We start from the raw sequence: 72,089 nt of genomic DNA on the forward strand, positions 1-72,089 counted from the left end.
CTCATGCCTACCCAGTGGAATCGCTCGCGCAGCAGGAACTCCAGCTTCTTCCACCCGAAGTGTCCAGCTCCGTCGTGGTATGCCTCCATCACCATGGCTGCGTCTCTTCGTGGCACCACTACTTGCCAGAGTAGTTCATGCGTCCGGGAGTTAACCATTCTGCGGCACAACTTCCCCTTGTAAAGGAACAGTCGACTCTTCTCTGCCCATAGTTGTTTGGCTTCCTCCGGAGCGTCTGGTTCAAGGCAAGCCTCCGGGCGAGTCAGCATCTCCTTCACCAGTCGGACGGCAGGGTCGCTGTCTTGCGTTTCCGCCCAGTTGTAGTGAGGTAAGGGGTTCAACGTAGCAGCCTGCTTACTCCTTACCCGGTGGAAATACTGGATAGTCCCATGACGGTGGAACGCAGGGAGTTCAACTTCTTCCAGTCCCTCCGGATCTTCTCCTTCGTCCGGCAGGTTGGGCATCCTGGACAGGGCATCCGCGTTGGTATTGGAGCGTCCGGCCCGGTATTTGATTGTGAACTCGTAGTTGGACAGACGGGCCATCCACCTCTGCTCCAGGGCACCGAGTCTTGCCGTGTCCAGGTGTGTCAACGGGTTGTTATCCGTGTACACGGTGAACCGGGAAGAAGCGAGGTAATGCTTAAAGCGCTCGGTGACTGCCCATACTACAGCCAGGAACTCTAGCTTAAATGAGCTGTAATTCTCGGGGTTCCTTTCGGTGGGTCGCAGTTTTCGGCTGGCGTAGGCGATTACTCGTTCCTTCCCCTGCTGGATCTGGGACAGTACGGCTCCTTGCCCGATGTTACTGGCGTCGGTGTAGAGGATAAAGGGCTGGCTATAATCCGGGTACGCCAGGATTTCGTCCCCCGTGAGGGCCATCTTCAGCTGGCGGAAGGACTCTTCTTCCAGCTCCTCCCATTTGAAGGGCGGCTTCTGGTTCTTGGCCTTCCGGGACTGGCCTATCAGGAGGTCCTGCATAGGTGCTGCCTTTTTGGTGAAACCGGGAATAAACCTTCGGTAGTAGCCTACCAACCCGAGGAACTGCCGCACTTCTTTTACGCTGGAGGGGCTTGGCCATTCCTTAATTGCGGTGATCTTATCAGGGTCGGGAGCCACTCCGTCAGCGCTCACCACGTGTCCCAGATACTGCACCTTTGGTTTCAGGAGGTGACACTTGGAGGGTTTCACCTTTAGGCCGTAACTCGCCAGAGCTTCGAACACTTCCGCCAGGTGTTTCAGGTGGTCCTCATACGTCTTGGAATATACGATGACATCGTCCAGATACAACAAGACCGTCTCGAAGTTTCTGTGGCCCAGACAACACTCCATTAGTCGTTGGAAGGTTCCTGGTGCGTTGCAGAGTCCGAACGGCATGCAGGTGAACTCGCTAAGTCCCATCGGGGTGGTGAATGCGGTCTTCTCCCGGTCCGCCTCTGCTACAGGAACCTGCCAGTACCCGCTAGTGAGATCCAAGGTAGAGAAGAAGTTAGCAGATCTTAAAGCAGCCAATGACTCCTCTATCCTTGGTAAGGGGTACGCATCCTTGTGTGTGATACGGTTGATTTTCCGGTAATCTACACACATCCTCATGGTGTTGTCTTTTTTTCTGACTAAGACTAGTGGAGCTGCCCAGGGGCTACAGCTATCCCTGATCACCCCAGCCTCCTTCATGTCTCTAAGCATCCCCTTGGCGTGTTGGTAGTGGGCAGGGGGTACGGGTCGATACCTCTCTTTTATAGGAGGATGGTCTCCCGTGGGGATGTGGTGTTCTACCCCCTTGACTCGCCCGAAGTCTAACGGGTGTTTACTGAACACTCTCTCGTACTCTTGAACCACCCGATAGACTCCTTGTTTCTGGTGTGCGGGAGTGGAGTCAGTACCCAGATGTAGTTGCTGACACCAGTCCTCCATGTTTTTCTTAGAGCCGTTACCTTCCTCCGGGTGAGATGGAGGCAAGGGTTCCACAGATTGTATAGAATTTTGGTTAATGGTATATAATTTAGCTAGCGTGGCATACCGGGGCAGATACACTTCCCTCTCCCCGATATTTATTATGTGAACGGGCACCCTCCCATGGCGTACATCAACCACCCCCCGTGCTGTCAAAATGGTGGGCCTACTGTCCGAGTAAACTGGTTCTACCATTGCCTGGTAATCCCTACCTCTCAGACCAATAGCTGCCCGGCACCAAATCATCATTTCACTTTTTGGGGGCATGGCAATAGGAAAAGGGTCACACATTCTTACGCTACCAATCTCACCGCCGGAGAGTTCCACCTGTTGCCGTCGCATCAGTGCCCGGATCTCTTTCTGGAGCACCCGCTGCTCGCCGGAGCTGGCGTTCTTGGCAACCTGCTGTAAAAGGAAAATCACCTCTGCAAGACAATTTTCAATTACATTAGTTCCTAGAGTTATTTTTGGGTGACTCTCATGTTTGTCAATATCTACAATGATCAGTCCCTGTGCTGCCAGTTCGACTCTACCGATTTTGATGGTCGCCTCTTTAAATCCGATCTGTGGCACGGGCTGGCCATTGCTGGCGATGATACTCAAGTCGTCGTCAGGGTAGCGGGTAATATCCGAGTCATTCCAGTACTGCTTAAAGAGCACGTACGGGATGGTGGTGACCTGCGACCCGGTGTCCAGTAGGGCACTCATGGGAATGCCATCCAGTACCACAGGCAAGACTGGACATCCTCCCACATATCTGTCGCGCCAGTTCGATGGGCCTGGTGATCTTTTTCCTGGGGGTTGGCCCTCTACCCCAGGTTGTGCCCGTTTAAAGAACAGTACCTTGCCATATGTCCGGGTTGATTGCAGCGGCGGCAGATGGGTCGTCCGTCCTCGCTGTATCGGTCACTGGGTCTTCCTCTGGCCGGTGGGGTCCTCCTTGGTCGACGCCACGGGATGTCCTCCGGTCCGGATGCCAGCTGGATCTTCCCTGGGGTGGAAACCTGTAAAGACTGCACAGTTCGGGTTAGCGCAGCAACGCTCTTAGCTAGCTCTTGGACCTGATGGTGTAGGTCTGGAGCCGGGTCATTGTCCAAAGCCTGCGCATCAGCTCCCACAGGCCCTGCCGACAAGGGCGCCGCCTCCTGGTGGTAAGTAATAGCTGGGCGCCTGTGGGTCATAACGCCACCCGGTGCCGGTTCTCGGAGCACCCGGATGGCTCTGTCCTTGAACTGTGCAAAGCCCAGATGGGGATCCTGTAAGGCCATCGCCCGCAACTGGGTTCGGTGGGCATTACAATACAGTCCCTCTATAAATTGTTCAGTCAACAGCCTGTCCTCGTTTCCCACTCCATCAGGGTCGGTCTGCTTAATGGCCCTCAGGGCCTCTTGTAGGTTTAGTGCATAGTCCCTTATACTCTCCTGCGCTCGCTGCTTGCACCCGTAGAATCTAAGCTTAATCTCGGCTGAGGTGCGGGTATCAAAGGTATCCTTCAGCCGGGTTAGTATCCCTGCGACAGTCTTCCTCCCAGGTGGCCAGGATTTTACTTCCCTTTTAGCTGCCCCGGTTAGTTGGGCCACCTGGATGCTCACTTTTTGCTCTTCTGTGAGGGGGTACACCTGGAAGAGGCTATCCAGCTTTTCTCTAAAGTCATGCAGGGTATGTGACTCCCCTGAGTACTGGGGTAGCCAAGCTGCTCCCGGGATATAGGGCATGGTGAAGGGCATAACTGCAGCAGCGGTGGCGCTGGCGGGGGTTGAGGCAGTGAAGCTCTCCTCCGTATCCGACATCTTCCTCCCCCCTAGTGGACCGTGGCCTACCTTGCGATGATCCTGTTCCTTAGGCCGCGGCTCCGCAGTAGATCGTCAGGGTTGAGGACCTTCCGTCGCGCTCCGGTGACGTCGGCGTCTGCTGGGCTCCTTCCAGGACCTTACGCAACGTCCGGACGTGAGGCGGGGCTTCAGTTCTCGCGCGCTTTCGAAGTCCACGCCCCTCTTCTTCCCGCGCGGCGTCCTCAAGATGGCGTCCAATGGCGGGAAAACTCCACGGATGGCGGGAAGAAGGCCGAAGATGGCGCCGGATGGCGGGAAAACTTCGCGGATGGCGGGAAGAAGGCAGAAGATGGCGCCGGATGGCGGGAAACCTCACCACTGGTAAGTTTGAACAGTCTTTGCTTTTCAGGCACGCAGTACCCGGTGGTTGCGGGCACGAGATCCTGCCGACTACGCCAAAGTTGACGCGCCCCTGGGCCTGCTGTGTCGCGCAGCGTCTCGCGCACGGGGGCTTACCCGGAACCGGATCAGATGAGGGTTGTAGTCTCCGAGTGGCGGGGACCCGGTCCGTGCCCAGGGGGTCAGACTCAGTGTGTGGCAGTCTTGATAGATGTTATTTGAGTGTTGACTACGCCACCCGTTGATTTGCAGCTATGGAGCTGCCGCTGCAGGGCAGACCGCTGAGGCCGGTGTAGAATTGTGCAGCGTGATAGTATAACCCCCAACGGGAGGGGTATGGCCTCAGGGCAGCCGACGTGGAAGATGGGGGTAGCAGGAACCACTCAGAGACGGTGCGGTGTAATTCAGGGTCTTTACTGGTAACAACGATAGACCCTCCCGGAGTACTTGCTAGCGAACGGGGCCTGGTCAGTCCTTGAGCAGATGGGATCTCCCCTGGCCAGGCGGAGTTGTAGGCCTCCCAAACTGACTGTACTCTTCTGGCTACCGTGCTAGAAGCGGATATAAGTAGCCCACGTCCCTGAGTGTACCGTGTGGTGCTCACCCGTATGGCCGGTGACTCGGGGCCTTCTATTGGCTTCCGCTCCACGATGGCGGTGCTGGTCCCACACGTGTGACCGTGCCTTCGGGTTTCTGGGCCTGAGGACCTGAAATCCCCTGCCGGTCGGCTTCTGCTGCTGGGTAAGAGTTAGTCCCCACAGCCTCGGACGCCGGGTCCGGTAAGAAAGCTTCTCAGTCAGGGCGAGCTCTGCAGCTGCCAGCCCCTGACTCGTAGTAGTATTGCTCCCACTGAGCTCCTGCTGTTTCTTCCTATGACTGTTTCTTGTCTCTACTCTCCTTGTCTGACTCACCCTGCCTCAGCCCCGGGTTTATACAGGGGAAGTTCTTCCCCTCCCAAGACTGGGCAGGAGGTGTGGCATGCACAGGATCCCTGACCAAAGGACCTCCCACCTGCTCTCAGACATAACATTACATTACTGTGGAAAACCAGACCCCTGGGGTGCCACACCACCACCTGCGGACACTCTCAAGTTGTAATGTAATGAAACACATGAAGTGTTCATTTCCCAGGTGTGATATCCACATGCAGCTTACTACTTATCAAGATGCTGATAAGATTGCTGTAACACCATGATTAATAATTTACAGCTGAAATCTGGGGTCATAACAGCCAGAGCTAAGGGAGATAACCAGAGGGAGTGCTGCGAAAACAATCTATGAAAATTAGCTGCTGTCGTAGCAAGGTAAATACGGGTGACAGCGGGGAAGATTGCATTGAATAATATATGGGCATATTAGTCTGCTTGCTGATTGTTAGAGCGGTAAAGGATATCATTTGCAAAAACATCTTTATTGTTATACTTAAAGGATAGTAGTAAATATGTAGTAAAAAAAAAATAAAAAAAAATTGACAATTGCTTACCAGATTGGCTTCTGGCATTGATTGGCTGCAGCAGTCACCCACTTCCTACTAGAAAAGGAAGCCAAACAACCGTAAAGGAAAATAATGTGCAGAGCATGGAAAAGGGGTTCTGATACGGTAGATGAGTATTAATTTATTTTTTATTTTCGCACCACCATATGCCTATTAACGAAAATCTGTGATTTTTTCTTTGTAATCTGTGAGAAGAATAATATAGGGGCAAAAAGTCTGGTTGCAGGGATGTGTCACTTGCTCAGCAGCATGCTGTAGTTTCAAAACAATCAATGTTTTATCAGCAGGAGATTATTACTGCTGGACTAGGTGTCATGTTCCTGCCAGTCCAGCTAATCTATGTAGCCTCGCCCCCACCACTGATTGCGCACACCCCCTGAAAGCAGCCAATCAGTGATGGGGGCGGGGTTATACACAGCTCAGTATTCTGGCCATTGTTACATCTATATTGTGCCATTAGGTAGTTGGCAACCCCTTTGAAGTGAAAGTCTAAAAACCCATGTTTAAATGCTTTGTAAGGGAATTATGGATTTATCAAGGAAGATACCTCATTAAAGACCTTAATCTATTAGCCAGAGTGTAAATCTGTGACCATAAATGATTCTCATACTGGAGGAACCCTCATTTTCTCTGTGGGGGCGCTGCAGGGAAGTTCAGTTTTTATTTCCCATAGAAATTGCAGCTGATTGCTGGTAGTGCACCCATCAGTAGACCAGGTTATTGTTAAGGCCTAGTGCCCACGAAGCAGAAATGCTCCGGATTTTTTCTGCATCTCCCTGGCAGGAAAAAACGCATGCCGATTTTAGGCTGTGTGCCCACTATGCATTTTTTAAGCGTTTACGCAGCGGCAATTCCACTGCAGACATGCTTAAAAAACGCTTGGTAGAAGGTCTGCCATGTTCCCCAATGATAATCCGCATGTGCTGTGCACATCCTGCGGAAATTTCCGCTGCGGATCATCATTGCGGAAAAAAACGCAGCACAACCAATTATTTTGCAGAAGCGCTGCGTTTTCGCCGCCATTGACTTACATTGGAACGCATGGAATCCGCATCACTGCATCTGTAGATGCGGAATCCAAGCTTTTCAATGTGCGGATGGCACCTGGGTTTGCAGAAGAGGAGACTCTCCTCCGGACCCGGGTACCATAGAACCTGTAAAAAAAAGAATAAAATAAAAAATAAATATTATATTTACCTTCTGATGGCCCGCGGTGCGCTTGTCTTCGCTTGCCGGCAGATCGCGGGGGACTGAAGGACCTGTGCTGACGTCATTTAGTCATGTGACGGCAGGTCCTTCAGTGTACCGCGAGCTGCCGGCAAGCCGAGACGCATCGAATCAAGACACCGGGGACCATCGGAAGGTAAGTATAGATTTATTTTTTTATTTTTAAATAAACTGCGGCACGGTGGTGCAGTGGTTAGCACTGCAGCCTTGCAGCACTGGGGTCCTGGGTTCAAATCCCACCAAGGACAACATCTGCAAGGAGTTTGTATGTTTTCCCCATGTTTGTATCGCTTTCCTTCCACACTCCAAAGACATACTGATAGGGAATCTAGATTGTGACCCCTGATAGGGACAGCGACAATAATGTATGTAAAGCACTGCAGAATATGTTAGCGCTATATAAAGATTATTATTTTTTACCATTCTTTTACGGTGACGCTATATAAATCCATGCTGGCTGCATGGATTTATATAGTGTGACCAAGTTGACAAGCACTTTCCAAGTGATGCTAAAATCGCTTGGAAAGTGCTTGACAACCCGCATGCGGAAATGCATGTGAAGAATGCTTCACATCCGCTTGTCCCTGGCAGGAAAAACGCATGTACAATCCGCATGTACAATCCGCATGCGTTTTTTCTGCCAGGAAGATGCAGAAACGCTCAGGAAAAAATCCGGAGCATTTCTGCATCGTGGGCACATAGCCTTACATGCATTTTTCCTGCCAGGTAGAAGCGTTTGTCAAGCGTTTTTGCATGCATTTTCGCATGCGGGTTATCAAGCGCTTTTCCAAGCGATTTTAGCATCACTTGGAAAAGTGCTTGACAACTTGGTCACACTATATAAATCCATGCAACCGGCATGAATTTATATAGTGTGACCAAGTTAATAGTTAAAAAAAGAATAAAAATGGTAACAAATTAAAAAAAAAACATTATACTCACCTTCTGATGGCCCCCAGTCTTCTCTCTGGTGCGTCCGGTGTCTTGGGCGGCTCGCGGTGGTGTAAAAGAACCTTCCATGACGTCATTTAGTCATGTGACAGGTCACGCGACCACCGATGTCAGCGGTCGCGTGACCTGTCACATGACTAAATGACATCATGGAAGGTCCTTTTACACCATCGCGAGCCGCCTGGGAGCCAGGACGCACCGTACAGGAGACCGGGGGCCATCAGAAGGGCCCAAAAAGAGACGTGATGGATTAGAACAATAGGGTCTATTGTACCACATGGTCTTAATGAGAATGTTAGTTTCCCGTCATTCCTGTAGACATGCATTGCTGCTCTAAGTTATTTTTATGTAGATTCCCTTTTTTGTTTTTCCTTTATGTTTATTATGTTTTTTATTTTATACTGATGATATACTTATTCATTATATTATTATCATATTTCCTATCTGACAGTGATCCTTAAATTACTTTGATGTCCTGTGGTGCCCCTGAGGGTTCAGTCGCCACAGAGGTACTGCACCTCACCCAGAGGTGTAGTTTCTCCTTCTCTCAGGTAAGGAGGGAGTGCTGCCCAGAACCCCAACACCCACATTCAACACTACACTACTCCAGGCTGGCTGGAAGGGCTAGATCCACTGTGTCTACTGCTGAGCCCTCTCCCTGGCTGGAGTGGGGGGAACCAAAGAGAGGGGGAACCAGTAGTGGGTGTGGGTGGAGGATGTAGAGTAGGGGAGCACCATAATAGGAGGTCAGTGAGTAGTAAGGAGAGGAGGGGAGCAGAGTCTTTTCAGGAGCTCTGCTCCATAAGTGGGGCCTAGTATTAGGGGCCCAGGAGGGGAGCAGAGGAGAAAGGCTCCGTTTTATAGAAGGGATCCCAGGGGGTACGGTGAGTGCGGGACGGCACCTGTACGCCCCGAATCTGCCAGGTGTCAGAGGGATCAGGCCGCAAGAAGGGGACTGGCCCCTGGACCAGCCGTGTTACTCCAGGTCTTGGCTGGAAAAACCGGAGGCTTCTGCACTTCCATGGTGCTGTTGCCACAGTCTCACCCTAGTCACCGTGAAGGGCATCAAGTAGGTCCGGGAACTCCAGGTTGCCCAGAGGGACTTCAGAGCACCCGATCGGGACTGAGTGTGGGGAAGCACAGGGCAGGAGGGAGAAGACCCAGCATGAGAAGTCGTTCTAGTAAGGAGCATAAAGAACGCGGGGTTCCGTCAAGCACTCCTGATATATCTGAGAAAATGCTGAACCCCTGGTCTGGTAGACGCAGTATGTACCTGAGAACCTTGAACGAGAACTGTGAGTAAAACTCGGATGACTGCACTCCACTGCCTCCGTCAGTTATTTCAGCTGCGCCATCCCAACTGCACTACAAGCCCCAGCATCACCACCCACCATCAAACTCTACACTGCCCTGAGGCCCACTCCACCTGTGGGGAGCTGTTCCATCCTAGCTGCCCTACCAACTGCCTCAGAGGTCTGCAGCAGCGCTGGTACGAATTACCAGAAACCACAGGTGGCGTCATGATCAAACTACAAATCCCATATAAACTATCCCCTTTTTGTTGACCACCCTGGGCCACGGATCGGGCCAGCCACTGTGACATATCCCCCCCCCAGCATCCATAGGCCCAGACACCGAGTAGCCCACTGCCCTGGGGGCGCGTCAGTCCTTTCAAAATGGAGTCATCATATACTTAAGAAATCTTCTGCTGTGGGGACTTCGACATCTGTGCATCTATTTACTATTGTAAACGTATCCAGATATCCTGTTATAATGTGGATCTGTTTTCAATTTGTTATTCTTGTATTGTAATATGTATAGATAAGCACGGTTGTGGTCTCCTCACCTTGACTCTTATTAGGTCATCAGTTGTGCAGTGCACGTGCGCTTCCTTGTCCTTGTGCTTCGTACTCTCCGGGGCATCTGTGTCTGTCACGCGGGTGCCATGGTGACGCATCTTGGCTCCCGCGCATGCGCAGAGGCAGTGACGCCTCCGGTGAGTTGCTGGGGCGCTCGGGCCAGGGCGCGCTTGTGTGGCGCCCCTGAGGGTTCGGTCGCCACAGAGGTACTGCATCTCATCCAGAGGTGTGGTATCTCACTCTCAGGTGACAAAGACGAGGGGGCACACTATGCGTCTGGAGGAAAGGAGGTTCCTGCACCAGCATAGAAGGGGATTCTTTACGGTCAGAGCCGTGAGACTCTGGAACTCTCTGGGAACTCACTTAATGAGTTCAAGAGAGGCCTGAACGCCTTTCTTGAGAACAATAAAATTACATCTTATGCTTAGTTAATTAATCCAGGGATTTAATCTGACTGCCAGATTGGTGTCGGGAAGTGAATTATTCCTCAATGATGTAAATTGGCCTATACCGCATGGTTTTTTTTTGCCTTCCCCTGGATCAACGCTGCGGAATAGCTGCAGTGCACAAGAAATAGGCTGAACTGGATGGACGCTTGTCTTTTTTCGGCCTTATAAACTACGTAACTATGTAACTATGTAAGGAAGGAGTACAGCTCGGGACCCTAACACCTGCATCCAACACATACCCGCAGTGGGGGTAGGGCGAGATTGCTCCTAAGGGAGAGCACAGTCCCGAGTCCCTAGCTGAGGGGAGGTGCTATGTAGTGGGTGTGGGTGGAGGAAGTAGCTTAGGGGAGCACATGAGAGGAAGGTATATATAGAGAAGCCATCTTGTTTAGTCAGGACAGTCAGAGGAGACAATCAGAGAGTTCAGTCAGAGAAGGAGAAGTGGAGGAGCAGGGACTCTGCAAGAGCTCCGCTCCAGAGCGGGCCTGAGGAGAGGCCCAGGACTGATGGAAGAGGAGAGGGAGCAGGAAGGGCTCCAGAAACGAGGAAGGGACCCCAGGGGTACAGGCAGTGCTGGAGGCCACCCGTACACCCGAATCTACCAGGAGGTGGAGGGGTCAAGCCACACAAAGGGGACCGGTCCCTCAACTAGCAGAGCACTTTATTTCTCAACTAGAAACCGGAGGCTGCAGTATTTCAAGTCCTGTAGTCAACAGTCCATATCAGTCTCACCAAGAAGGTAACTATAGAGGACCCAGGGGATGGAACAGACGTCGCCCGACAAGGCCCGCAGGTACCGGATTGGTACTGGACACTTGGTATGAGGTGCAGGGAAATGGCCAGAGAGAGAACACACAGAAGGGGGTCCCGCTAAGTACTTCAGAGATATCTGAGGGTGGACTGAACCCCTCCCTGAGTAAGCGCAGCACGACGAGGGAAGTTACACTGGTATCTGTAACTTGGATTGCAACAACCGTGAGTAAAGACCCTGAGGACTGCACCCCACTGTCTCTGTGATTATTAACTGCGCCATCACCCCTGCACTACAACGCCCAGCATCACCTACTACATCTACACTGCCCTGGAGCTAAGCTCTACCTGTGGAGAGCCACACCAGCTTTGCTGCACTAACATCAGCTCCATAGGACCTGCTCCGCAGCGGCGGCTCCCTTTAGCCACATACCACAGGTGGTGTCATGAACTATACATAAAAACTTTATTAAATTCCCCTGTAAATAAACCCCTTTTGAATGACCGCCCTGGGTCACGGACCGGGTCACCGTCACTGTGAGATCTCCCCTAGCAACGACCGGCTCGGCACCGAGTACCCCACGGCCCAGGGGGCGCGTCATCTTTGGCATCACGATCAGGATATGAACCCACCCGTTATCACCGTGTATTGTGCACCTAGAGACTGTGTTTTATACTGAATGTGGCGCCCGCCCCAGAAGAACGGGCGCCATTATGTGCGAGCCAGAAGACAACAAGAAATCGCCTACCGTCGTGGGCCGGGTTCCAGAATGGCGCCAAAAGTGAGGCCCGCCCCGAGCAACAGTGACTATGTATGTGGATGTGTCCATCAAGCTGGGGGGGCCGCCCCAAGGTGTGTCCGACAGCAAGTTGCCATGGAACCGCCCCCGAAAGGGGGGAGGAGAGAAGAAACCTGGGAGACGGGGCGGAGTCTCCAGGAGTCCAGACAGACCGCACCCGGAGGGCAAGATGGAGAGTCAGGAGCCAGCTTCCATCCGTGGTCTGCAACAAGCGGCAAGGCCTCTCACATTGGAGGAGGCCATGGCAGAGCTATCCCTGGAGGATACTGAATTCCTCCAGGCAGAAATCCAGGAGCTGGGCCGGAGAATGGAGAGAGCCCAGCAGGACGCCTTTGCCGGCTGGAAAAAGGAGCTGCTGGAGAAGCTGATGATCCGGCAGCAGCCAGCGCTGCACTCCACCAGCAGCGGCCCAGCCCCGGAGGAACCTGAACGGAGCCAGGAGGCAGAGGACGGCACAAGCGCGGCCGCGGGAGCAGGTATGGAGAGACTCCCTGTCCTGGGCGCTGAGAGTGCTAGCCTGCTCCTGGGCTCCCTGGCGCAACCTCCAATCCCGGGTGCCTGCTCCATCGACCTACTCCTGGGCTCCTTGGAAGAACCTCCGATCCCGGGCGCCTACTCCACCATCCTACTCCCGGGCCCCCTGGCGGAACCTCCAACCCCGGGCGCCTTCTCTGCCGATCTGCTTCCCGGTCTCCAGGCGGAATCTCCCATCCCGGGCTCCTACTTTACTGACTGGCTCCCAGACCCCCTGGTGGAAAACCCGATCCCGGGCGCTTGCTCTGCCGACATGCTCCTAGGCCCCCTACCGGAGCCATCTGCCCCTGCGCCCGAGTGGGTCTACGGAAACACCACCTACGACTGGTCCACCAGATATGAGGACCAGCAAGGACCCCCTCTAGCACCTGCACCTGAATCCCCGGTTACCTGCCCTGGAGGAGAGGAGTTCCGGTGGGACAACCAGGAAGAAGACCTCATGGGGTTTCCAAGGGAGACGCAGGCCCAGGCCATCCTAAGGGAAGAGCACTGCAGGAGGGAGCTCCTGCAGTTGGAGCAGGAGCATCACGACCGGCAGGTGCGGTGGGAACGGATGGAGGCCGGTAACATGGCGGCCAAAACCCGGGCCTGCCAAGCAAGAGCTGCCACCCCTAGTCCCTGTCTAGAGGGGATCGTAGTCAAGTTCAATCTGGATGCGGGTGGGGCTTTGTGAGGGAACCGCTCACCGATTGAGACGTATTTGTCAACCGGCAGGATGTAGAACCCCACCTCCAACAGGGGCATCCCGGCCAAGACCTTTACCCCTGTGACTACATCACATTTACCCGTCACAAGGGCGAGCGCGGCTGGTATGCCCTCCAGGTATATCGAGTGGCGAAAAGGAGAGACATGCCCCTGCAGCGCGAGACTGAAGACCCGCCCGAATCAACCAGGAGGTGGAGGGGTCAGGCCACACAAAGGGGACGGGTCCCTCAACTAGCGGAGCACTTTATGTCTCAACTAGAAACCGGAGGCTGCAGTATTTCAAGTCCTGTAATCAACAGTCCATATCAGTCTCACCAAGAAGGTAACTATAGAGGACCCAGGGGACGGAACAGACGTCACCCGACAAGGCTCGCAGGTACCAGATTGGGACACTTGGTATGAGGTGCAGGGAAACGGCCAGAGAGAGAACACACAGAAGGGGGTCCCGCTAAGTACTCCGGAGATATCTGAGGGTGGACTGAACCCCTCCCTGAGTAAGCGCAGCACGACGAGGGAAGTTACACCGGTACCTGTAACTTGGATTGCAACAACCGTGAGTAAAGACCCTGAGGACTGCACTCCACTGTCTCTGTGATTATTAACTGCGCCATCACCCCTGCACTACAACGCCCAGCATCACCTGCTACATCTACACTGCACTGGAGCTAAGCTCTACCTGTGGAGAGCCACACCAGCTTTGCTGCATTAACATCAGCTCCAGAGGACCTGCTCCGCAGCGGCGGCTCCCTTTAGCCGCATACCACAGGTGGTGTCACGAACTATACATAAAAACTTTATTAAATTCCCCTGTAAATAAACCCCTTTTGAATGACCGCTCTGGGTCACGGACCGGGTCACCGCCACTGTGACATCTCCCCTAGCAACGACCGGCCCGGCACCGAGTACCCCACGGCCCAGGGGGCACGTCACTTGCGCCGCTATGCACCACTTGGAAGGGGGTGGCTCCCATGTGAGCACATGACTTACAAGTTCCAGGTCCTGGCCTCTGGTATGACTCACAATTGGGCGCACGTGCGCCGGTCTGCTCAGTACTATTGGCCAGTATTCATCATGTGATATGTTGTCACGCAGATTTAAGGGTCCTGCCAGCTGTGTTACACATATCCCCCATGATGAAGCGGTGAACACAACACAGCGAAACACGCGTAGGGGTCCTTGAGGGGGATTCCTCTTCTGTTGCTGGCCACCTTTTCCTTTTTGAGGTCTGTTTATTTTCTTTTTGATATGGCTATTTGCCTAATATCTGAGGGAGCAGGGTGCCTGCCGTGTACTAGTTAGGACATCTGGGTACCTATGTGATATACAATTTTGAGGGGATCTGTATACATTGTAATTTTTCCCCAGGCGTCCATTTGGATATAGTATCCATGCTTCCCCCCCTTTTTTCTGTAACCTACATTCAGACTGATGGCAACGTACATGTCTGACAGTCTCATATTATACTAAAAGTATGGATATTTTGAGGCCATGCACTATGTCACTTTATTTGTCTCCTGTCTTTTTGTATTTTGTGTATTTTTTTTTGTAGAACATAGCTTTTAATTCTACCTCAATAAAATTTAGCTTTTATTTTTTGAGTCTGTAATACTCCTTGTTTTGTCTTGAGTTACTATGATTGCATATGGAGTTTGACTATGGGTTCGCTAGGGGTAACTTTGCCTCTTGGTTTCCCTATTATATATAATTTTCCAGATCTGGGGTTATATTCATTAATGATAATCCATAGCGGAAATTTCCGCAGCATGAGCACAGCACATGAGGATTATCATTGGGGACCATGGGGCACGTATTACCAAGCGTTGTTTAAGCTTTTTCGTTGCGGAAATTCCGCAGCAAAAACGCTTGAAAAACGCATAGTGGGCACGCAGCCTAAGGGATCCATCTAACAAAATGAAATCATCCAAAGTGGAATAGAAGTAGCCAGCCATATTTAATTTTCACCCTAGCATAAATTTGTATATTACATGTGGACATCTCCTGAAATGCCAAAAGAAATCTGAAACTAGTCTGGTATGTTGAAAATTGAAATTACCGCAGAATGCCCTCAGATCCATGCGGAGTGAGTGGCATTTTATATTCCATTTCTAGGCTTTTTCTATTCTTTCACTATTTTATTTATTGCTTTTTTGACATTTTCAAAATGTTTTTTTTTTTATTTTTTACTTTACTTAGGTTAAAGGGCTTGTCCACCTTTGTGGCCAATTTTTTTCTTACTGAAATGCATGCATTTGGAGCTAAAAATCATGTTTGCAATAGGGTTACATTAAAACTGTTGCACCGTTTGCCTCCTATAGCCCCTGTATTACACTGTGTATTGCCAGCTGCAGAATGAGTTAACGGGGATGGACACATTATCTTTAATTTAACAGATGCGCTGAGGATCTGAGTTTGTGGCACTTCCTATTACACTGTGTTCCAAATTATTATGCAAATAATATTTTCTCAGATTTTCCAAAATTACCTATATGAATTGCAGTCATTGTAATTTTCCAGTCAAATAACTATTAGAGTACAATTGAAAGGTTTTTGTACAAACTGCCTATGATAACAGTATATTTTTAAAAAAATAAAAAACTCAAACTGCACTCAAAATGCATGTTCCAAATTATTATGCACAGCAGAGTTTTCAACCTTTACACTTTAATAAAGAACAAAAAAATGGTCATTTTTGAAATTATAAGCATTATCAGGTTATTACAAACTGAAATCAAACAGTTTTCAACTCAAAACTTTCTTCTAGGTGATGTTACATTTGCACATAGGACCGCTTGTTCGAAAGGAGCTTCTGAACTCTCTCGTCCATTGAATTTGTCAGGTTTTGGATGGTTTCTGCTTCAATTGTTTTGCATGAGGACAGAATACCCTCCCAGAGCTGTTGCTTAGATGTGAACTGCCTCCCGCCATCATAGACACTCCTTTTGATGATGCTCCAGAGGTTCTCAATGGGGTTAAGGTCAGGGGAGCATGGGTGCCACACCATAAGTTTGTCCCCTTTTATGCCCATAGCAGCCAGAGATGCAGATGTGTTATGTGCAGCATGAGACGGGGCATTGTCTGGCCTCAGGGTGCAAGTCTGCAGTCATTCTATATGCTATGAGGATTCTCTGGTGCTGGCACTGGGAACAGGTGGACAGGTGGTCATGTGATTGCAATTATGTGATTTGCATATTTCCAGCCACATTCCAACTAGACGTGTTTGGCCTCTCTCAATTCACTTGCATTGAGCGAGGCTGCACATATCTAGTCGGCATGTGACCCCATGTATGAAAATCACAGCCAACACTCCCGGAGCCGGCACCAGAAAATCCTCACAGCGTGCAGTGCGCATGCTATGAGGATTCACAAGTCTGCAGTCACATAGAGTTACTGAAAACTTGTACCCAAAGGCCAGACGACCTCTTTAAGGCTATGTGCCCACGATGCAGAAATGCTCCGGATTTTTCCTGAGCGTTTCTGCATCTCCCCTGGCATGGATTTATATAGTGTGACCGTAAAGAATGTTTAAAAATAAAAAAATAAATCTATACTTACCTTCCGATGGCCCCCCGTGTCTTGCATCCCTCCGTTCTCCCTTGTCGGCAGATCGCGGTACACTGAAGGACCTGTCGACGTCAGCATCGCGTGACCCGTCACATGACTATGATGTCAGCGCAGGTCCTCCAGTCCATCGCGAGCTGCCGGCAAGCGAAGACAAGCACACCGGGGGCCATCAGAAGGTAAGTATAATATTTATTTTTTATTTTATTCTTTTTTTCACAGTTTCTATGGTACCCGGGTCCGGAGGAGAGTCTCCTCTCCTCCACACCCGGGTACCATCCGCACATTGAAACGCTTGGATTGCGCATCTACATATACAGTGATGCGGAATCCATGCGATCCAATGCAAGTCAATGGTGGCGAAAACGCAGCACTTCCGCAAAATAATTGGTAGTGCTGCGTTTTATTCCGCAATGATAATCCGCAGCGGAAATTTCCGCAGCATGTGCACATGGCAGGCCTTCTACCATGCGTTTTTTAAGCATTTCTTCAGCGTTTTTGCCGCTGCGGAAGCGCTTAAAAAAAGCGCATCGTGGGCACACAGCCTAAGCTTGGTTTCTCAAGCTTCTTTATACTTAAAGAGAATCTGTCTCCAGGTTTTTGCTACCTAATCTGAAAGCAGATACTGTAGACACAAAGACCCTTATTCCAGTGATGTGTCACTTACTGGGCTGCTTGCTGTAGCTTTGATAAAATAACTATTTGATCAGTAGGAGATTATCACTAAAGGACTAGTAAATATGCGACCAGCTGACTTTTTTTTTTAGATTTTTCTATTTCTATTTTGTAATTTTGATAGTCTACACTATAAAGTAATCCGTCTCTTACTAGGTCCCATAGATTTAAAATTGAAATTATTTTAACATATTTATATACAAGTGCTTCTCACTAAATTAGATTACCATCAAAAAGTTAATTTAATTCAGTTCTTCAATACAAAAAGTGAAACTCATATATTATATAGAGTCATTATAGAGTGATCTATATCAAGTGTTTATTTCTGTTAATGTTGATGGTTATGGCTTACAGCCAATGAAAACACAAAAGTCATTATCTCAGTAAATTAGAATACTTTATAACAACAGCTTGAAAAATGTTTTTAAAATCTGAAATGTTGGCCTACTGAAATGTACATTCAGTAAAAGCACTCAATACTTGGTCGGGGCTCCTTTTGCATCAATTACTGCATCAATGCGGTGTGGCATGGAGGCAATCAGCCTGTGGCACTGCTGAGGTGATATGGAAGCCCAGGTTGCTTTGATAGCAGCCTTCAGCTCGTCTGCATTGTTGGGTCTGGTGTCTCTCATCTTCCTCTTCACAATACCCCATAGATTCTCTATGGGGTTAAGGTCAGGCGAGTTTTCTGGCCAATCAAGCACAGCGATACTGTTGTTTATAAACCAGGTATTGGTACTTTTGGCAGTGTGGACAGGTGCCAAGTCCTGCTGGAGAATGACATTTCCATCTCCAAAAAGCTTGTCGGCAGAGGGAAGCATGAAGTGCTCGAAAATTTCCTGTTAGACGGCTGCGCTGACTTTGGTCTTGATAAAACACAGTGGACCTACACCAGCAGATGACATGGCTCCCCAAACCATCACTGATTGTGGAAACTTCACACTAGACCTCAAGCAGCTTGGATTGTGGCCTCTCCACTCTTCCTCCAGACTCTGGGACCTTGATTTCCAAATGAAATGCAAAATTTACTTTCATCTGAAAACAACACCTTGGACCACTGAGCAACAGTCCAGGTCTTTGTCTCCTTGGCCCAGGTAAGACGCTTCTGGCATTGTCTATTGGTCATGAGTGGCTTGACAAAAGGAATGCGACACTTGTAGCCCATGTCCTGGATACGTCTGTGTGTGATGGCTCTTGAAGCAATGACTCCAGGAGCAGTCCACTCCTTGTGAATCTCCCCCAAATTTTTGAATGGCCTTTTTTAACATTCCTTTCAAGGCTGCGATTATCCCGGTTGCTTGTGCAACTTTTTCTACCACACTTTTCCTTCCGCTCAACTTTCCATTAATATGCTTGGATACAGCACTCTGTGAACAGCCAGCTTCTTTACCTTTTGTAGCTTACCCTCCTTGTGGAGTGTGTCAATGACTGCCTTTTGGACATCTGTCAAGTCAACAGTGCTCCCCATGATTGTGGAGCCTGCTGAAACAGACTAAGAGACCCTTTTAAACACTTAAGAAGCCTTTGCAGTTGTTTTTCGTTAATTATTCTAATTTACTGAGATAATGACTTTTATGTTTTCATTGGCTGTAAGCCATAATCATCAACATTAACAGAAATAAACACTTGAAATAGATCACTCTGTTTGCAATGACTCTATATAATATACGAGTTTGAGTTTCACTTTTTGTATTGAAGAACTGAATTAAATTAACTTTTGATGATATTCTAATTTAGTGAGAAGCACCTGTATGAAGTGAATTAGCTAATCTGGTAGTTATTTACGAAAGATAAAAAAAAATTCCACACATACCATGTGGCATAAAGTCTTTATACTTTTATCAGGACTTCTTGGAACTCATACAAATCACCTTTCTTGGTTTTCTTCCTTCCAATAGTAGTGTGATACTTTTTCATCAATAACACATTACTAAATGTTTCTGAAGGCGGATAACTTGTCTTTTAAGTGAAAGTGAAATGCCTTTTACCACCGAACAAGTATTCTTACTAACAACTCGTTCCCAAGTTCCTTCTCTTTTCTGCTGGTTCCCTGAAGAGCCTAATTATTAAAAAAGCATTAAAATAAAAACTATTTTTTAACAGCCAAGAAAAAAAAAAAACCTTACAAAAACAACATTCCGCAACCACTTCACAAAAGGCTGAATTTTTGTCTTTATTCTGTAGGGCCTCTTATTCATCTGGAGAGCTCTGGAGAAAGCTTGCTTCGAGATCTCTGGGAACTGTAATTGTGTCTCATTAATTCTTACAGTAATGTAGAGTAACTATAAGGAGCATGCAATTAGTGGTCCAGTCAGTCAATAGAGCAGTTAATCAGCTGACAAAGGATTGTTCATAGCCCCCATCAGGCTGAAAGGAAGTGTTACTATTGTCTTACGTTTAAGGAATGCAGGCAGACATATTGAAATGAGAGAGAAAAAAAACAAAAAAAACCCCCAATGAATTCTTGCTTGTCAATACTGATTGATATTCATATGTCGTAATTTAGAATATAAATGAATTTATGCACAAATTTAAAATTTGTGCAGCACTCTGGCTCAGTGGTTATCACTGTTGCTTTGCAGTGCTGGGGTCTTGAGTTCATATCCCACCAAGGACACCATCTACAAAGAGTTTATATGTTCTCCCCATGTTTGTGTGGGTTTCCTCCGGGTTCACTGGTTTCCTCCCACACTACAAAGAGGGAACCTAAATTGTGAGCTCCTTTGTTAACAGTGATGATAATGTCTGTGAAGTGCTGCAGAATATGGTAGCGCTATATAATCAATGCATAATAATAAAAATTGGTTCTCCTGCATATCTAACATCCCTCTTTTTTCTAAGGATAACTAAACATTAAATTACTTTTTGATATGTGGATCGATGCATGTCTAGGCCTTGAGATTTCCAATTTTCACTAGTGATGAGCACAAGTGCTCGTTACTCGAGTTTGCCGAGGGTGCTCGGGTATGCACCGAGTATCGCAGGTGCTCGATTGACATGCTCGAGTCCACACGACCGCATGTTTTGCGACTGTTAGACAGCCACAAAGCATGCTGGTCTTGCCTGACAAACACTTCACACAGCAATCCCAGCATGTTTTGTGTCTTTCTAACATCCGTGAAACATGGGGCTGTGGCCATTCGAACATGTCACTTGAGCACCCGCGATACTTGGTGCATACCTGAACACCCTTGGCAAACTCAAGTAACGAGCACTTGCACCCATCACTACTGGTCACTCAAACTATGGGGCAGAAATGCTCAACTTGTGCATGAGAGGAGTATGGACTTTTCGACTTTTCATTGAGCCTGTAAACCACTCATAAATAAGCTGAGCGCATCTATCCTGTGAATTGCGCAATCAGCGGTCACCTTGGGATCTATCATCAACACTGAACAAGTGCTACAACTTTGTGGCCCCCATACACATTAAAGAACATTCTGTTGAAAAACATGATTTTGACATTATTGGCCGACCATCTAATGCTTATGGTGACCTCTTGACTCTCCACGACAGATGATGTCAGGGAGAGAAGGATCCAGCTTGTTGATCCTTTTGCTCGGCATGGAGATAATCTGCTCCCAGGGGAGTCTAGATGCAGCTTTCTCATCTGGCATGCAGCAAACTCAGTTAATAAAAATGGAGGCAACAGAGGTGCAGAATGCTGATAAGACAACCACTCACAACCTGCCAATCCATGGTGGGGATGATTGCTCAGTATTAATATTGCACAAAAAAAAGCTTGTATAGAGCGTTAGTCACACACGTAGTGCTTAGTGTCTTGCTTATGTAGCACCCTGAGGATTCGGCTGCTACAGGGGTATTGCACCTCAACCCAGAGGTGTGATATTCCACTCCCGGGTAAGGATGGAGTGTGGACCTGAGCTCAGTAGGCTGCATGCACTACACACATCCCATTTCCGGGGAACAGACCAACGGTACTCCCACTTAGAAATGTGCAGGTACGACCGAGTCTGTTCCTGGCTGGAGTGGGAGGGGGGGTGGTACATCACAAGTAGTGTAGGGGCAGATAGGGGGAGCAGCCTGGGTAAAGTTAGGAGCTCATTGGGTGCTGGTCACCTGAGCTCACACATAGAGGGAGTATATAAGGTGGGCACCATCTAAGATCAGGGTCAGTCTGTCAGAGTCAGTAAGAAGCAGAGGTCCAGATGAGCCTGCAGAGAGAGAGTGGAGCAGAGAAGGAAAGACCCAGAGGGGGAAAAAGAAAGGACTCTGAGAACCCAAATTCAATCCCCGGGTGAAGAGTCGGCAATAGGGTACCGGATCCCAAACTGGTGGGGGCAAAAGCACACCCTAGCCAGAGACCGGAGGCCGTGGGCAGCGTCTGCCACGGCCACCCACCACATCCACCCCGAAGGCAAACCACGTGGAGGGTCAGGGAACCCAAGGCCAAGGGTCTCCCAACAGAAGGCCCGAGGGAGCTGGACCTAGGTGGATCACTAGTGGGGACGGCCAGAGGAAAGGACAGAAGGAGAGCTCAGGGTCACGCTCCGGACTTGTTTGGGGGTTTGCTGAATCCAGGACCTGGTGGACGCAGCACGGCTCGGGTGGTCACTTGAAGCTGGAGTGACCGGAACATCAGCAGTGAGTAAATACCCTAAACTGCACAACCCGACTCTGTCTTCACTTAACATCTACGCTGCACCACCACAACCCCCATCCTCTGCACCTGACCCCCTGAGGCTATACCCCACCCGTTGGGGGTTATACTACCAAAAGCTGCACCAACACCATCAGCCTCAGCGGACCCTGCTGCAGCGGCGGCCATAGTGACCGCAATACAACGGGTGGCGTAGTCGACAATAAAGAACTTAATAACATCTGTAGGACTGCCACATACAACTGAGCTTGACACCCTGGGCACGGACCGGGTCACAGCCACTCGGCGGCTACAACTCCCATCTGATCCGGCTCCGGGTATTCCCCCTAAAGAATATGGCCCAGGGGGTGCGTCAACTTTGGCGTAGTCGGCAGGATCTCGTGCCCGCAACACCCGGGTACTGCATGCCTGAAGAAAAGAACAAGTTTACCTCAAAAAGAAGTCTCCTGCCGGTTCCGGAGGGTCCCCGCCATCGGACTCCATCACAGATCGATTCCCGCCGGTTGTCCGCCATTAACAGCTTTTTCCCGCCATCTGCAGAGTTTCCCGCCACTGGGAGACGATTCCCGCCATTTCCAAAGGTTTCCCGCCTTGGAAGAGCGGACGCCATTATGGGCGTGCCAGAGGGTGGTGAGAGACCGCCTCCCATCGTGGGCCAGGACCGAAAATGGCGCCAAAAGTGTAAACCGCCCCCACCAACAGAGACTGTGATGCTAGAGGTGTCTGTCAGCGTGAAAGAACTGCCCCTGGAGCTGACAATCACCAAGTGGCCCCGGGACCGCCCTCGAAGTGGGAGGACTGAGGAGAGGAGAGCAAAGATGGGTGCCGCCTGGAGCAGTCTGGAGAGAGCGCACCCGGAGACAAGACGTCTGGAAGAGAGTCCAGAGAGAGCTTACCCGGAGATGGAGGGAGAGCCAGGCAGCACCGACCCAGTGGTCAGGAGCCTGATGCGGGCCGCCACTCCAGGCAGCACCGACCCAGCGGTCAGGAGCCTGTTGCCGGTCGCCATTCCAGAAGGCCTGCTGGAGACAACGAGAGGAGAGCAGAGCAGCACCGACCCGTTGGTCAGGAGCCTGCTAGAAGCAACGACCCCACTAGGCTTAGTGGAGGTCCTGGCACAGCTCCCCCGAGATCGGGAGTGTGCGCAGACTGCGCTGGAGGGCCTCGCACGGAGGATGGCCCGGGTGCAGCGAGAGACGTTGGCGGAGTGGAGCCGTGAGATGGCCCAGCAGACAAGAACCCGTCAGCGGAGCACGCAACCCGAGACGAGGAGACAGACCGCCTCTGAGGATGGCGCAGGAGGACTGAAGGCCGGAGACGGCGCCGAGAAGGGAGCCGAACGAAAGGAGGCAGGTAAAGGGGACGTCTCTACCCCAAACCGGGAAACCGCGTACCTGCCCCAGCTCCCCGTCGCAGAGCCCGAAGTACCCCCTGCCGTGCCCGTAGCCGCAACGTCACCGCCGCAGACTAGGCCTCAAACGGGAGCCGCGACCCCTGTGACGTCACACGCCTTGACCCCGAGCGTGACCAAGCAGGAAGTACCACCAGCCTGGTCGCAAGGCCTAGTACCCCCGGGCGCCGCAATACCAACAGCGCCCCCTACCTCCGCGGAGCCCCCGGCCTGGTCGCAGGGCCAAGTAGCCCAGGGCGCCGCCGTCCTTACGGTGCCCTTCACCTTCCAGATACCCCAGGCCTGGCCGCAAGGCCCGGGCAACCCGGGCGCTAACACCACCGCGCCCATAAGACCAAGAGTGCCGCATCTGGGAGAAGATCTGTTCGCCCAACACACATGGCCGGACGGGTCTGAAGCTAAAGGTAACCACAAAGAAAGAGCAGGAGGACGTCGTCGTTGAGTACGGCAGAGTAGAAGCTGTACATAGTTACCCGTCGGGGTACCAAAGAAACTGTTGCTGATAATATAGTCCCCGTTGGGACCAGCAAGAGTGAACTGTTAACCCCGTGTGTCCCTATTCCCACTGACCGAGGACTGAGAGCGGTCATTCCTCCCTTATACCTGGCCGAGGACTGAGAGCGGCCATATCCCCTGTATATAGTTGCGCGTCCTAAAGGCTCCCTACTGGTTTTACAGGAAAGCCACGAGTTTTTCAAGAAAAGACTGTCGCACTTTACCCGGTCACACGTTGCACAGTGACCGGAGGAGGAGCCAGAGGCGACGAGAATGTTATTTATATGAAAAGTTTTCTGATATATATATGATATTTTATATGTTTTTACTATGTTGTTTATATGAAAAAAAAAATTTGTATGTTTTGTGGTGTTTTGTTCTTACAACCCGAGGACGTGCTGTGATTTACCAGGGGGGAATGTAGCACCCTGAGGATTCGGCTGCTACAGGGGTATTGCACCTCAACCCAGAGGTGTGATATTCCACTCCCGGGTAAGGATGGAGTGTGGACCTGAGCTCAGTAGGCTGCATGCACTACACACATCCCATTTCCGGGGAACAGACCAACGGTACTCCCACTTAGAAATGTGCAGGTATGACCGAGTCTGTTCCTGGCTGGAGTGGGAGGGGGGGTGGTACATCCCAAGTAGTGTAGGGGCAGATAGGGGGAGCAGCCTGGGTAAAGTTAGGAGCTCATTGGGTGCTGGTCACCTGAGCTCACACATAGAGGGAGTATATAAGGTGGGCACCATCTAAGATCAGGGTCAGTCTGTCAGAGTCAGTAAGAAGCAGAGGTCCAGATGAGCCTGCAGAGAGAGAGTGGAGCAGAGAAGGAAAGACCCAGAGGGGGAAAAAGAAAGGACTCTGAGAACCCAAATTCAATCCCCGGGTGAAGAGTCGGCAATAGGGTACCGGATCCCAAACTGGTGGGGGCAAAAGCACACCCTAGCCAGAGACCGGAGGCCGTGGGCAGCGTCTGCCACGGCCACCCACCACATCCACCCCGAAGGCAAACCACGTGGAGGGTCAGGGAACCCAAGGCCAAGGGTCTCCCAACAGAAGGCCCGAGGGAGCTGGACCTAGGTGGATCACTAGTGGGGACGGCCAGAGGAAAGGACAGAAGGAGAGCTCAGGGTCACGCTCCGGACTTGTTTGGGGGTTTGCTGAATCCAGGACCTGGTGGACGCAGCACGGCTCGGGTGGTCACTTGAAGCTGGAGTGACCGGAACATCAGCAGTGAGTAAATACCCTAAACTGCACAACCCGACTCTGTCTTCACTTAACATCTACGCTGCACCACCACAACCCCCATCCTCTGCACCTGACCCCCTGAGGCTATACCCCACCCGTTGGGGGTTATACTACCAAAAGCTGCACCAACACCATCAGCCTCAGCGGACCCTGCTGCAGCGGCGGCCATAGTGACCGCAATACAACGGGTGGCGTAGTCGACAATAAAGAACTTAATAACATCTGTAGGACTGCCACATACAACTGAGCTTGACACCCTGGGCACGGACCGGGTCACAGCCACTCGGCGGCTACAACTCCCATCTGATCCGGCTCCGGGTATTCCCCCTAAAGAATATGGCCCAGGGGGTGCGTCACTTACAGCCTATTAGTGACATCCATACTTAGATTAGGCGGGTTGCCCAGCACTATATAAGTGCACCCCATGAAGACAGACACCCTAGTTTGCAAGGCCAACAGCCCCTTTTAGCTGTGTTAATTCTCTAATCTTAGGCCGAGCTGAGTTTTCCTGTTTATGGGAGAGGCGGGAGAGTTAGCTGCTGCCCGAATGATTGGCCAACAGCTACCTTTTTAGGCTCACCTGGTGAGGTGGATTCATGAAGACTCATTTCAGGGTGGATGACACGCCCCCTGGGGCCGTGGGGTACTCAGTAGCCGGGCCGGTCCTTTGTGGAGTTGTCACGGTAGCAGTGACACGGTCCGTGGCCCAGGGCGGTCAAATAAACGGAAAGTGAAAGTCAATTTGGGGAAATAAAGTGTTTGGGGATAAAGTTCGTGACGCCACCCGTGGTATGCGGCTATATGGGGCCGCCGCTGCAGTACAGATCCACTGGGGCTGATGGTGACACAGCAGAGATAGAGCAGCTCTCCACGGGCAGAGCTAAGCTCCAGGGCAGTACATCGTGATTGATGAGGTAGTTGTTGCTGGTGTAGACTGTGTAGTGCAGGGCCAGTGACGCAGCAATTAAGTGAAGGACACAGCGGGGTGCAGTTGTGGCGCCCCTGAATGTTCGACCGCCACAGGGATGCTGCACTTCTCTAATGGAGTTTAGTGTTCCTCCTCTGAGGTAAGAGCAGTGTGATGGTCAGGACCCTACCTCCACATCTAACACCACACTTCTCCCACCAGAGGGGGCTAGAAGGCACTAGGTGCTGCCCCTACTGGAAGTTGGGAGACTGGGGAACCAAGAGATAGAGGGAACCAATTAGTGGGTGAGGGTGGAGGACTCACATTTTAGTGACACTTAATATTTCATATTTAATCCACAGCCATTTTGGTTGTTTGGTCTTTCTTTGACGGTTCTTTGACTGTTCTTGATCGTGACCTTCCTCCCTGAGCGTGGATCCTGTGTGGACCTGCAGAGGATGGAGGCACGGCCCTCGTTCCCTGGCCTTGGGTCGAGGGGCAGGCTGCAGACGATGTATGTCTCAGCCCGGTCAAGGACCATGACCAAGAAGGCCCGGAGCTTAGGAGTGTAGCTCCACCGAAAATGGATCCCGGGGGGGATGCAGACGGAGCGGTATACGCCACCTGTCCTCGCCTACCTGATCTATTCAGAGGGATTCCGGCTGCAAAAGGGGTACCGGCCCCCGACACCTGACCTTGCTACTCTACGTCCTGGTCAGGGAAGCCCGGTAGGCCCTGAGGATCCGACCGGGTAACGGAAGGAGTGGAGCTGCCACCTGTACCCTTTTTCTGAGTGAAGTTCAGAAGGAGACCGGGCCTATCTACACACACACAGACAGGAAAGGACTCGGTCTAAAGTCTAGGAACACTCCGGTGCGGGGTCCTGATTGAACACTTGACTTACTTGGAGGTTGTTGCACCCTCGTCCCTGGTGACCGCAGAACTCCGTGAGGAGCAGGGAGAAGCCTTGAGGCTGTACTCTCCACCGTGAGTAAAAACCCTGGAAGTCAGCCCCTATGGCCTCCGGACTCTTTATTTCTGCACTGCACCGCACCACGTAGCACCAGATCTCCTACACTACGACTCCCTCCATCATTGTCTCTGCCCTGAGGCCCTGCTCCGCCTGTGGGGAGTAGTAACAACGACGGCTGTCACAACATCCCGCCTCAGAGGACTGCAGCAGCGCTGGTGGCCTTCACCAGGTACCACAGGTGGCGTAGTCGATAGCAACCACTCAACCCTGATAGCCCATTACATCCTTTTTTAATGTGACGGCCCTGGGCACGGAACTGGTCCAGGCCACGACTGCTTCCCCCAACATCTGACCCGGCTCCGAGTACCCCCCATCTTCCCAGGGTAGGGCTGCGAGCGTCACACACAGTCTTCAAGTATTTACTCACAGTTATCAAGATGCTCCAGGTTTCAATGGCCAGATTATAACCGCCCACATCGTCCTGTGTCCTTCGGGGAAGTGATCCAGCCAACTCTCAGATAACTTGGGTTCACTTGAACGGGACCCCTTTCTGTGTACCTCTCCAGGTCGTCTCTCTGCACTGGCTCTCGCCCTCCTGTCCTGCGCCTCACACACAGTGTCCTGAGCCAGTGGCCGCGGGCCTTGTTGGGCGACGTCCAGTCTGTCCCCTTTGTCCTATATGGCCACCTTTTCATCGATTGTGTGTGGATTTTGGCTACGGCACATGAAGATACTGCAACCTCCGGTTTGCTAGCTGAGCCTTAAAGTACTCCACTAGTCTGGGGCCGGTCCCCTCCTGCGGCCTTGATCCCTCCACGTTCAGCATGAACTCGGGCGAACGGGTGGCATCCTGCACTCGCCGGGCACCTAGGATCCCTTCTATCTCTGGAGCCCCTCTCACTTGCTCCTGTGTTCTCTCCTCACTCTCCTCCTGGGCCCCTTTTACTGGGCCCCTTCGCTGTTAGGACCTTACTCCTCATGGTTCTCTGAGCAACCAACCTCCTGCTCCAAGGACTGGAACCAGGAATAGACCCTTCTAGATGTTTCTACCCTTCTTTTATACTGTTCTGTCTGTGCTCCCCTAAACTACTTCCTCCACCGACCTCCTCTACTTAGTTCCACCTCCAAACAGGGACCGGGTCTGTGCTCTCCCTCAGGAGCTATCTGGACCCTCTCTCAGGAGTGGTGTAGTGTTGGATGTGAGTGTGTGGGTCCCGGGTAGTGCTCCCTCCTTACCTGAGAGTGGGGTACCACACCTCTGGCTGAGATGCAGTACCTCTGTGGCAACTGGACCCGCAGGGGCGCCACATGGACACACGGACTCAGGGCATTGGCACAGCATGCTGAAAGGCATGTGGAACAGTAGGACGCAGACAGTTGGTTATGTTGGACAGCAGACAAATAAGTGAGGCAGGACACGCAGATGAAGAAGTTAATGGCAGGTCTGAGGCAGCACATAGATGTAGGTGGCTGGAATATCTTAATGTGAACAGTCTCTAATTACAGTCTGTGATGCACAAATCAAACAAAGGGATAACCCACAGAGAGCTAGCATAGGGTTTTACCAGCAGGTCTGAGGGTTTGCAGAAATCATAGGAGTTTTCAAAGGTAAATGCAACCTAATGATTTGTTTCTAAATGCAAGTTCATAGTGCTTACTGCAAACGATGGTTTAATTATCTGATCTTGTGGAGTCGTAGGTGCCAGATGCAGAATCTCTATGGTTGGGTGAAGAGAATGGGGCATCAGACTGCGCTGCTCGCCTGTCAGAATAATGTACCAGAGGAATCCAAATCGATGTAATGATGAAATAGACTTTATTTCTACGCGTTTCGTGGTGATCACACCACTTCCTCAGAAATTTGGAGTTATGAGCAGAGTGCACAGGATATCTATTCAAAGTTCACCTGGCAGTGAAATGGCGTAAAGTTTTCTCATATCTAGATAGAAATTTGTTTTGAAAAACTCTACAACTAAGCATAAAAACAAGCTGCAGTTTTCTAAAAGCTTTTTACTTAAAGTGTATGTTCAACTTTGAATATAATTTAGGTCCCAATATTGTGTTGAGAAATGTGATCGTAATAGTAAATCTTATATATCTTAATAGGGATACAAAACTCTGTTTTCCTAATACAGATCTCTGCATTGCCTAGATAGCCAGAGAAGTAACTTACAAAATTCAGTCTTTCTACATCCATCACAAGGGGACCTTACAGCATATGGATTTATAACGCTCCCATAGAAAAAAGCCATAAGTTGTCAGGTCTTAGAGGGAACCTGTCATTTGTCATTACAGCAAAGTAATGACAAATGACAGAAGATTACAACACTAAGTTGCAAGAATTTTTTTTTCTTAGGCGAATATAAGTATTAATTAAAACAGACATTGCCTTCTTCTATGTTGTAAATAACCAGGATCTGTCGAAGTTGGAAAATGTTCAACAAGATATTCCTTAAGAGCAATGATAAAAATAGGTCCAAGAGCAGTAACTGTAGGATAGGACTTATTGAAATTACAATTGAAACGATTCTTTTGAATAAACACATTACGGAAAACACCAAGTGTACGTCATAAATTAGGAGCATGAGAGCTACTTTGGGATCTCAAGAAGAATCTGTGATTTGTTCAATATGAAACTTTCAAATTAGACTTAAAGGGGTTGGCCACTACTTTTATATTGATGGCCTGTCCTTGGGATAGGTCATCAATATTGGATCGTTGGGAGTGACCTTTGCCGATTAGGTGTTACTGATTCCGCTGGTGGACGGAAGTTCTTGGATGCTGCCGGAACACAGCAGCTCAGTCAAAATTATAGTGGCTGCGGCAAGGTACTGCACATTTGCCCCCTATTCACTTGAATACGATTGGCAGTACCTTGGCTGTGGCCACTATAGAAATGACAGAGCTGCTGTATTCCAGCAGTATCCAAGAACTGCGTCAGTAACAGCAGATCAGAGGGGGTGCTGTTTTTTGCACCCCACCAATGAAATATTGATGGCCTATGATAAGAAAAAAGTAGTGGCCAACCCCTAAAGATATTAATAGAAGCAACTTTATATTTCAGGACTATTATACACATATAAATTCAAAGAAGAATTTTGAATTTGTTCAACAGTGTTAAAGTGAATGCTCAACCTATTACACCTTTTTGTACCTATTCATTTCCTAATATTTTTTTAGCGCAACTTTATCAGACCCAGAGCTCTAAATGTCATGCTAAGACTGTGTGCCCACTATGCGTTTTTCAAGCATTTTTGCCGTGGAATTTCCGCAGCGAAAACGCTTAAAAAACCCTTGGTAATACATGCCCCATGGTCCCCAATGATAATCCGCATGTGCTGTGCACATGCTGCGGAAGTTTCCGCTGCGGATTATCATTGCGGAAAAATACGCAGCATGTCCATTAATTTTGCGGACACGCAGGGTAATTGCTGCAATTGACTTGCATTGAATCGCATATTATCCGTATGAGCAAATTTGCAGAAGCGGATAATATGCGATTCAGTGTTCGGATGGTACCCGGGTTTGGAGAAGAGGAGACTCTCATCCAGACCCAGGTACCATAGAACCTGTAAAAAAATAATTTAAAATAAAAAATAAAGATTATACTTACCTTCCGATGGTCCCTGGTCTCCTCAGCGATGCGTCCGGTCTGTTGTATGGGTTGCGGTGGTGTGAAAGGACCTGCCATGACATCATTTAGTCATGTGACAGGTCACGCGACCGCCGACGTCACATGACTAAATAACGTCATGGCAGGTCCTTCACACCACCACGACCCATACAACAGATGGGACATAGCGGAGAAAACACAGGGGGCCATCAGAAGGTAAGTATAATCTTTATTTTTTATTTTTTACCATTCTTCTTCTTTTTTTTTAACTATTACTTGGTCACACTATATAAATCCATGCCGGTTGCATGGATTTATATAGTGTGACCAAGTTGTCAAGCACGTTTCCAAGTGATGCTAAAATCGCTTGGAAAAGTGCTTGATAACCCGCATGCAGAAATACATACAAAAACGCTTGACAAACGCTTCTACCTGGCAGGAAAAATGCATGTAAAATCCACATGCGTTTTTCCTACCAGGAAGAAGCGGAAAAAATATGCAGCATTTCTGCATCATGGGCACTTAGCCTTAGGCTGAGTGCCCACGTAGCGTTTTTCAAGCGTTTATGCTGCGGAATTTCCGCACCGTAAACGCTTGTAAAACGCTAGGTAATCCACCCCCCATGGTCCCCAAGGGGATTCCGCATGTTCTATGCACATGCTGCGGATTTTTCCGCAGAGTTTATGCTGCGTACAAAAATCCGCAGCATGTCATTTAATTTTGCGGAAGCGCAGCGGAACTCCCGCCATTGACTTGCATTGAGACGCACAGAAACCGCGACTGTACATTTTTACAAGCGGCTTCTATGCTTCTCTATGTGCGGATGGTACCCAGTTCTGGAGGAGAGAAGACTTGCGGATTCACATGCGGATTCACATGCGTTTTCGCATGCAGATTGACAAGCACTTTCCAGGCGATTAGCATCACTTGGAAAGTGCTTGACAACTAGGTCACACTGTATAAATCCATGCAAACAGCATGGATTTATACAGTGTGACCGTAAAAAAAATAAAAAATAAAGCTATACTCACCCCCGATGCCCCGGCGTGTGCTGCAGCGCTCGTTCCTGTCTGGTTCCTGGCTGCCGGCATATCGCGAGACACAGCGGTGAAGGGCCTGCGGTCACATGACTGTGACGTCACCGAAGGTCCTTCAGCGCTGCCGGCAGGCAGAGAGAAGACGTCGGAAAGGTGAATATAAACTTTATTTATTATTTTATTCTTTTTTTTACAGGTACAATGGTACCCAGGTCTGGATGAGAGTCTTCTCTCCTCCAGACCTGGGTACCATCCGCACATAGAGACGCATAGAATCCGCTTGTACAAATGTACAGACGCACATTCTATGCGTCTCAATGCAAGTCAATGGCGGCGCTTCCGCTGCGCTTCCGCAAAATTAATGAACATGCTGCGGATTTATGAGCGCTCCAGAAACGCTGCGGAAAAATCCGCAGCATGTGCATTGACATTGCGGAATGCCATTGGGGACCATGGGGTGCGGATTACCATGCGTTTTTGATGCGTTTCCGCTGCGGAAATTCCGCAGCATAAACGCATGAAAAACGCATCGTGTGCACGCAGCCTTAGACATGAGCATTAACAATAAAATTCCGGCTGCCTGCAGGCTCCACTAGGAGGAGCACAAGAGTTTACTTCATACAGTTCTTTGATAGGGTGCAACATACAGTGCCTACAAGTAGTATTCAACCCCCTGCAGATTTAGCTGGTTGACACATGCGGAATTAACTTGGCATTGTGACATTTGTACTGTAGATCAACCTGGAAGTGGGAAATGCACTGCAGCAAATTTTTTTTTTTTTTTTTAAAACGTAAAAAGTTAATTCAGAGTGTCATTTATTATTCAACCCCTCAAACCACAAGAATTCTGTTTGGTCCCCCTAAAGTATTAAGAAGTAGTTCAGGCACCAAGAATAATGAGCTTCGCATGTGTGGATTAAAGATCTCTTTTGCCAGCCTTTTCTGACTATTTAAGACCCTCCCCAAACTTGTGAACAGCACTCAGACATGGTCAACATGGGAAAGACAAAGGAGCATTCCAAGGCCATCAGAGACAAGATCGTGGAGGGTCACAAGGCTGGCAAGGGGTACAAAACCCTTTCCAAGGAGTTGGGCCTACCTGTCTCCACTGTTGGGAGCATCATCCGTAAGTGGAAGGCTTATGGAACTGCTGTTAGCCTTCCACGGCCAGAACAGCCTTTGAAAGTGTCCTCCCGTGCCGAGGCCAGGCTTGTCCGAAGAGTCAAGGCTAACCCAAGGACAACAAGGAAGGAGCTCCGGGAAGATCTCATGGCAGTGGGGACATTGGTTTCAGTCAATACCATAAGTAACGTACTCCACCGCAATGGTCTCCGTTCCAGACGAGCCCGTAAGGTACCTTTACTTTCAAAGCGTCATGTCAAGGCTCATCTACAGTTTGCTCATGATCACTTGGAGGACTCTGAGACAGACTGGTTCAAGGTTCTATGGTCTGATGAGACCAAGATCGAGATCTTTGGTGCCAACCACACACGTGACGTTTGGAGACTGGATGGCACTGCATATGACCCCAAGAATACCATCCCTACAGTCAAGCATGGTGGTGGCAGCATCATGCTGTGGGGCTGTTTCTCTGTCAAGGGGCCTGGCCATCTGGTCCGCATCCATGGGAAGATGGATAGCACGGCCTATCTGGAGATTTTGGCCAAGAACCTCCGCTCCTCCATCAAGGATCTTAAGATGGGTCGTAATTTCATCTTCCAACAAGACAACGACCCAAAGCACACAGCCAAGAAAACCACGGCCTGGTTTAATAGGGAAAAAGTCAAGGTGTTGGAGTGGCCTAGTCAGTCTCCTGACCTTAACCCAATTGAAAACTTGTGGAAGGAGCTCAAGAATAAAGTCCACATGAGACACCCAAAGAACCTAGATAACTTGGAGAAGATCTGCATGGAGGAGTGGGCCAAGATAACTCCACAGACCTGTGCCGGCCTGATCAGGTCTTATAAAAGACGATTATTAGCTGTAATTGCAAACAAGGGTTAGTCCACAAAATATTAAACATAGGGGTTGTATAATAATTGACCCACACTTTTATGTTTAAAATTTAATAAAATTCAACTGAGCAACATAACTTTTTGGTTTGTAAGATTTATGCTTCTGTTCATAAAACCTACTCTCGTTTGCAGTTTGAAGGCTCTAACTTATTTGCATCTTATCAAACCAGCTAAATCTGCAGGGGGTTGAATACTACTTGAAGGCACTGTATAAACAAAAGCAGCAAGCTCCCCCTAGTGGTTGCAGCAAGCAATTAGAATTTTTAGCATTTAGAGGGAATGTGTCAGGAGCTTTAGGGTAACTATTAGTGTTGAGCGATACCTTCCGATATCAGGAAATATCGGATCGGATTGGATCGGGCCAATACCCAAAAAGTATCGGATATCGCTGATTCTGATACCGGAAACCAATGCAAGTCAATGGGACACAAATATCGGAATGAAAATAAACCCTTTCTTTCCTTGTAGGTTAATTCTACATGAAGGAAAACAACTAACAATAATGTAGAATGTATTGGGAGAGGTGGTTGCCCAAATCGATGGGAACAGTGCTCACAGTGAAACATGAAAAGCCGGCAATTCAGCAGCGGCATACACCGGTACCCGACAATTTATAACAGAAAGAATAGAGCTTCACACATAGATTAGATAGATAGAAACATGTCAGTCACATATATATGAAGTACAGTGACAGTGTTGCTTAATGTACTTGTCATTTAGCGTAAAGGATTTATTAAAAAAAATATTAGTGTTTTTATGCACCGTCTCTTTAAAAAAGCCGGCCGGCAATTCAGCAGCGGTACCCGACAATTTAGAATAGAAAGAATAGAGAATCACACATAGATTAGATAGATAGAAACATGTCAGTCACATATATATGAAGTACAGTGACAGTGTTGCTTACTGTACTTGTCATTTAGTGTAAAGGATTTATTTAAAAAAATATTAGTGTTTTCATGCACCGTCTCTTTAAAAAAGCCGGCCGGCTATTCAGCATCTGTACCCGACAATTTAGAATAGAAAGAATAGAGCATCACACATAGATTAGATACATAGAAACATGTCAGTCACATATATAAGAAGTACAGTGATAGTGTTGATTACTGTACTTGTCATTTAGTGTTAAAATAAAGGATTTATTAAAAAAAAAATTGGCGTGGGGTTCCCCGTAATTTTAGTCTCTAGCGGAGGTTAAGCAGACTGCTGGGGCAGATGTTTGAAGCCTGGGAAGGGGGTAATACCCACGGAGCTTCCCAGGCTACTAATATCAGCCCCCAGCTGAATACATAGCCTTTACTAGCTATTAAAATGGGAGACCCCCCCAAAAAAATGACGTGGGGTCCCCCCTATTTTAATAGCTAGCAAAGGCTAGGCAGACAGCTGGGGGCTGATATTAATAGCCCAGGAAGGGTGCCATGAATATTGGCCCCCTCCCAGGCTAGAAACACCAGCCGTCAGCCGCCCCAGAAATGGCGCATCCATAGGATGCACCAATTCTGGCACTTAGCCTCGCTCTTCCCACTGTCCTGTAGCGGTGGCAGTGGGGTAATGGAGTTGGGGTTGATGTCAGCTTATAATGCCAGCTGACATCAAGCCCAGGTTAGTAATGGAGAGGCGTCTATAAGACACCCCCATTACTAACCCCATAGTCAAAGTTAAAAAAAACACAAACACCCAGAATAAAATCCTTTAATTGAAATAAGCACACAATTCTTTATTGTTCTAAATTAAACCATACTTACCGTCACACACTTTCCAGCTGAAGCCAACGATCTCCTGCAATAAAAATAAAATAATAAAGCAACATCATCCTTACCTTCCCATGGTTCCCAGGACAGCTTCAGCTCTGCTACATCGAGATGACAGGCTGGATCGCAGCAGAACGCTGCCATCCAGCCTGTCATCCCGCAGACACTGAGAAGCGCAGGCATGCTTGCGCTCCTCAGTGTCTGGCTGTGACGGCATCCAGATGAGCCGACAATGAACTCAGCTCACCTCATGCACGTCACTGACAGCGTGGGAGAATTCTCCTGCGCATGCGGTGAGCGTGAGAGACTTGGCTCATCGGGATTCCGTCACAGCCTGACACTGAGGAGCGCAAGCATGCCTGCGCTTCTCAGTGTCTGCGGGATGACAGGCTGGATGGCAGCGTTCTGCAGGTCCAGCCTGTCATCTCGATGTAGCAGAGCTGAAGTTGTCCTGAGAATCATGGAAAGGTAAGGATGATGTTGCTTTATTATTTTTCTTTTATTGCAGGAGATCGTTGGCTTCAGCTGGAATGGGCGTGACGGTAAGTATGGTTTAATTTAGAACAATAAAGAATTGTGTGTTTATTTCAATTAAAGGACTTTATTCTGGGTGTTGTGTTTTTTTTTAAATACTTTACTAGAAATTCATGGCGGTCATGTCTAATATTGGCGTGACCCCATGAATTTCGGGCTTATGGCCAGCTGATAATGCCAAGCTGGCCCTAACCCCTTTATTACCCAGTGAGCCACCGCACCAGGGCCCTGGATGAGTTGGGTACAGCGCCAGAAGATGGCGCTTCTATGAACGCGCCATTTTCCGGGGTGGCTGCGGACTGCAATTTTCAGCGGGGGGGGGGGGGCAGAAAGCTTGGGCCCCCCTGCGCTGCAGATTCCTGCCCCCAGATGCCTAGTTGTACCTGGCTGGACACAAAAATAGGGCAAAGCTCTACGTATTTTTTTTTTAAAATTATTTCATGAATTTCATGAAATAATTAAGAAGAAAAGGGCTTCCCTATATTGTTGAGTCCGGCCAGGTACAAATAGGCAGCTGGTGGTTGGGGGCAGCCCGTTCCTGCCTGCTGTACCTGGCTGGACACAAATATAGTGCGAAGCCCCACATCAATTTTTTTTTAATTATTTCATGAATTTTCTGAAATAATTTTAAAAAATTGATGTCGGGCTTCGCCCTATATTTGTGTCCAGCCAGGTACAGCAGGCAGGAACGGGCTGCCCCCAACCACCAACTGCCTATTTGTACCTGGTTGGACACAACAATATAGGGAAGCCCTTTTTTCTTTATTATTTCATGAATTTCATGAAATAATTAAAAAAAAAAATACGTGGGGCTTCTCCCTATTTTTGTGTCCAGCCAGGTACAACTAGGCAGCTGGGGGATGGAATCTGCAGCGCAGGGAGGCCCAAGCTTTCTGCCCCCCCCCCCCCCGCTTGCAGTCCGCAGCCACCCCGGAAAATGGCGCGTTCATAGAAGTTGGATGCTGTACCTGGCTGGCATACAAAAATATGGCAAAGCCCACGTCCAAATTTTTGGGAAAAATTAATAAAAAAATAAATAATAATTTAGGGACTGCATCTTTATTAACTCCTCAAATGTCATTTAGTGTTAAAATAAAGGATTTATTAAAAAAAAAATTGGCATGGGATCCCCCATAATTTTAGTCTCTAGCGGAGGTTAAGCCGACGGCTGGGGCAGAGGTTTGAAGCCTGGGAAGGGGGTAATACCCACGGAGCTTCCCAGGCTACTAATATCAGCACCCAGCTGAATACCTAGCCTTTACTAGCTATTAAAATGGGGGACCAACCCCAAAAAAATGACGTGGGGTCCCCCCTATTTTAATAGCTAGCAAAGGCTAGGCAGACAGCTGGGGGCTGATATTAATAGCCCAGGAAGGGTGCCATGAATATTGGCCCCCTCCCAGGCTAGAAACACCAGCCGTCAGCCGCCCCAGAAATGGCGCATCCATAGAATGCGCCAATTCTGGCACTTAGCCTCGCTCTTCCACGCTGCCCTGGTGCGGTGGCAGGGGGTAATAGGGTTGGGGTTCATGTCAGCGCCAGCTGCCATGAAACCCAGGTTAGTAATGATGGGCGTCTATAAGACACCCCCATTACTAACCTACAAAGTGTTAAAAAGAAAAAACACACACTACACCCAGAAAAAAATAATTTATTTGAAATAAAACACACCATTTTATTTAATTCTTAGTTTACTAAAAAAAAAATAGTTACCTGTCCACGTTCCTGCGCTGATCTCCCATGCACAGCTGTCACATCTGGAGATGGTGACAGCTGTGCATGGCTGCTGTAAGCTCACGCTGCCGGGAACACGTTCGCTCCCGGCAGCCTGAGCCCCTGACTGAGGTCACCGGAGTGCATTCAGGCAGCGTAGCTCCGGAGACCTCCTTTACGGCACTGCTGTACCGTGGGAATTTCTCACGATACAGCAGGGCCGTAAAGGAACTAACCGGAGCAGCGCTGCCTGAACTCCGGCGAACCCGCTTATGCAGTGACGGGGCTGCTTTACGGCCCCGCCATTCTAGCGGCGGCAGCGGTTCAGAGCGGTCACATTCTATGTGGCTGCTCTAAACTGGAGATCATCGTGGGACACTCGTGGACTACTACGGAGGGGTAAGGATAAGGTTGTGGTTTATTATTTTAGATTTTATTACAGGAGATCGATGGCTTCGGGGAATTAGGTGTCTAGGTGAGTATAGGTGTAGTTTTTTATTTTTTACTTTATTTTAGGTGGCGATCGGCGGGGACAGGTAATGTATAAACTAATTTATTGTAGGTAACCACTGGCCACCAATGACATGTATTTAAAATTTATTGGGGACACAGTAGAGCAATTTAAATAGCAGGATCAGGCTGATGGGAACTACTGCTCCCATCGAGCTGATCCTGCTGGCACGAGTGGACGGGGGACAGACATAGGCCGATGGGAGTAGTAGTGTCACGTCGGCCTATGTCTGCCTGCACGCACACCCCCCCCAGACATCGCACAGACACCGCGCACACACCCGCAGACATCGCATAGACACCGCACACACTCGCAGACATCGCACAGACACCGCACACACTCGCAGACATCGCACAGACACCGCACACACCCGCAGACATCGCGCACACACTAATCATGACGGGCTGATGGTCTGGGAGGTGAGGCTGACCTGTGCGGCCGTGGGAAAGTTCATGTGAGTTCATGCAATGCAGTCAAGCATGAACTCACATGAACCCTCTGAGGGCACCGCGGCGACTTCAAATGAACAGCTGATTGGCATCACCTAATACCTCAGCTGTTCATTTGAAATAACCGGCGGGAAAGCGCAGCACAGAACGGGAAAGCCGGCGGTGAAGTCTTTTCACTGCCGGCTTCCCCGCCCGGGTCCTTCGCTCCCCGCTCCTTGGTGCTGTGCTCCCCGCCCGGTCCTAACTTACGATCGGGATGGTAGGTGGCGAGGGGAGCGGAGGATCGGGGTGAGAGGCTGCGGGGAAGCAGTATGGGGCTGTGTGATTGTTTAAAAGCCGGCGGCTTTTTACCGCGCGCCGGCTTTTAAGCAATCAGGAGAACTCTCTCACGCTGGGATGGCATTCTGATGACAGGCTGGATCGCAGCTGACCGCTGCCATCCAGCTTGTCATCCTTCAGAGACACTGCAGAGGGCAGGCATTATGGGAACTTCAGATTCCGGTATTCGATATTGTAAAAATATCGGAATTAAGTATCGGAATTCCGATACCGCGAATATCGGCCGATACCCGATATTTCAGTATTAGAATGCTCAACACTAATCAAGAGTTTATTGTATATTGCTGCCATTTTTTTGTACAATGTTACCTTATAGCCTTGAAAACACATACACCACCTTAAGAGGGAACTGTGTCTCTACAGACAGCGTCAGACTGGGGTGGCAAGGGTCAACCAGTAACATTGACACTGGGGCCTACTATTCGAATACATGGAAATACTACATTATTCTCTTTCACAAATTTACCTCTGCTTTTATATAATAATAAACTAGGTAGTTTGATAAATGAATGACGAGATGCTGCTTGTGTCTGTACATATTGAATCAAATATATTGGGCCAACTACTGCGCATATTGTAGGGTAAGTGGTTTACTCTTGCACAGTGGCCCACCGGGAGATTCCCCTGTTCCCCTGTTGGCCAGTCCAAGCCTGTCTACTGGAACTCTGCCTCATTACACATGATGCTATGTCCTCGTGAACTCAGTGCTCCTTTTCACTGAAGTCAAACTCTTTCCTGTCTTATGACTCACCTAACCCCAAACAGAATGATTTTTTTCTCATAAAACAAAAATTCATCTGAAACAAGCACAATATCAGTAAATGTTTTGACTATTGTTTTTCATAAGAAATCGTATCAAAAGGTATGATGGTGGTAAAAGAAAGGAACTGCTAACCAAAATATTTTTTAGCCACATCCACATCCAATAAAATTTTGACTCATGGAGCAAAGCAATGATTTTCCTGTAACCTTCAAAGAATCCTGTTATCTTGGATCTTTAGATTGAACGCTTTTGCCCCCTTTGGTTTAAATGAAAATTTTGGGTTTAGTGCCTTTTTGTAATATATAAATTTAGAATAACATAGTATCTAGGGGTGGGGGATGCTTTTAACTATCTTTTAAATTCACTGTTTTATTATACAGTATATACAGTATTTTAACTTATGTCTTTCTATTGATGTCATCAGATCATGCACCTATTATATTGTGACCAGCGGGAAACTCGCCTAGAATCCTCTATATTTTCGGGGACCCTGGCTGGATCATCTTGGAGGGAAAATGGAGTCAGAGCAACACACCTAAATGTGGAACCCAATGAGAAGAGATGGTCTTTTTCAAATATTTTTTGAGTGGAACTGACACTAAGGACAAGAATATTTCTAAAGACTTAATCATTATCCTCTCCAAGAATGGACTATCACCTGGAAGAATTATTACAATCTAATCTATTTGAACTCTGTATGCAAGAAAGCTCTGAATCAGCATATCTGGGCTCTTAATGCTAGGCTAGTACTATTTATACTTTTCTCGTTACAAGAACAGATATAGATTAATTATTGTTAATTGATTTGTTTTAGATGATATGCCTTAGTCTATATACTATATATCTGTCTGTGGGACCCTTCAAATTTCAAATAATTAATTAAATGGTCTACTTGCTTTTGTCATACAGAACTGTAGACACTACTGACATCAAGTTTTTTGGAGTCCGCCCTATGGGATTTATATACTGATTATAGTTTAATTTGAAGTTATATAATATATATGACCTGTTTTATTATATCTAAATACCTTGATTGTTGCTAATATATATATATATATATATATATATATATATATATACATATATTGTGGGGTTTCTACTTACTTGGGTGCGTTGGGAAGCAAACAGGAAACATGTTCCTTTAAATGTCCATGTCGGTTTATTACGTCATAAACCAGGCAAAGCAAAAGTAATACAAACAGCTTTTAGTTCAGGCAAAAACAAATTAGAGTCCTTAAGGCAAAGTCTCTGGTTCGCCAGTGCTGTGGGCACACAGGCTTGATAGCATCCAGTTCATTGGCTCAGTCGGGAGACCACAACACACAGGAGGCCTTCTCCCTCCAAACACACAGACCATGTGCTAAACAAATTCCTCCATTTTAAACCTTAACCACACCCAGAGGTGAGGTATATGGGTAGTTAAACATGCCCATCTCTCCAACTACCCGTAACCTGGCCCCAGATGCAGCAAACAGTCCTCTTAGTGCTCACGTGCACTAGAGCAACAATCCTAGTTACATCACAGAGGACAGCCATCTCTATGATACATACCTCCCATCAACTATGTGTACGTTAGCCACCTTACAATATACATAGGACTATATGCACTTTATATCTTTTTAATAATAAAAAATACATATTTATTCACTTTCATATGGACTGTCACTTTATTTACATGTATTAATTTAATATACACCAAAGTAAAATTATATATCATTGTGTAATCTTTTTATTTCTCTTTAAACCTAGATTTAACAGACATACTTTTTATTCCATCCATGTATATTTATGATATTGTCACTTTCTATGGGCACATATCCCCTTTTTATATACATTCCATAATATACATGAGCACTGTCACTTTAATCTGTTGTATGCACACTTCCTAACTTTTATCCTAATAATGATCACTTTGTACTTTGCCTTTTCCTATGTACTCCTTCTCACTAAATTAGAATATCATCAAAAGTTAATCTATTTCAGTTCTTCAATACAAAAAGTGAAACTCATATATTATATAGAGTCATTACAAAAAGAGTGATCTATTTCAAGTGTTTATTTCTGTTAATGTTGATGATTATGGCTTACAGCCAATGAAAACACAAAAGTCATTATCTCAGTAAATTAGAATACTTTATAACAACAGCTTGAAAAATTATTTTAAAATCCGAAATGTTGGCCTACTGAAATGTATGTTCTGTAAATGCATTCAATACTTGGTCAGGGCTCCTTTTGCTCAATTACTGCATCAATGCGGCGTGGCATGGAGGCGATCAGCCTGTGGCACTGCTGAGGTGTTATGGAAGCCCAGGTTGCTTTGATAGCAGCCTTCAGCTCGTCTGCATTGTTGGGTCTGGTGTCTCTCATCTTCCTCTTGACAATACCCCATAGATTCTCTATGGGGTTAAGGTCAGGCGAGTTTGCTGGCCAATCAAGCACAGTGATACTGTTGTTTGTAAACCAGGTATTGGTACTTTTGGCAGTGTGGACAGGTGCCAAGTCCTGCTGGAGAATGAAACTTCCATCTCCAAAAGCTTGTCGGCAGAGGGAAGCATGAAGTGCTCGAAAATTTCCTGGTAGACGGCTGCACTGACTTTGGTCTTGATAAAACACAGTGGACCTACACCAGCAGATGACATGGCTGCCCAAACCATCACTGATTGTGGAAACTTCACACTAGACCTCAAGCAGCTTGGATTGTGGCCTCTCCACTCTTCCTCCAGACTCTGGGACCTTGATTTCCAAATGAAATGCAAAATTTACTTTAATTTGAAAACAACACCTTGGACCACTGAGCAACAATCCAGGTCTTTTTCTCCTTGGCCCAGGTAAGAAGCTTTTGGCATTGTCTATTGGTCATGAGTGGCTTGACACAAGGAATGCGACACTTGTAGCCCATGTCCTATATACAGTTATATGAAAAAGTTTGGGCACCCCTATTAATCTTAAGCTTAATGTTTTATAAAAATTGGTGTTTTTGAAGCAGCTATTTCAGTTTGATATATGTAATAACTGTTGGACACAGTAATGTTTCTCCCTTGAAATGAGGTTTATTGTACAGAAAATGTGCAATCTGCATTCAAACAAAATTTGACAGGTGCATAAGTATGGGCACCCTTATCATTTTCTTGCTTTAAATACCCCTAACTACTTTTTACTGACTTACTAAAGCACTTTTTCTGGTTTTGTAACCTCATTGAGCTTTGAACTTTATAGCCAGGTGTATGCAATCATGAGAAAAGCTACTTAAAGTGGCCACTTGCAAGTTGTTCTCCTGTTTGAATCTCCTCTGAAGAGTGGCATCATGGGCTCCTCAAAACAACTGTCAAATGATCTGAAAAGAAAGATTATTCAACATAGTTGTTCAGGGGAAGGATACAAAAAGCTGTCTCAGAGATTTAACCTGTCAGTTTCCACTGTGAGGAACATAGTAAGGAAATGGAAGAACACAGGGACAGTTCTTGTTAAGGCCAGAAGTGGCAGGCCAAGAAAAACATCAGAAAGGCAGAGAAGAAGAATGGTGAGATCAGTCAAAAACAATCCTCAGACCACCTCCAGAGAGCTGCAGCATCAACTTGCTGCAGATGGTGTCACTGTGCATTGGTCAACTATACAACGCACTTTGCACAAGGAGAAGCTGTATGGGAGAGTGATGCGAAAGAAGCCGTTTCTGCAAGCACGCCACAAACAGAGTCGGCTGAGGTATGCAAAAGCACATTTGGAGAAGCCAATTTCTTTTTGGAAGAAGGTCCTGTGGACTGATGAAACCAAGATTGAGTTGTTTGGTCATACAAAAAGGCGTTATGCATGGCGGCAAAAAAACACAGCATTCCAAGAAAAACACTTGCTACCCACAGTAAAATTTGGTGGAGGTTCCATCATGCTTTGGGGCTGTGTGGCCAATGCCGGCACCGGGAATCTTGTTAAAGTTGAGGGACGCATGGATTCCACTCAGTATCAGCAGATTCTTGACAATAATGTTCAAGAATCAGTGACAAAGTTGAAGTTACGCACGGGATGGATCTTTCAGCAAGACAATGATCCAAAACACCGCTCCAAATCTACTCAGGCATTCATGCAGAGGAACAATTACAATGTTCTGGAATGGCCATCCCAGTCCCCAGACCTGAATATCATTGAACATCTGTGGGATCATTTGAAGAGGGCTGTCCATGCTCGGCGACCATCAAACTTAACTGAACTGGAATTGTTTTGTAAAGAGGAATGGTCAAAAATACCTTCATCCAGGATCCAGGAAATCATTAAAAGCTACAGGAAGCGACTAGAGGCTGGTATTTTTGCAAAAGGAGGATCTACTAAATATTAATGTCACTTTTCTGGTGAGGTGCCCATACTTATGCACCTGTCAAATTTTGTTTGAATGCAGATTGCACATTTTCTGTTAGTACAATAAACCTCATTTCAAGGCAGAAACATTACTGTGTCCAACAGTTATTACATATATCAAACTGAAATAGCTGTTGCAAAAACACCAATTTTTATAAAACATTAAGCTTAAGATTAATAGGGGTGCCCAAACTATTTTTACATATAACTTTACATCTGTGTGTGGTGGCTCTTGAAGCAATGACTCCAGCAGCAGTCCACTCCTTGTGAATCTCCCCCAAATTTCTATGTGAGCGGCGCTTTGCGCATGCCCGGGAAGTCAGGGAGCATAGTGCATGTCAAAGGGCCCTGTGACGTGCAGGAGAGGGGGGGAATATGGTAATTAATCAAATAGGTGGAGATTTGGAGAAATAATAAGCACATAGGCGGGGATTGTGCCAAGCCTGTACAAACTAGAATTGATTAAAGCGCCTTTCTCTGTAATCAAATCTTTACTATGGGCCATACAGGTATGTATAGATTTACTTTTCTATAACTTGTATGCCCATAGTAGAGGTCTGATAACTCCAAAGAGGTGACAGATTCCCTTTAGCAATCCTTTCAAGGTTGCGGTTATCCCGGTTGCTTGTGCACATTTTTCTACCACAATTTTTTCCTTCCACTCAACTTTCCATTAATATGCTTGGATACAGCACTCTGTGAGCAGCCAGCTTCTTTAGCAATGACCTTTTGTGGCTTACCCTCCTTGTGAAGTGTGTCAATGACTGCCCTCTGGACATCTGTCAAGTCAGCAGTATTCCCCATGATTGTTGAGCCTACTGAAACAGACTAAGGGACTTTTTTAAATGCTTCGAAAGCCTTTGCAGGTGTTTTTTGTTAATCATTCTAATTTACTGAGATAATGACTTCTGTGTTTTCATTGGTTGTAAGTCATAATCATCAACATTAACAGAAATAAACACTTGAGATAGATCACTCTGTTTGTAATGACTCTATATAATATATGAGTTTCACTTTGTGGATTGAAGAACTGAAATAAATAAACTTTTTGATGATATTCTAATTTAGTGAGAAGCACTTGTATATGATCAACATATTCATTAATCACTTTAATGTTAGAGACCATTTATACTCTTTCCCACTGATATGCCCCATATACAATTAGTTTAAGTCCTATTCTGGTAAGCAGCTCTCAGTGATTCACAAAGACTTTTTTCTGCTTCCAGCCTTCCACCCGGGCAGTGCGAATGCGCCTTCCGCCCACTCCTATTGCTTTGGGGATTCTGGATCCCCGTACTGCCTGCATACAGCGTCATACAGGGTTGCCCTGGTGACTCGGCACTCTTGCGCTTCTCAGGCCGGATGCCGGAAGTGACATACACAGGAAGCGGAGCTGGGGCTTCATGCGCCGAAAGCGCTTTGAGTGGCATGTCACACACGTGATCTTTCCCTTAGCATCTCTATTGGCCATTCACATATACATAATACACGGATATCCCCTTGCTTTGACATGCCCCCTGAAGAAGTTACTAACGAAACGTGCGTTAGGGTGCATACACTCGCCTCCTGGCAGCTCTTTCTTAAGGTATTGTTGTTTTATATGTGCTATGTAATCTGCCACTATCTTTCTGGATTGGCACATGCCTAAATACTATGTATCTCTTTGTTGAGAACAATCTATGTCCAGATTACAGTTCAAAGATTACTCCTTATGGTTTAGCAATAGCTGCCAGTTCCTGTGCCTGTTATATATCTACCTACAACTAGATATATGATTTATTTTATTTTTTTCAGTGTGTTAACTATATTCAGTCCAGAGAATTGTCTGTAGAGATACCTATCATTATATACTGATAATTTGCTCTTTTTTATGACTGTTTGTCTTTCTATTTAAGTATTTTTCTATAAATAAAAAAATGATCATACCTTACCTTTGCTGTGATTGTTTGGTAAGTTTAGTTTAGAACCAAACCTATTGATTTGTTTAGCATTCAAGAACTGCGTCAGTAACAGCAGATCAGTGGGGGTGCTGTTTGTCGCACCCCACCAATGAAATATTAATGGCCTATCTTTAGACCCTAGCCACCTACAGAATGATTTTCTCATAAAACAAAAATTCAACTGTAACAAGGACAATATCAGTAAATGTTTTGACTATTGTTTTTCATAACAAATCGTATCACAAGCTATGATGGTGGTAAAACAAAGGAGCTGCAAACCAAAATATTTTTTAACCACATCCAATAAAATTTTGAATCATGGAGCAAAACAATGATTTTCCTGCAGCCTTGAAAGAATCCTGTAATCTTAGATCATTCGGTCAGCACCCATATAGCCTAATTTGTTCTTTTCTTCTGTGTGATTGTCATGGATCGTTCTTGGATGATCCAAACTGTTCTGGGGTATAGTTGTAACGTAGGCAAAACTCCATACAAAAACTTGGACAGATTTGTGCCTGGTAACACATATTGGAAAATGAGCAGATTTCTATTGTTTACGAATACAGATGTGTCCTTTTTAACCCCTTAGTGACCGAGCCAATTATGTCCTTAATGACCAAGCCACATTTTACAATTCTGAGCAGTGTCACTTTATGTGGTAATAACTCTGGAAAGTTTCAACGGATCCCACCGATTCTGAGATTGCTTTTTCATGACATATTGTACTTTATGATAGTGGTAAAGAAAATGTATATATGGTTTGTGTTTATTTGTGAAAAAAATGGAAATTTGGCAAAAATTTTGAAAATTTTGCAATTTTCAAACTTTGAATTCTTATGCCCTTAAATCAGAGAGATATGTCACACAAAATAGTCAATAAATAACATTTCCCACATGTCTACTTTACATCAGCAGAATTTTTGAATCTATTTTTTTTGTTAGGAAGTTATAAGGGTTAAAAGTTGACCAGTGATTTCTCATTTTTCCAACACAATTTACAAAACCATTTTTTAGGGACCACATCACATTTGAAGTGACTTTGATGGGTCTGTATGACAGAAAATACCCAAAAGTGACACCGTTATAAATACTGGACCCCTCAAGGTACTCAAAACCACATTCAAGTAGTTTATCAATCCTTCAGGTGCTTCACAGGAAATGAAGCAGTGTGGAAGGAAAAAATGAATGTTTAACTTTCTTTCACAACAATTTTACTTCAGACCCAATTTTTTTCATTTTCACAAGGGTAAAGGGAGAAAATGGACCCCAAAATGTATTGTGAAATTTCTCCTGAGTATGCTGATGCACATATGTGGGGGAAAACTACTGTTTGGGCGCATGGCAAAGCTCAGAAGGGAAGGAGCACCGTTTGACTTTTTGAACTCAAAATTGGCTAGAAACGAGAGCGAATGCCATGCTGCATTTGGAGAGCCCCTGATGTGCCTAAACAGTGAAAAAAACCCACAAAGAAAACTACAGCCCTCAAGGATTTTATCCAGGGGTATGTTGAGCATTTTGAACCCACAGGTACAACACAGAAATTGATAACATTAAGTCATCATATTGAAAAAGTTAATTTTTTTCACAAATCTTGTTTTAGCCCCAAATTTCTCACTTTTACCAGAGGTAACACTAAAAAGTGGACTTCACAATTTGCTACCCACTTTCTTACGAGCGCGGCGATACCCCACATGTGGTCAAAAGGTTCTGTTTGTACAAATGACAGGGCTTGGAGCGGAAGGAGCAAAGCAGGGGGTATGCCTGCTCCGCGCTGAATGTTCTGCAGGCCATTAGTATTTTCTATATGACACTACTAGACCTAAACCAAACACTACTAGATATAAACCTAATCTAACACTAGTATTTTTTTTATATATATGTTTTTTTACTTGTGAAAAAACTGTAAGCGTAACCCTAAAAAGCCTAGCCCTAATAAGCCAAACTCAAATAAGCCTAACCCTAATAAGCCTAGCCTTAATAAGCCTAACCCTAACAAGCCTAACCCTAACAAGCCTAGCCCTAATAAGCCTAATCCAAACCCTAGTATCCCTAACCCTAGTAACCCTAACTCTAAGTAACACTAACCCTAGTAATTCTAACCCTAGTAACTCTAACCCTACATAGCCCTACTCCTAACCCTAGCAACCCAAACTGCAAAGAAGGAAAAAAAAATCTAAAAAAAAATGTATTTTTTGTCAAGGGGAATGACAAAGAAGGGGGGTGATCAATGAGGTTTAGGAGATTTACTGAAACTATTATTGGGGGCTTTTGATCACTATGATAGTGTCTATCACAGTAATCAAAAGCCGTCAGCCAATAAGAAATATCACTGTTGTTGCCGGGTGCAGGGAGGCAGATCTTGGCGGGCACACTACGCATGTGCTAGCCATTTTCTTTCATCAGAAGAAGGAGGAGGGCCGGGGGATTGCGAATGCAGAACCTAAGGTATCGTGGGGGGCTCGGTGACCCCATTTCTCTCCTCTCTGATATGTTAGATCATATCAGAGGAGAGAGAAATGAATTTTAAATCAGACTTTTTTTTCTTTTTTGGCAATCACATGACAGGAGATGGTAAAAGACGTCCCTGATCATGTTCTCCAGGGTCTCGGAGATTTTTCAATGCTGGATGATGCTACACAGTTATTCCTCAGTGCCTTTAAACATCGGCGCTAAGGATTATGTACCCTTCCTTAATGACCGCCATAAAAAGGTGTTAAGGGGTTAATCTTGTCCTTAACCCCTTCAAGACTGGCCAATTTTTGTTTAACCCCCCCCCCCATCCCTTATTCCATGAGCCATAACTTTTTTTTATTTTTCCATCAACATACAGTATCAGAGCTTTTTTTTTGTTTGGGACGAGTTGTTGTTTTGAATGAATTCATTCACTTTACCATAAAATGCTCTGAAAAATGGCAATTAAATTCCAAGAGTAGTGAAATGGTGAAAAAAAACAACAACAGAATTTCATCATTGTTTTTTATTCATTGTGCAGTAAAAATGACCTGGTTACGTCAATATTAGACAAATATTTTTTTTAATTATTTTTTCGTTTAAAAAAATTCTGCACTTTGTCAAAAAAATTGGTTTGTGGAGCCATTTTTCTGAGTCTCATAACTTTTTTACTTTTCCATTGATAGAGTTGTTTGGGGGCTTGTTTTTTTTTTGCATGGTAAGCAGTTGCGTTTTTATTGAAACAATTTGGGGGTACATACAACATTTTGATAGCTTTTTATTACATTTTGCTGGGGAGATGCGGTGACTGACAAACGGCAATTCTGGCATTGCATTGCAAGACTGTAAAGCACTTAAAGAGAACCTGACAGCTGATAGATGCTGCTCGATCCAGGGGCCGTATGTATCAGGCAGTGACTGAGTCTGTTCGATCTTAGCCAGGTATGTTTGACTCTTAAAAGCTGCCGCATTTCAGAGAAAAACATACTTTACATGCCGCTGGCTCCTCCCCACGAAATGTCCTGGAGTGACAGGTCTCTATATATATGTGCACATAGGCAGATACCACCGGGGACCAAACTGTCCAACCAATCTCCAGAAATGCTCGGTCTGATACATGCAAAAGCAGAAAATTAGATGAACTCACCGTTGTAGGTATCGAACATTGCATAGGTTTCGGAGGTCCAGCAAGCTCCTTGGCCCAGGCAAATAAATCCAATATAATTATAAAAAAGCCGACATCTCCGATAAAATCTTGGCAGCTTTATTAGACTTTCTGTAAAATCAGGTCACAAACACGACAGTGTTCTGGTGTTAACGCGTTTCGACGTGAACAGTCTTATTTGTAACACTCATAGTATGGACTTTTAAGGACACGGTAATATCAAGTATCTTATTTTTTATTTATTTCCCAAGATTGGCCACTACACAGTGCACAGAGCTCTGCTGTTCCGCTTGGTAGATTGTTTCCATCCAGCTGCCACCGGAACTGCAGACAACTAATCAGTGCGGGTGATGAGTGTCAAACTTTCTTTGATTTGATATTGACGATTTTCTCTTTAATATAGATATGAAGTGGAAAAACATTTTCAAGGTTAATGCAAGATACACTCATATTGAAATAAAAAAAATATTATTAAAATGTAATATAAAAGAATAAAATATCAAGCAGCCCGATGGCTCAAGAGTTTCCACAATTAACTTATCTCAGACATTTCCACAAGAATTGGAAAATGAGTTTAACTAAGGAGTGCTAATATGGAAAGTAGAGCTAGACTGGTCCTAAATCCATGAATGTCTTTTTAATCAGTTTTGTAGGGTGCCAGGAGTTTATTTCAGTAACATTCAGTGGATGCGTCATGCTAGGTTTGCTCTTTTAATTACAGACATGGCAGCATTCCTTGCCGATGGCAGTTCTATTCTCCCAGGTAAATAAAGTTATCAAAATAGCTTCTATATCATCCAAATGGTGCAGTTCAGCTTCCACCTCTACATGAGAGATCAGCTGGGGGGAGTTCTGAACAAATGTGAACATTCCATCTTTCTGACATACAATGAAAAAGAAAATGCAAACCGAGCATTTTGTCATTTAATTATAGATGAACCTAATGTAGATTCATCCAAAGGCTGATTATTTTTTCTTTACGAAATCATGTTGTTAATTTTTGGACTATTGACCTAAAATCTAGAATATTTAGCATATAACTAGTAATCACAAAGAATCTGGGTTGGAGTTTAGAATTTTTAATTTAGCCCCTTCATGACCAGATCATTTTTTTACATTGCCTCCTCCCATTCTTCCAAGAGTTATAGCTTTGTTTTTACTTTTCCATACACATAGCCATATTAGGTCATATTATGTGCTGAAAAATGGAAAAATAAATCCAATTCCAATTCCGCCATGGTTGTTTGGGTTTTTTTTTTTTTAAAAATGACCTGACAACATTATGCTTCAAACTTGCATATTTTTTTTTCTATTTTAATGACTAAAAGCTTTGTTGAACTTTGTAAAAAAATAAATAAATTTTGGATGTTTGGATGTGTGTAACCATTTTCTGAGACTTAACTTTTTACCCCATTTTTTGCTCGATAGAGCTGTATAAAGTCTTGATTTTTAATTTTTACCATTTTGGAATAGTATAACACTTTGAGCACCTTTTATTGAATTTTTTAAGGATGTGTAGTGAGCACAAAATGACAATTGTATTGTTTAGTGTACAGGTAATTTTGTTATTTTGATACATCAGATTTTTATGTCTGCGGTGATTATGTATACTTTGTTTCATTTTTATACTAAAAAGAGGGTGATTTAAATGTTTTTATATTTTTAGTTTTTATACTCTTTTTAAAACTTTTTTTTTTATTCTTTTCTTTATTTTTTCTCCCCTTACCTACAATCAAGTATTATAGCATACAGTGAAAATTTTAACTGGACTTCATAGGAGTCACTCTAAGCCAGCAGATGGGAAGAAGCCACTGGGGACCCGCCCATCAGACTAGTCTGCCTTGTGGCTCAGTCCCCAGCTATTAAATTATGTTTTTCTCTGATTTGCTGCAGCATTCCAGAGTTAAACATATATGCTTGAAATCATCGTACAGACAGTGTCTGATACAAGCTGCTCTTGGATCGGGCAGCATGCATCAGCTGTCAGGTTCACTTTACGACTTATGCAACAGCAATTGGAGCTAACTCTGGTCGCTGTTGTTGGAGGCAGATGCTGGCTGTATAACACATCTGGAACCCGCCATCTATGGAGCATGTTGAGCTGCTGAAACTGCTCTAATATACTTTAGATAAAAGTTGGCTAAACTGATGATTTTGGTGGGACCGGTGGACCATTTAATATGGGGGCCTCCAGATTCTCTCCCACCTTGGATATATCAGTATTTTTTTTAACCCCCAATTCCTTTGTGTTCATGGGAGTTAAGCCTGATCCTGAGGTGTCTGGAATTGGCTTTAAACTCTTTTCCCTGTTGAAAACACATCAATACTTGGGCAACCCATGTGTGAGGAGTTTGGAGAGATAACCATCTAAAGAACGAATGTTCAGCTGACAGCTAACTCATGTGTATGGTCAGCTTTAGGGAAGGGCTACCTGGTAACATGTGCCGTGCAACACTGAAATTACAGAGACACATCGAATCATTGGATGTAAAGATTTTCTAGGGTGTTGCGTTGCAACTAGTAACATACTGCGACAGAGTAGAAAATGTAACCATATGCAGTGTCAGACTGAAGAACATTGGGCCCACCGGAGAATTTGATTCTGATGACCCACCTTTCTCTCCCACCCAAGAGCCTCATAGCAGCTGCAAGGTTTGCACTATGAATTCTCCTGAAGGAGAAGCCAGGGCCCACCAGAGGATTCTCCGGTTCTCTGGTGGGCCAGTCCAATCCTGACCATATGTGTTGAATTTTCTCTCAAAGGTGGCAAGTCACACGCGACATACTTGCCATAGACAGGCGACTTATCCACAACTTGGCTGTCGACAACAGTCACGCGATAGCAAGTCACAGACAAGTTGCACAAATGTTTTTGTCAAGTGACTTTTCAGAGAACCTCTGTAGCGCGACATGTGTCGCCGTATAGCCTGGGATTTACTCCTAGGTCGGAAAGTTTCTTAGTGCACAATGTCATGACATTTGTCACTAGGGTTTGACATCTTTTTGTATTTTGTAATATGTCTACAATACTGATTCTAACCCTAGAACTCACCTCCCGTGAATGCTCAGCTTTATGCTGGTTTTGCTCCAGGTTGTCTCCAGATGATTCCTAGTTGCACGAGATAAAGCCGGGACGTCTTTCTGAGCTGTAGTTACAACAAAAGCCTTTGATTACATTGCTTTATGCTAATTTTAACAATTAAGCTGAGCGGCATCGAAACAGCAATATGTTGAACAGCTGCGACTGAAAAGAATGTAGAAGACCTGTTTGTACCATATGATAATGCTACACTTGTATAATCTCACAAGTGCAGCTCTGCCATGTTGTCTATGTATTGTAGCATTGTGCTTCTAGTTTACGCTAATTAATTAATGCTAATAAATAGAATAATTTCCCACAATGAGTATTTAGTGAGTTTTTGCTGCTGTGTATTTTCGCTATACAAAAAAGGCAGCATCTTCCAGTTCCAGCAAAGTAAATGGGATTTATAGAAATCTCATGACCAGTGTTTTTTTTTTACGCTGAGTAAACTGACCTGCGGTGTGCGTTTGAAATCCGCAACATTTTAATTTCTTTTGCGCTACATATGCGTTTTATTTACTGATTTTCCCGAAAGACTTGAATAAAATGAGGAAAATCCGCAGGTAAAAAAAAATGCTTGTAATCCGCACATGACTGTATGACTTAAGTTTTATCAAAGCCTAATACCAGAAAGTACCAAAAATAAATAAACGTTATATAAAATTAAACATTTATTACTAGAGATGAGCGGTGTTCGAATCGAACTGTTCGCCAATCTCAAATTCAAGCTGTTTTGAGCGGTGTTCGAGCCGTTCGACGAACCCGAACGATTTGAAAAAAATCCGGCTGTTCGAGGTTATGTTCGATAACTGTTCGTGCACCAAAATCGTAACTGGATTTTTTAAAATAATGATGATAATCGATGTTAATACACAGTTTGAGTGTACAGCGGGGCGGGGGGAGGGGCATGGGATTGATCTCTGCAGAAATAATGAAGATCTCCATTTTTTTTTCTCTTTCCCGCATTTGCAGTGGGGAGGTGCAGTCAGTCAGCCTATCAGCAGCGCACACACGGAGCGAAGTGCTTTTTTTCACACAAGCAAGTGCTTGTGTCATTGGCTGTGTATGTTACATGTCCTTGCCCTATAAGACCCAGCCATTTTCCCCGTCGCCACCATTTTCTCACTGCTGCAGCTGAGTGTTAGACGGCACTGCTGCTGCTGTGTGCGCGCTATACAGTATAACTGTGTGAATTGCAAGCGAATTTTATCTGAAATAGACAGATAGCTTGGGAGTATGGACTAGTTCTAATTGCAGCCCTTTTGAAGGCTAGGTTACAGCATTTCCTACGACTTTTAGCAGGCAGGTCTACGCTCTTAAATCGACAGATAGGTTGGGAGTAGTGACTAGTTGTAATTCCAGCCCTTTTGAGGGCTAGGTTACATCAGTTCCTATCACTTTTTGCCAGGCAGGTCTGTTTTAGTGCTGTGCAAGTGTTTTTCACAGCATTTGGCTAAATCTAGCTAAGCAAATCCTTTTGGGCCTCTTGCAGTGTGTGTTAGTCAGTGGAGTAGCCTATCTGTGTTGCAAGCTACACCACCTGTGTATGTAATACAAATTTTTTACTGCACCTAGCCAAGTAAAACCTTTTGGGCAAATTAGCAGTGTGTGTTAGTCAGTGGAGTAGCCTATCTGTGTTGCAAGCTACACCACCTGTGTATGTAATACAAATTTTTTACTGCACCTAGCCAAGTAAAACCTTTTGGGCATATTAGCAGTGTGTGTTAGTCAGTGGAGTAGCCTATCTGTGTTGCAAGCTACACCACCTGTGTATGTAATACAAATTTTTTACTGCACCTAGCCAAGTAAAACCTTTTGGGCATATTAGCAGTGTGTGGTACTCATTCTATTAGGCCATCTATACTAAGCTCCACCAGTTTCAAATTACTAATAATTTTTAGCTGCATCTTGCCTGGAAAATAATTTTGGGCCTGTAGCAGTGTGTGGTACTCATTCTATTAGGCCATGTATACTAAGCTCCACCAGCTTTCAAATTACGAATAATTTTTAGCTGCATCTTGCCTGGAAAATAATTTTGGGCATAGTAGCAGTGTGTGGTACTCATTGTGTTAGGCCATCTATACCAAGCTCCACCAGCTTTGAAATTAATAATAATTTTTAGCTGCATCTAGCCTGGAAAATAATTTTGGGCATAGTAGCAGTGTGTGGTAGTCATTGTATTAGGCCATCTATACCAAGCTCCAGCAGCTTTGAAATTAATAATAATTTTTAGCTGCATCTAGCCCGGAAAATAATTTTGGGCATAGTAGCAGTGTGTGGTACTCATTGTATTAGGCCATCTATACCAAGCTCCAGCAGCTTTGAAATTAATAATAATTTTTAGCTGCATCTAGCCTGGAAAATAATTTTGGTTATAGTAGCAGTATGTGGTACTCATTGTATTAGGCCATCTATACCAAGCTCCAGCAGCTTTGAAATTAATATTAATTTTTAGCTGCATCTAGCCTGGAAAATAATTTTGGGCATAGTAGCAGTGTGTGGTTGTCATTGTATTAGGCCATCTATACCAAGCTCCACCAGCTTTGAAATTAATAATAATTTTTAGCTGCATCTAGCCCGGAAAATAATTTTGGGCATAGTAGCAGTGTGTGGTACTCATTGTATTAGGCCATCTATACCAAGCTCCAGCAGCTTTGAAATTAATAATAATTTTTAGCTGCATCTAGCCTGGAAAATAATTTTGGGCATAGCAGCAGTGTGTGGTACTCATTGTATTAGGCCATCTATGCCAAGCTCCACCAGCTTTGAAATTAATAATAATTTTTAGCTGCATGAAGCCCAGAAAATAATTTTGGGCATAGTAGCAGTGTGTGGTACTCATTGTATTAGGCCATCTATACCAAGCTTCACCAGCTTTGAAATTAATAATAACTTTTTGCTGCATCTAGCCCAGAAAATAATTTTGGGCATAGTAGCAGTGTGTGGTACTCATTGTATTAGGCCATCTATACCAAGCCTCACCAGCTTTCAAATTAATAATAATTTTTAGCTGCATGTAGCCCAGAAAAAAATTTTGGGCATAGTAGCAGTGTGTGGTACTCATTGTATTAGGCCATCTATACCAAGCTCCACCAGCTTTGAAATTAATAATAATTTTTAGCTGCACCTAGCCCGGAAAATAATTTTGGGCATAGTAGCAGTGTGTGGTACTCATTGTATTAGGCCATCTATACCAAGCTCCAGCAGCTTTGAAATTAATAATAATTTTTAGCTGCATCTAGCCTGGAAAATAATTTTGAACATATTAGTAGTGTGTGGTACTCATTGTATTAGGCCATCTATACCAAGCCCACCAGCTTTGAAATTAATAATAATTTTTAGCTGCATCTAGCCCGGAAAATAATTTTGGGCATAGTAGCCGTGTGTGGTACTCATTGTATTAGGCCATCTATACCAAGCTCCACCAGCTTTGAAATTAATAATAATTTTTAGCTGCATGTACCCCAGAAAATAATTTTGGGCATAGTAGCAGTGTGTGGTACTCATTGTATTAGGCCATCTATACCAAGCTCCACCAGCTTTGAAATTAATAATAATTTTTTGCTGCATCTAGCCCAGAAAATTATTTTTCTTCCCAATAGTGGTAGCAATAGAAATATGGGGCGCGCGCCTGGCTAACAAAAATATACGCTTCATAACAAAAAACACCAGCCTAGCGCACTGCATTAATAAGATGGCATCATCGTCTCTCCCAGTGCTAGGCCTACTACGCCGGCTAGCATTCCTGTGCCTAAAGCACAATGTATGGGTCCACGCTAGCCACGATGCTGAGGGGTCTAACGCTGCTGCTAACGCTTTATAACAATTCAATTGGCAGATTTTCACAGAGCTCCTCCCCAACGCCCACCCATCCAGCAACAGTTGCCCACCCTCCCTATGGGATCTAGTGGCGAATAGTTGATGCCATTAATCAGAGCGTCAGTTGCCCCATCGACGTGGTAAGGCATGGGAAGAGTTGACACGACTAGTAGCAGGCAGACAGGTTGACGAATGTGAACAAGCCAGATTACAACTCACCATAGAATTTCTCCACCAGCTAATGATGAGGGGCATATCAGGGGCGTCAGTGCAGTGGTGTCTGACCGGAGTAGCATTTCACTTCCAACTACTGAATTGGGGAGATGTGACAAAGAGATTCATCATCAGACAATCCATAAAAGGGTGGAAAAGGGGTCAGCCAAGTCAGGAGTGTAGACGTCCCGTCCCGTGTCACTAAAACTGATTTATCACATCATATCCCTAACACCATTAACATGCCACTCACAATTTGAAGCAACACTACTGTCTACTGCATTTGCGATCGCCTTCTTTGGGGCGCTATGCATAAGCGAATTAGTCCCTCAATCCAAAATCACCACCAGTGGAGGCTTATTACACCAGGACGTAGTCATAGCCAATAATGCAATACGTCTACGCATACGCAAATCGAAAACGGTTCCAGCGGGCAGGGGCACTTGGGTAATTCTACAACCCACAAACGGTACACTGAGTCGGGTAACAATTGTAAAAACATATCTAACCATCAGATCACAAAGTAATTACTTCCTATCACACATTGATGGAACGCCATTATCAAGATACCAGTTCCAAGCTATATTTAATAAATGCCTAACATCGGCAGGGAACCACCTCAAAGATTACGGGACACACTCATTCCGCATAGGTGCGGCCACGGAAGCAGAAAGAGCAGGACTGTCAGAAACGGAAGATCAGAGGATAGGGAGATGGCATACCACGTGTTTGGCGAGGATACATAAGACCGGACTTGTTATCTTAACGTGGTTTGTTTCTTTTACAAGTGACGCTAAGCCAACAGTGTGGGTGATAGGCCACTCGTATATATATTGGGCAGAAAAAAGGGCGAAAGTCCGCCCAGGCGGGAGGAAATTAGAGTTTCATAACACATATTTCAACTGGAGAGGTATTAGAGGCCTGCAATGGCCACAGGTACTAATGGAGGTAATCAAGGTAGGGAGAGAGGCAAGAGGTCCGGTCATCTTAGTTATACAGGTCGGGGGAAACTACCTAGGTCATCACAAAAACGCATAACTAATGGCAATAATGTAACTAAACACTGAGTGCTTCAGAGAATTTTTCACAAAACTAACTATAGTATGGTCAGAGATTGTGCCGATAGCGGTATGGCAAGGTGCGCGAGACATCATGGCCATCGAACGGACAAGGCGGGTAATAAATATTCGGATGGCAAAATTTAGAAGAGACAGAGGCGGTGTAGTGATACAACACCGACAACTGGAAGGAGATAAAGCAGGCCTCATACGGCCCGACGGTGTTCACTTAATGGATATTGGACTGGACATATTCCTGTCAGGACTCCAGGACGGAGTGGAACAAGCGTTAAGAGTGATGGATGGGGGTCAGAGTCCTGCATACGAGTACGCAGGATCCTCCGTGGCCTGGAAATAGAAAGGACATGTTGGAGAGTTACACTTGTTAGCCAACTTGCCGGTGTGGAGACACAGGGCATGCTGCAACAAGCTGAATTATTTTAGAAATAAAATGCCTTTCTAATGGAATGAGTATAAAGAGTTAATAAAGCATTGACTGATCCTCACCCATCCAGTTGTAAGAGTTACATTATTGTATTGTCAAGGAAAGGGGGGAGGAGCATCTGGGTTTGGTTGGGGGTCCCCACAGTCTGCCTAGGCTAGATGCAGTTAAAAATTCTTATTAGATACACAGGTGGTGTAGCTTGCTTCAGAGCTGGGCTACTACGCTGACTAGCAGACACTGAAGCTTTGGAGCAGACCTCTGAGTAAACAGCTCTTCAGACTCAACCATCTGTGTTACCCCAAGCCATAGTGTATGTAGTTTCTTACGATTAAAAGGGGGGGGGGGAGCGAATTGACGATGCCAACATCACGTAAAACACAGCAAGGGGACTCCAGAAAGAGTCTTCATTTTTTCCAAAAATTGTGGCACAGACACCACTTAAGTGGCATCAATTGCCCCAGAGTTGCCTAAAACGGTTGGTGAGGTGATTTTACCAAATCCTCAAGCTTTTAGTCTCCCCAGGATGACACAGGGTAGAAAAGTCCTTGTGGATCCATGATTTGTTCATCTTTATGAACGTGAGTCTGTCTACATTCTCAGTGGACAGCCGCGTGCCCTTATCTGTCAGCACACCACCAGCAGCGCTGAACACACGTTCAGAGAGAACGCTGGCTGCAGGGCATGACAAGCTCTCCAAGGCGTGAGTGGCGAGCTCCGGACATTTTTCCAGATTAGAAGCCCAAAATGAGCAAGGGTCCAGTGACACAGTCATGACTTCGATGTTCACTTGGAGATACTCCTGTACCATCCTCTCTAGGCGTTGACTATGTGTCAGACTTCTTGTCTCCTGTGGCCTTGCAAAGGATGGTCTAAAAAAGTGGTGAAATGATTCCACAAAATTGCTGTTACCAGCAGATACTGTCTTACTGTTACGGTTTGAGTGATGAAGACTCGACAGTCCCACGGTTGGCAAGTTAGAACTGTGAGATTCACTTCGTGCACCACTGGTGTTTTGCGGAAAAGCACATGTAAGATTCTGCAACAGCCTCTGCTGATACTCCTGCATGTGTGAATCCCTTTCTATGGCAGGAATTATTTAGGCAAATTTACTTTTGTACCGGGGATCTAAGAGTGTGGCAACCCAGTAGTCGGGATTACTTCGAATTCTGAAAATCCGAGGGTCATGTTGCAGGTAGTGCAGCAAGAAGGCACTCATGTGTCTTGCACATCCAGGAGGACCAAGTCCTTGTTGTGTTGGTAGCGAGGTAAGAATCATGCTTCCTTCCTCTGCCCTCTCCCCCCAACCTCGCACAACAGAAATGTGATCAAGGTCTCCCTCATCTGATTAGTCTTCCATGCCCATCGCCAGTTCGTCCTCCACTTCTTCCTCGGCTCCTGCACCTTCCTCAACAGTTTGGCTGCTACCATGCGCCCTGGTTAATCCCTCTCCCCCACCCTCCCATGCCTGCCGCCTTGGTACTGCCGACCGTCTGGACCTTGGAGATGTTATCCCTTCCGCATACGACTCCTCCTCTACTTCCTCCACCTCCTCTTGTCCCACCACCTGACTCCGAATTCTGTTTAACGTGTGCTCCAGCATGTAAATCACCGGAATAGTCATGCTGATAATGGCATCGTCAGCACTAAACATCCTCGTCGCCATTTCAAAACTGTGCAGAAGGGTGCATAGGTACCTGATCTGAGACCACTCCTGCAGCGTGATTGGCCCCACTTCTGGATCTCGTTGGCCCAGGCTATACGTCAGAACGTATTGCACCAGTGCTTGTCGGTGCTGCCACTGTCGCTGCAACATGTGCAGAGTTGAATTCCACCGTGTCGGCACATCGCATTTCAGCCGATGAACTGGCAGGCCCAACGACTTCTGTAGAGATGTAAGTCGTTGAGCTGCGGGATGCGAACGGTGGAAGTGAGCACACAGCGACCGTGCCCTCTGCAGAAAGCCATCTAGTCCGGGATAGTGGGCTAAAAATTGCTGGACAACCAGGTTCAACACGTGAGCCATACAAGGCACGTGTGTGACATTGCCCCGGCGAAGGGCTGCACCCAGGTTTGCAGCATTGTCGCGCACGGCCTTCCCTGGTTGCAGGTCCAGTGGAGACAACCATTCATGAAACTGGGTCTCCAGAGCTGACCACAACTCCTCAGCTGTGTGACTCACATTTCCCAGACATTTCAAAGTAAACACCGCCTGATGCCGTTGAGCCCTACTGCCAGCATAGTAAGGAGGTGTGCAGGATCCCTTCTGCGCAGTTAGAAAGCAGGTGGCATTACCAGACAGGCTTTGGGTGCAAATGGAGGACCGAGAGGAGGTTGAGGCAGAAGCAGTGGAGGAACTTCTAGATAAAGAGGATTGACGCACAACTCGTGGGGACGGCAAGACTTGGACAGCAGCCCCTTGTCCTGCTGTCACCATAGTTACCCAGTGCCCAGTCAGCGACATGTAACGCCCCTGTCCATGCCTACTCGTCCAAGTGTCTGTGCTGAAATGCACCCTGTCACACACAGAGTTTCTCAAAGAAGCGGTGATGTTGTGAGCGACATGCTGGTGGAGCGCAGGCACACCATTCTTTGAGAAGTAGTGCCGACTGGGCATCTGGTACTGGGGCACTGCGACGGACATAAGGTCTCGAAAATCCTCTGTGTCGACCAGGCGGAAAGGCAGCATTTCTGTAGCCAACAGTTTGCAGATGGTGAAATTCAACCTCTTAGCTTTGTCATGGCTAGGAGGAAATGTTCTTTTACTTGTCCACATCTGAGGGACCGAGGGCTGGCTGTTGTGCTTAGAAGGGGTTGAGTAGGGTGTCCTCGGCAAACTTCCGGTCTGTGAGGAAGATGAAGGCGAAAAAGTTAGGTTGCCTTGATCCAAAGGAGGTGCTCTCGATGTCGGAGAGCGCTCAACACCAGCTGGTGTTTCCACTTCCAAATGAAATGATGACCTGCCAATCACACTGGCTGTTGCGGGTAAAGAGGTGGCAGGTCTGCGTCCAAAAACATGTGTGACTGCTGTCCCCCCAGTCACAGAGGATGAAGAGGCCGCGGATGCACAAGATGGGGCAGACTGTGGTTGGCCCGGCCCGCTAGGCCGCATTGTAGCACAGTGAGCTTCCCACTGCAACTTATGCTTCATATCCATGTGACGGTTCATGCATGAAGTACTCAAACTATGGATTTTTTGGCCTCTACTTAGCTTTTGGTGACAAATATTACAGATAACACGAGTTGGGTCATCCTTATCAATCTGAAAAAATGCCCAGGCTATGCAAGGCTTAGAGCCCATGCGACCTGAAGAGCCACCACGACTTGTGGTCAGAGGCAGAGTTGTGGTTGAGGATGCAGTTGTTGACGTGCTTCCAGTACTCCGTCTCTGTCCAGGAAAGCGCAACCTAACCTCGTCGTCAATAGCATCCTCCTCCACCTCCTCTGCTGACCTCATCGACTGGCTGACTGTGGGTTGACACACCCTGTGTGTTCTCACACCCGTCGTCCTCAGAGCCAACCTCTTCCTGCCCTGACCGAAAAGTCAAGTTGTCGCTCCAATCAGGTATTTGAGTCTCATCATCGTCTTCATCATTGTCTCCACCAACAGGAGTTACAGTTTGGGAACGAGGGTCTACATTATGCTCAGAACCTTCTTCATCTGGTCCTGGATCCGACTCATAAAGATTCTGGGCATCAGTGCAGATCATTTCCTCATCTGGATTAACAGAAGCTCTGGAGCAGACCTCCGTTTCCCAGGCTATAGTATGAGTAAACAGCTGTGCAGACTCAACCATCTGTGTTACCCCATACTCAGACGGGCAGCTGGAGACTTGGGAGCTGTGAGGAAGCAAGTGCGATTGGGGTGACACCTCTGAGGACTGGAGTATTTGTGATGTTGAAGTTGAGGTGGAGGAGAGCCCACTTGAAGGAGCACTTGATATCCGTTGAAGCACCTGCTGTTTTTGTGCCTCTTCTGGAATTTGTAGCGATGGGCATGTCCGTAAGAAAGGGATCGTATCACATTGTCCACGAAAAGAAGTAGACATCTTAGTTTGTCTGGAAGATGGTCATTCTTCTGCAGATGTTACTCCCCCCCCCACCGTGGGGGAGCTCGACCCACCAGCGGACAGGCACCAGTATTGGGAGAGGGGGCTGGCCGTCAGGGTCCACCACGACTCTGGCACAAACCCAGCGACACGGAGGTCGCACGGGCAGGAACGGACTGGCCATGTCGGCTTTGCATTCCAGGGTAGTCCCTCTGCCCGCTTGCGCCCGTAACCTCAAAGGGATGCGCAAGTGGCTTTTCTTCCCAGGGCTGTTCCCCGCCCAGCAGGAACGTGGGGGAGCTCAGGTCGGCCTTCCACTGTACTCCCTTACCTCCCTCGCCCTCTTTCCTTCTTCCGTTCTCCATCTAACCCTTCGGCTCTGTGGTGTCCGCTCTCCCTCCAGCTCTCTCCTTCTCACAGGTGGACTACCGCGTGTATTCACACTGTGGCAAATCTTTTGGGCCCAGTCATAAGAAGTTTTCGAGATAATGGATAATATGTGCCCCCTTAGAAATATCCATTACAACCCATTCGAGGAAGCAACTAAACGCCTCAAATAGTGAGCAGGATCTGGACCACCCCATGGGAAAACAGTGATCTATATAGTATGCTCCTTCCCAAAAGCAGCCCAATAGGTGGACACTATTCGGAGGCACAGGTAGTAAGTAACCGGAACGCTGCATCAATGTGTGTTTTGGCCATTAGGGTGACCCTTCCCAACTTCTTGATCCGCCTTATTGCCTTGTCAAAGGATGTACAGTATATACTACTGTACTTGGTTCCGCGTCGATGTTGTCGTTTACTGACCTGCCCCTTGGATATGACAAATGGTGGATTAGTCCGAATGTATTGGGTTCCATTTTTGGCACAACTCACAACGGGGATACCACTACGTCTTGTAAGAAAAGTGTTCTGAATGGAACCGCCATTCTACCTAAAGATATTTCTTTTTTTAATTTTCTTGTCACGAGTGACGTCTGGGTGTTGGTAGGCTGATTTTAGATTTTTACTCCAGCCTTTCTTGATTTTAGAAGGGCATGACATGCCTATATCTGTGTCTCCCCCTCCTTTTACTGCTCCACCGCTTTTCTTTTCGCATGACTATATGTACTTGTCACTTTTCCATGTGTTAGTTGTGTCTTCTGAGCAGTTTGTCAGCTTTTGGACACCTTTGAAGGTGTTTTCTATGTGTTTCTATGTGTTTTTGTTTGCCTGCCATTGGTTTTAACGGTGTTCGACGAACAGTTCGACGAACAGTTCGGCGAACATACCGGTGTTCGACGAACCGAACCGAACCCGAACACTACGGGGGTGGCTCAACACTATTTATTACATATAAAAAAAAGAGACCAAAACTGCAGCGGAAAAAATGAAATAAAAACGCATGTAACAAAATGAAAAAATGCAAGTAACTTAATTTACATAATAGTTGCAGAAAATCTGCAACATGAAAAAGTCACCAAAAGCAGATTATGGGAATGTAGCCTTACAGGTGCATATTGATTCTTGGGCTCTAAGACTGGGTTCACACACAGTGGTCAGGCTGCCGATGTTGTCTTTCCACTGTTTTCCCGCACAATCACTTAAAGCCGCATGGCCGCTGCATGTTAACGCAGCCCAATGTATAATTTGTAACTTGGAAACTTAACTGAATAGAACCCTAAATGGAACAGAAAAAATGCTAAATTGGTGCAAATCTTTCCCAATTTCAACTTCCTATCTCTTAAACAAATAGTTTGAGACAGTTTATACACTGCTCATCATTGAAATTGCAACACGAAAAAGGTCGAGTCGTGGCATGGTGGAAATTAAAAGATGGAAAGACATGTTAATGATATGCAAATGATCAAAAATTGGAAACAAAATATTCAAAACATTTCAATTCATTCAGTATTGAGTATGAGCGCTATGCGTAGAAATCCCTGCACTTAAAGCCTTGGTTGCTAACTAGTGATGAGCGAGCACTAAAATGCTCGGGTACTCGTTGCTCTGGTCGAGCAAATTGGAATACTCGGGTGCTCGACCCGAGCAACAAGCCCAATGTAAGTCTATGGGAAATTCGAGCATTTTTCAGGCGGCTCACCCCGGCGGTCTGCAGAGGGCCTAAAAATTGCCCAAATCGATGGGAAGAGTGCTCAAATGACATGGGAACAGCATGGGGAAGACCCCTGGAAGCATCTCTGACTCCCAGATCACTGCTGTCAGCAACGTGGTCCGAGTATTACGCCACTTTTACGGACTCACAATAAAACATACAAAAAATGAAACCAAAATGGATTTTCCTGGGAAATATGTTAAGGAACATCCTTTCCAGGGTAATGACTTGTATATAAGGAAAAATAAATAACCAAAACTAAAAATACTCCTCCACAACTTGGGCTATGTTCACACGTAGCATTTTTGATGCGTTTGTGCACTTTTGAATTGCTTTCAACCAAGACAAATTCATTCACCAGGAAATGTCATTTTAACATTTTGCAACCTTATCTGGCCATGTGGTGTGTGACACATCATCAGACACATGCATACAGTGCTGAAAAGACATGGGAACAGCATGGGGAAGACCTCTGGAAGTATCTCTGACTCCCAGGTCACTGCCTAAAAGTGTGCCCATCATAAGTGATCCTTGGCGCATGCGAAGAAGCCTCCCGCCATGCACCTGACGTTGCAGACTTGCAACAATCACCGTCCACGTCCTTGTCCCACTGCAGCGTTCAGTTGTCCCTACCCCATTTCTTGGAATGCAAGCGCAAGTATGCAGGCAGCCACCCACCCACCCACAGGTTGCAATACTATACTGCCAAATTTTTGACAGCTGCTTACACTTGAAATGTGGCCTTTTAGGCTCGTGGAGGCGGAAGCATTTCAGAACCTCATGCCGGCGGCGGCCGGGCATCCATATTCGGTCCCCAGCCGCCACTATATTTCCCGTATCGCCTCCGCCTTCCACAAGCACGGGTCCCACAACATTACCTGTGCCCTCCCCAGTGCACTTACTGGGAAGGACCGCCTAGCCACAAACACGTGGACAGGTGAATGTGGCCAGGGACAGTACGGAGCCAGTCCACAACTTTTTTTGCTGAGAGTTGTATTTAGCTCGGTGAAAGCACTGGCATAGAGGGAAACCGTATCTACCCTGGGTGTCATTTCTCCCAGGAAGTCCTGTAATTGAGCTTGTTGCAGAAGCAATGGCAGCCCGTCCAACATCAACTCGCACTTGTCGGTGGTGCTTTGACACACACATATCTTTCTTTGCGCATTTAATTTCTTGAATACAGAGTTGGACAATGGCCTGATCTGTAATGCGTTTTGAGAAATAACATACATAAGCATGGCCGATCCACATTAAAAAAGCAGCCATAGAGTGTCCGGGAACCTTCCCCCACACTTTTCTTAGCAAGGGCTGCTTTTCGGCAGGGTTGGACGGGCTCACCAGAGAACCGGAGACTCCTCCGGCGGGCCCTGGATTCTCCTTCAGGAGAGTTCATAGTGCCGAGGTGAGGCCATGATGATGATAGAGGCCACCATCTGCTTAGTTTTCTGTTACTTGGAATGCAAGTGCAAGTATGCAGCCAGCCACCCACTCACGCACAGGCCGCAACACTAAACTGCCAGATTTCTGGGCAGCTCTTTGCTCTTGAGATATGGCCTTTTAAGGTCGTGGAGGCGGAGGCTTTTCACAACCTCATACCAGCGGCGGCCGGGTGTCCATACTCGGTCCCCAGCCACCACTATATTTCCCGGTATTGCCTCCGCCTTCCACAAGCACGGGTCCCACAACATTACCCGTGCCCTCCCCAGTGCACTTACTGGGAAGGACCGCCTAACCACAAACACGCTGTATGTTCAACGGTGAGAGCCACAGATCAGGCTGCTGATTTACAGCTTTCAACAACTCTGCAGCGCTGGGCGGTTTGTCAATTAAGTATTAAGCATGCTATCTTCAGCACAGCCTGTTGCCGCTTGGCCAAGGCAGTGTTGCAGTGCTGTCAGCTTGTGACTGATGTGGTCATTTCGGAGATGGAGGAGGAGGTGCATGAGCTGAACAATGTGATTAGATTGAGGTTAAATTGGTGACGCTGTTTTTTATACTAAAGTAAGATCCTATTGTTTTGTTTTTTTACGCTATTTTTTAAGACAAATGCATTCACCGGGAAATGTCATTTTAACATTTTACAACCTTATCTGGCAATGTGGTGTGTGACACATCATCAGACACATTCTTTTTTATTTATGATGGAGGGACTCTGAAAGTCATAAAGCCTATTTTTACAGGGATATCAGACGGCCCTTACTATTCTTAAAAGGCCAGCAGTCGGCCCTAGCTATTATTAGAGAGCCATCAGCCGGCTATGCTTTATTGTTCCCATTATTAACAAGTGGTTCTCCTATTCTGTTATTGCGCATCCAGTGACTGCAAGGGCTGCCAAAAATTTGGACGCAACCCAATACCCCTTTGAAGAGACATAGAGGAGGGTCTCAGTAAAAAAAATGTTCCCATTATAAAGGAGCGGGTCTCCTATAGTGGTAATGCCCATGAAGTGACTGCAAGGGCTGCCAAAATTTGGGAAAAACCCCACTAAGAATTTAAAGACACATAGAGCAGGGCCACAGTAACAAGGTACGACATGTTCCCATTAGAAAGGAGAGGGTCGGCTATACAGTTATAGGGTATGCAGTGAGTCCAACGGCGGACCAATTTTAGGAAAAACACCACCAAGAATTTAAAGACACACGGAGCAGGGCCACAGTAACAAGGTACGACATTTTCCCATTAGAAAGGAGAGGGTCTGCTATACAGTTATAGGGTATGCAGTGAGTCCAACGGCTGACCAGTTTTAGGAAAAAGCTCACTAAGAATTTAAAGACACACGGAGCAGGGCCACAGTTACAAGGTACGACATTTTCCCATTAGAAAGGAGAGGGTCTGCTATACAGTTATAGGGTATGCAGTGAGTCCAACGGCTGACCAATTTTAGGAAAAACACCACTAAGAATTTAAAGACACACGGCGCAGGGCCACAGTAACAAGGTACGACATGTTCCCATTAGAAAGGAGAGGGTCTGCTATACAGTTATAGGGTATACAGTGAGTCCAACGGCTGACCAATTTTAGGAAAAACACCACTAAGAATGTAAAGACACACAGAGCAGGGCCACAGTAACGACAAATTCCCATTAGAAAGGAGAGAGTCTCCCATAGTGTTGGCCTATGCAGTGAATGTAAGGGCTGCCAAAAATTTGGAGGCACTTGAATGCCCCTTGGAAGAGACGTGGAGGAGGGCCTCATAAAAAATGTTCCCATTAGAAAGGAGCGGGCCTCCTAAACTTGTAATGCCCATGCGCTAAGCGTATGGGCTGACAAACATTTACCCCTGGGGGTATACATGAACATACTGTATAATTTTTTTTTTCTACGGGCATCATAAACACCCTTTAAAAAAATTATGTGGATGTTGCATCACGGACCACGGTCACCCTGGTGATATGGTAGTGGAGGATGAGGAGAATGAGGAGGACAAGAGCAAATAGACAAAATCAGGAAGCGTATACCCATGTATGGGTGTGAAAAGGTGCATGGGAATACACCTCCAACGAAAAGACACTGGATTTGAGTTTATGTTACCCTGCTATTGACGCGCCCCCAGGGCCGTGGGATACTCGGCGGCCGGGCCTCTGGATGCCGGTTGGCGGGGAATATCACGGTGGCTGGCCCGGTCCGTGACCCAGGGCGGTCAGTGCAAAAGGGAAATATTTTAGAAACTTCGTGACGCCACCTGTGGTGTCTGGTGAGGATCACCAGCGCTGCAACAGTCCTCTGAGGCAGATGTTAGGGCAGCTTGTGATGGGATGGCTACCCACAGGTGGAGCAGGCCTCAGGGCAGTGAAGCGAGAGCGTGGGTTGCGCTGGGCGTTGTAGTGTGTGTCACCCCAGGCCTGGATGCCACAAATAATAAAGGCTGGGTCTGAGAGCAGGAGGGAGGTTCCCTTGTTAGGGACAATTAGCATACAGCACCTCCTGTCCCAGGCCAGTAGGGGGAGCTGGCTGCCCCTATAAAAGCTGGAACTGAGGGCAGGGTTAGGGAGAACTGGACGACCTAGCTCAGGAGTGAGACTAGTCCCAGAGAAGGAGGGACAGTTCAGCTGTAGCTGAGGAGGTCGTGAGGCAGTGGAGGAACTGCTAGCCAGGGACGTACGGTGCTGAGAGCCTGTCCTGGCAGAAAGGGAGAATAATCTACCGGACATTGGGGTCCGAGGCTGTAAAAACTCTAAGTCCAGCAGCAGAGAACCAATCCGCGAGGGATTTCATGTCCTTTGGCCTAAAAAATCCCGGAGGCTCCGCCACAACAGAAGGGACCAGCAAAGCCAAGAGAGGCCAGAGGTAAAAGGAGCCCAAGTTGCAAGCCATACGGGTGAGAATACACGGCACGCTCAGGGACGTGGGCTATTTTACCACTAAAGGGGGAAATAGTCAGAAAGAGCTTAGAGAGAGCACGGTAGGCCTACACCCTCACCCTGACCAGAGGGGCTTCCCGAGTGTTCTCAGACATCCAGGCCCCTTCTAGCCAGTACTGTTGTTGGGTCATTACCATCTGTTATAATAAAGACCCTGAACTGTTTAAGCGGACTCTGCATTCTGACCGTCGCGGACGGAATTATCACCCCCAACATCCACCTCCACTACCCTGGGGCTACACTCCACCCGTGGGGAGTTATTCTCTGTGCTGCACACCAACACCAGCCCCAGTGGCCTGCCCTGCAGCGGCGGTTATCCCTGACCGCAATCCACGGGTGGCGTAGTCGAACATTTAAAACACTGATAAATAGACTGCCACAATTTGGTCTGACCACCCTGAGCCACGGGATCGGGTTGCCACTACTACCCCCAGCATTGTACAGAAGCCCGGTTACGGGTACCCCACGGCCCAGGGGGCGAGTCAAGTGCAGGGGGAACAATGGCGCCGGTGAAAGAATGGACAGAGGCAGTACAGTGCAGTCATCCGAGATTTTACTCACAATTCTTTAGACAGTCCACAGGTGCACTGTACAGGTGCCGGTCTCCTGCGTTGCGCTGCGTTTACCGGGCAGGGGTTCAATCCTTCCTCAGGCAGCTTGGGAATACCTGGCAGAACCCCACTTTCTCGAGTTCCTATTTTGACCGTCTTCACACTAGGTCCTTCTCCCTCCTGCCCTGCGCTGCCCACTCTGAATCCGCTTCGGGTACTCTGAACTCCCTCCTGTCCGTCGGAGTTACACACACTTGCTTGACCCTCAGGGGATTAGAATGCAGCAACGATCCCTCTGTCTTCTGACAGATGCGGGGCGCACGGGTGCTGTCCTGCATGCGCCGTACCCCCTGGGATCCTTTCTTAGAACGGAGCCTACTCCCTGCTCCCCTCCTGGGCCTCCTGACTTGGCCCTACTTGTGGAGCAGATCTCCTAATGAGACTCTGCTCCCGGACTGTTCTTCTGAACTGTCCCGAGCTGTTCTTCTGAACTGCTCCCACTGACTGAACTCTCCCTAACTCAACTGAACTTCCTAAGATGGCATCCCTATATATACTCCTACCAAAGTGCTCCCTCTAACTACTTCCTCCATCCACACCCACTACTGGTTCCCCCTACCTTTGGGTTCCCCCCACTCCAGCCAGGGTGAGGGCTCAGCAGCTGCGCTCTGCATGTTGCCCCTCCAGCCAGCCTGAAGCAGTGTAGTGTTGGATGCTGGTGTTTGGGGTTCTGTGCAGCTCTCCCTCCTTACCTGAGAGAAGGGAGACACCACACCTCGGGCTGAGGTGTAGTACCTCTGTGGCGACTGAACCCACAGGGGTGCCACACTATCATTCGGTGGTGTTGAGAAGTCTGGCCCAATCCAGCCCTTGTTAATTTTTATAAGAGTCAGCCTGTCAGCATTATCAGTTGACAGGCGGATGCGCTTATCAGTTATAATTCCACCAGCGGCACTAAAATCCCGCTCTGATTAAACGCTGGCGGCAGGGCAGGCCAGGACCTCCAAGGCATAGAGAGCCAGTTCATTCCACGTATCCAGCTTGGATACCCAATAATTATAAGGCACAGAGGAATCACAGAGGATGTTGGTACGGTCTACAAGGTACTCCCTCAGCATCTTCCCAAACTTTGCACTCCTTGTGAGAGTACCCCGCGCCTCAGGGCCTGTACGATAGGAGGGTCTGAGAAAACTCTCCCAGAACTTTGACAGTGTTCCCCTGCCTCTGCTGGATTGAAGTTGTGTCTCTCTCGCCTGTACTCCTTGGTTGTCCAACGAAGTGTGCCCTCTGCCGCCAGCGTTTTCAGATGGGAATTTTTTTTAATAGTTCCGCAACAAGGGCCTTCTGGTACTGCCCCACTTTTGTAGACCTGTCTACCTCAAGAATAAGAGATTTAAAGTTCTCCTTGTAGCGTGGGTCTAGAAGTGTCACCAACCAGTAATGACTGTCGCCCAAAATTTTGAGAACGCGGGGGTCATGGGAACGGCAGCGTAACATAAACTCAGCCATGCGTGCCAGACTGGTAACGGGCAAGTCTTCCGTGTCCTCACCAAGAGGATGACTGACTATACTCTCATCCTCCTCCTCCTCTCTGTCCTCTGGCCATCCACGCTGAACAGACGGTATGACAGCTGCGCAGGTAGTACCGTCTATAGTGCTTGAAACTAGCTCCTGTCCTTCCTCCTCCTCCTCTTCCTCATTGTCACCCAATCCACGTTGGGATGAGATGAGGCTTGGCTTTGTGTAATCACCCTGTATGGTTCCTTGCTCCATCTGATCGTGCTCTGCCTGCAATGCATCCTCTTTGATTGTGAGCAGAGAGCGTTTCAGAAGACAGAGAAGCGGGATAGTGACGCTAATTATGGCGTCATCGCCGCTCCCCATTTGGTGGAGTCCTCAAAGTTTTGGAGGATGGTACATATGTCTGACATCCATGTCCACTCCTGAGGTCTTATGTGTGGAGTCTGAACTGAATACTAGAGATGAGCGTTGTTCTACTCGAACTGTTCGCCAATCTCAAATTCGAGCTGTTTTGGGCGGTGTTCGAGCCGTTGGGCGAACAAGAACGATTTGAGAAAAATTCAGCTGTTCGAGGTTATGTTCGATAACTGTTCGTGCACCAAAATCATAACTGGATTTTTTCTCAGTAATGATGAAAATTAATGTTAATACGCAGTTTGAGTGTACAGCGGGGTGGGGGGAGGGGCAGGGGATGGATCTCTGCAGGAATAATGAAGATCTCCATTTTTTTTTCTCTTTCCCGCATTTGCAGTGGGGAGGTGCAGTCTGTCAGCCTATCAGCAGCGCACACACGGAGCGAACTGCTGTTTTTCACACAAGCAAGGGCATGTGTCATTGGCAGTGTATGTCACATGTCCTTGCCCTATAAGACCAAGCCATTTTCCCCGTCGCCACCATTTTGTCACTGCTGCAGCTGCGTGTTAGACGGCACCGCTGTTGCTGTGTGCGCTATACCTTGTTAATTTCAAGCCAATTTTCGCACAAATCTACAGATAGCTTGGGAGTAGGGAATAGTTGTGATTGCAGTCCTTTTAAGGACTAGGTTACAGCATTTCCTACGACTTTTATCAGGCAGGTCTGTGCTCTTAAATAGATAGATTGTGGGAGTAAAGACTAATTGTAATTGCAGTCCTTTTCAGGACTAGGTTACATCAGTTCCTATCAGTTTTTGCCAGGCAGGTCTGTACCAGTGCTGTGCAAGTTTTTTTCACAGCATTTGGCTGAATCTAGCAAAGCTAATTCTTTTTGGCCTATTGCAGAGTGTGTTAGTCAGTGGAGTAGCCTATCTGTGTTGCAAGATATACCACCTGTGTATAGAATACCAATTTTTTTACTGCACCTAGTGAAGTAAAATCTTTTGGGCATAGCATCATTCTATTGATCCATCTATACTGACCTCCATCAGGTTGCAAATTGAATATAATTTTATTCTGCATCTAGCTCTGAAAAAATATTTGGGCTTCTAGCAGTGTGTGGACTTGTTCTATTA

At 46.8% G+C, this 72,089-nt stretch overlaps 1 long non-coding RNA gene across 1 annotated transcript; it reads left to right on the forward strand.

Annotated features, from left to right (window-relative positions):
• Window positions 1-5,148: 5,148 nt before the first annotated feature.
• LOC141264205 (uncharacterized) lies at window positions 5,149-40,422 on the forward strand. The gene is made up of 3 exons (XR_012319826.1): window positions 5,149-5,254; window positions 5,333-5,427; window positions 39,931-40,422. It is a non-coding gene; the product is annotated as an uncharacterized lncRNA (long non-coding RNA).
• Window positions 40,423-72,089: the final 31,667 nt, after the last annotated feature.

This window comes from Phyllobates terribilis, unplaced genomic scaffold (genome assembly GCF_046119375.1).
Source record: "Phyllobates terribilis strain yellow unplaced genomic scaffold, ASM4611937v1 Scaffold_4__5_contigs__length_816908805, whole genome shotgun sequence".
NCBI classification, from domain to species: domain Eukaryota; kingdom Metazoa; phylum Chordata; class Amphibia; order Anura; family Dendrobatidae; genus Phyllobates; species Phyllobates terribilis.